This window comes from Oryctolagus cuniculus, chromosome 5, assembly GCF_964237555.1.
Source record: "Oryctolagus cuniculus chromosome 5, mOryCun1.1, whole genome shotgun sequence".
Classification (NCBI taxonomy): domain Eukaryota; kingdom Metazoa; phylum Chordata; class Mammalia; order Lagomorpha; family Leporidae; genus Oryctolagus; species Oryctolagus cuniculus.
This window is the reverse complement of record NC_091436.1, coordinates 136,037,399-136,093,606: the sequence shown is the minus strand read 5'-3', so window position 1 is coordinate 136,093,606 and position 56,208 is coordinate 136,037,399. Positions and strand designations below refer to the sequence as shown.

Below are 56,208 nucleotides of genomic sequence, written 5' to 3'. Positions count from 1 at the left end.
AAAATATTTGTTCGTTCAATCATTCATTTATTTATTTGAACAACAGAGTTAGAGAGAAGGAGAGTTAGAAAGAGAGCAACAGACATATTCCATCCAATGGTTCAGTCCCCAAATTGCTGCAATGGCTGAGGCTGGAGGAGGCAGAAGCCAGGAGCCAAAGAACTCCATCTGGTCTCCCACATGGGTGGCAGGAGCCGTATCACCTGGGCCATCTTCCGCTGCTTTTTCAGGTGCAGTAGCAGGGAGCTGGGTTGAAAGTGGAGCAGCCAGGACTTGAACTGGTGTCCATACATGATGCCAGTGCTGTAGGTGGCTGCTTAACCAACTCAGCCACAATGGCAGCCCCTGATTTTTTTTTAATTTTCCAAAAACACTTTAACCATAGAAATAACAAATACTATAGATGGAACAAGCAACAGATATATGTTCTTGAAGAATAATTTAGTGAGGTGACAGATGAGAAGTGTTCCCGAAAGAGAGCAGGAAATAATAAAGATAAGAAAAATATAACAGAAAGCTCAGGAAAATGTAGATTAGAAATAAAAGTGTTAGCATCTAGACAATAAAAAGACTCACAATAAGAGAAAATAGAGAATATTTGAGTAGGCAATAAGTAATGAATTTGCCAAAATTTTTAAAATGATGGGGAGAGTGTTTGGTGCAGTAGTTAGGATGCTGCTTATCCCATATCCCATATCAAAGTGCCTGGTTCAAGTCCTGGATGAGCCTTCAGTTCTAGCTTCCTGCTAATGCACACCCTGGGGGCTGGCAAGTGAGTCCCTACCACTGATCTGGGAGATCTGGGTGGAGTTCCTCACTCCTGGCTCCAACCTGACCCGGCTCCAACCATTGTGGGTATTTGGAGAGTGAGCCAGTGGATAGAAGATCTCAATCTCTTTCTCTCTCTCTTTTTCTCTCTCTCTCTCTTTTTCTCTCTCTCTCTCTTAAATAAATGAAAATGAATAAATAAATAAAAATATAGATTTTTTAAATGATGAAATACCTTGCTCAGAATTAATGGCACAGAAAGTATCAAATAACAGCAACTATAACACACATACACACACACACTTAAGCTCATTATGAGATAATTATACAAAAAACTTACAGAGAGAAATAACACATAATCAATTAAAGAATAAGAATCAAATTAATGTCAGACTTTAAGCGGCATCAATGAATGCAAAAAGAAAATGTTTTTATAGTAGTGGGGGAAGGTAAGCTGGACCCACAAGTTTAACATACATCCACATTCCTGTTCAAAGATGATGCAGGACGAACGTAGCCTTATGCATACAAAGTCTTAGAGCCCAAAACTCAAAGACATTCTTGGGGGCTGGGTGTTTGGTGCAACAGGTAAATAATGGTTTGGGATGCCCTCAATCCCATATCAGAGTGGCTAGCTTGAGTCCTGGCTCCACTTCCAATCCAGCTTCCTGCTAATGCACACCTTAGGAGGCAGCATATAATGCCCAAGTACCTGGGTCCCTGTCACCCATGTGGGAGACTCAGATGGAGTTCCTGGCCTCTGGTTTGGGTCTGCCCAGCCCTGGCTGTTGGGGCAATTTGAAGAATGATTCCCCTCTTTCTCTCTCTCTCTCTCTCTCTCTCTCTCTCTCTCTGACATCCTGCCTTTCAAATAAAGAAATAAATCTTTTTAAAAGAGAAAAAACAATCAAGGATATCAAGAATATTTACAAGTGAATACAAATTAAAACACAACCCTATAGAAGGGTATCAAAAGCAAAACACAGAGGGGAAATTTTTACCTTTAAATACACTTATCAGGAAACAACAACAACAAAAAAAAGCTAAAGTTGAATGAACTAAGGATTTAGCTCAGAAGTTTGATAAAGGGGAACAGAGAAACTAAAAAGAAGGAAGGAAACAATAAAGATAAGAATAGCGATCAACAAAATAGAGAACCAAGTAATGAAAGAGATTGGCGAAAATAAAAGCTGGCCTTTGAGAAAAATATTTGGATGTTTTTCCAGAAAATAGAGTGAAGAACAAAATCTGCCCAGTTCATTATACAGAGGAATTTTCATTATGAAAGCAAACAAGAAAATACAATAAAAACAAGCTTTATGCCCATGCTTTATAAAAGTAAATACAATACCCTAAGTAAAATATTAAATAACAACAGTAAATATGTAACTGTAAGATAAACAATTTTATTTCAGAAATTCAAATATGTTTCACATCAAAAAGTTCTCAGGAAATACTATATTAGTAGATGAAGAAGGAAAGTACATAAAGTTAAATAAATCAGTGTTGGAAAACCATTTTTTTTATTTCAACAACTATTTACACATATTTAAAGTGTTGGTGTTAGTATTTGGCCTAGAGGCTTGGGTGTTTGTTGGGATGCCCACATTCCATGTCAAAGAACTAGGTTCAAGTCTCAGCTCAGACCCTGGACTTGAACCCTGGATTTGAGTCTCCAGCTTCCTGCTAAGGAGACCCTGAGAAGTAGCACGTGATACCCCAAGTAGTTGGGTTCCTACCATCCCTGTGGGAGACCTGGCTCCTGGAAATAAGCCACTGTGGGCATTTGGGAAGTGGACCAGGGGATGAGAGATATCTCGCTGTGTCTCTCTAACTCCATTTCTACCTTTCTCTCTCTATTATAAGAAATAAAAATAAAAGCTCTAAAATAACACATACCAAAATACAGTTACCCCAGAATACAAGATTAAGTTCCGGTGTTCTATAACACAGTATGGTGACTATAGTTCACAACAACTTACTATATATTTTAAAAAGAACTAGAAGAAGCCGGCGCCGTGGCTCAATAGGCTAATCCTCCACCTTGCGGCGCCGGCACACCGGGTTCTAGTCCCGGTTGGGGCGCCGGATTCTGTCCCGGTTGCCCCTCTTCCAGGCCAGCTCTCTGCTATGGCCAGGGAGTGCAGTGGAGGATGGCCCAGGTGCTTGGGCCCTGCACCCCATGGGAGACCAGGAAAAGCACCTGGCTCCTGGCTCCTGCCAGGATCAGCGCGGTGCGCCGGCTGCAGCGGCGGCCATTGGAGGGTGAACCAGCGGCAAAGGAAGACCTTTCCCTCTCTGTCTCTCTCTCACTGTCCACTCTGCCTGTCAAAAAAAAAAAAAAAAAAAAAAAAAAAAAAAAAAAAAAGAACTAGAAGAGAGGATTTTGGAATTCCCCATCATAGAGAAATGATAAATGTTGGGGCCAGTGTTGTGGCATAGTGGGTAAAGCCACTGCCTGAGACACCAGCACCCCATATGGGCACCTGTTCAAATCCCGGCTGCTCCACTTCCCAACCAGCTCCCTGCTAATGTGCCTTTGAAAGCAGCGGATGGCCCAAATATTTGGGCCTCCGAACCCACATGGAAGGCCCTAATGGGGCTCCTTGCTTCGGCCTGGTTCATCCTTGGTTGTTACAGCTATTTGGGGAGTGAACCAGCAGATGGAAGATCTCTCCCTCTCTGCCTCTCTCTCTGTCTCTCCCTCCCTCTCTCTATGTAACTCTGCCTCTCAAATAAATAAATAAGTCTTAAAAAAAAAAACAGAAACAGAAATGATATTTAAGTAGATGGAAGTGCTAATTACCTTGATTTTCTCATTACACGTTGTAAACATGTATCAAATTATCACACTGTACCCAATAAATACGTTCACTTATTATATGCCAATTTTTTAAATCTTTTTTTAAGATTTATTTATTTATTTGAAAGTCAAAGTTACACAGAAAGATGGAGAGGCAGAGAGAGAAAGAGAGAGAGGTCTTCCATCCGCTGGTTCACTCCCTAACTGGCCACAACAGCCAGAGCTGTGCTGATCCAAAGCCAGGAGCCAGGAGCTTCTTCCCGGTCTGCCATTTGGGTGCAGGGGCCCAAGGACCTGGGCCATCTTCTACTGCTATCCCAGGCCATAGCAGATAGCTGGATGGGAAGTGGAGCAGCCGGGACTTGAGCCATCACCCATAAGGGATGCTGGCACTGCAGGAGGCGGCTTTACCCACTACGCCACAGCATTGGCTCCAATATGTGAATTTTTAAAAAAATTATTTATTTATTTATTTAAGGGCAGAGTTATAGACAGAGAGAGGGAGAGACAGAGAGAGGTCCTCTATCCACTGCTTCACTTCCAGACAAACACCATGGAAATCACTGGGACCCCACTCCTACTAGCACCAGATAGAGCACACGGGGATCCCAGACTCCAGCCCCTCCAGGCTATAAGACGCCCCTACAGTGGCCCCGAGATGACCAAGGAGTCCATCTCTGCAGACCAGCGATGAGGCCCCTGCACAGGACATCATGGAGAAGGGGGGTCGGAGGGAGAACGCCTGCCCAGCAGTGATGGAGATGCCTAACAGAAGTGCTCTAAACAGAACAGAGATGGTGAAATGGTGATGCTGCGACGAGAAAGAACAATGTGAGTAAACACAACAGATTTTTCTTCTTCTGAGTTTTCTGAATTATGATAGCTCATTGAAGCAAAAAGAATGACACTGTCTAATGTAGTTCTTTCCTTTTCTTTTAAAGGATTTGTTTTATTTATTTGAAAGGGTTAGAGGAAGGGAGAGAAAAAGAGAGAGAGAGAGAGCGCTTTCATCCCCTGGTTCACTCCCCAAATGGCCAAAATGACCTGGGTTGTATTGGGCTAAGCCAGGAGCCAGGAGCTTCCAGGTCTCCCACATGTGTGCAAGGGCCCAAGTATTTGGGTCATCTTCCACTGCTTTCCCAGGCATATTAGCATCTAAGGTAGTTCTAAATGCACATAGAGGAATTTACGAGATAATTACATTTTAAGTGAGACTAGAGAGATGGGACATAGAGCGAGGCAAGGTTTCTATAATGCTGACACCAGTGGACTATAACTTATGTGTACCTGTAATACCTAAAGCAGTCACTCAAAAGTTATACAAAGAGAGAAACTCCCAAACACTACAGAAAAATACATTGGGATCACAAAAAAATATTCAGGTAAGCCACCGAAAGGCAGAACAAAGTGAACAAGAAAATTTAAAATGGAGATGAAAAAGATGATAACAATAAAGTGACATAATTAAACCCAAGTACATTGCTACAGAAAGTGTCATTTCCCACAGATTCCTGTGTTGAAGGCCTTACTCCCAATGGCACTATCTTTAGAGACAGGGCCCTTTCAGAAGTAATTCAGGTTGGGGCCAATGCTGTGGTGTAGTGGGTAAGCCTCTGCCTGCAGTGCCAGCATCTCATATGGGTGCCGATTTGAGTCCTGGCTGCTCCACTTCTGATCTAGCTCTCTGCTAAGCCTGGGAGAATAGTAGAAGATGGTCCAAGTCCTTGGGTCCCTGCACCAGCATGGGAGACCCAGAAGAAGCTCCTGGATCCTGGCTTCGGATTGGTGCAACTCTGGCCGTTGCAGCCAATTAGGGAGTAAGCCAGCAGATGGAAGACCTCTCTCTCTCTCTCTCTCTCTCTCTCTCTCTCTCTCTCTCTCTGCCTCTCCTTCTCTCTGTGTGTAACTCTGACTTTCAAATAAATAAATAAATCTCCAGCCGGCGCCACAGCTCAACAGGCTAATCCTCCGCCTTGCGGCGCCGGCACTCCGTGTTCTAGTCCCAGTCGGGGTGCCGGATTCTGTCCTGGTTGCCCCTCTTCCAGGCCAGCTCTCTGCTATGGCCTGGGAATGCAGTGGAGGATGGCCCAAGTGCTTGGGCCCTGCACCCCATGGGAGACCAGGAGAAGCACCTGGCTCCTGCCATCGGATCAGCGTGATGCGCCGGCCGCAGCACGCCAGCCGTGGCGGCCATTGGAGGGTGAACCAATGGCAAAAGGAAAACCTTTCTCTCTGTCTCTCTCTCTCACTGTCCACTCTGGCTGTCAAAAAAAATAAATAAATAAATAAATAAAATAAACAAATAAATAAGTAAATCTTTTTTTTTTTAAAGAAGTAATTCAGGTTAAATGAGGTTGTAAGGGTAGGGCTCTAATCTGATAGGATTAGTGTCCTTTTAGGCATAGGAAGAGAGACAAAATGATGTGCTTTATGCTCTCTCCCTCTCCCCCTCCTTCCCTCCCTTCTTCCTTCCTCCCCACCTGACCAGTGAAAAGGTGGCAACTCACTGCAAGCCAGGAAGAGCCCTAACCAGAAGCCACACTGGCACCCAGATTCCAGACTTCCAGCCTCCCGAGTGTGACTTAAACATCAAGTCACTGATCTATGCTGTTCTGTTATGGCAGCCCAGGAAGATCAATACACACATCAATAATTACATTAAATACAAATGGTCTAAATGCATCACCTAGAAGACAGAGTTTAGCCATGGGTTTTTAAAAAGTGAACCAGATACACTACCTACAAGAAACCCAGTTCAAATATAACAATAGAGGCAAGTTAAAATTAAAAGGACAGAAAAAGAATTATTGTGCAATCATTCATCAAAAGAAAACAGGAGTGAATGTACTATTAACAGACAAAGAAGCAAACATCAGGGGCCAGCGCTGTGGCACAATGGATTAAAGCTCTGGCCTACAGCACCAGCATCCCATAATGACTGCTCCACTTCTGATCCAGCTCTCTCCTAATGCTCCTGGGAGCACAGCAGAGGATGGCTCAAGTTCTTGGGCCCCTGTACCTATGTGGAAGACCTGGAAGAATCTTCTGGCTCCTGGCTTCAGATCGACTCAGCTCAAGCCATTGCAACCATTTAGGGAGTGAACCAGTGGATGGAAGACCTCTTTCTCTCTGTCTATATCTCTCTGTAACTCTGTCTTTCAAATAAATAAAATAAATCTTAAAAAAAAAAAAAAAAAAAGGCCGGCACCGCGGCTCACGAGGCTAATCCTCCGCCTGCGGCGCTGGCACTCCAGGTTCTATTCCCAGTTGGGGTGCCAGATTCTGTCCCGGTTGCTCCTCTTCCAGTCCAGCTTTCTGCTGTGGCCCAGGAGTGCAGTGGAGGATGACCCAAGTGCTTGGGCCCTGCACCAGCATGGGAGACCAGGAGGAAGCACCTGGCTCCTGGCTTCAGATCAGCACAAGCGCACTGGCCGTAGCAGCCATTTAGGGGGTGAACCAATGGAAAAGGAAGACCTTTCTCCTGTCTCTCTCTCTCTCTCACTAAATCTGCGTGTCCAAAAGAAGAAGAAGAAGAAGAAGGAGGAGGAGGAGGAGGAGGAGGAGGAGGAGGAGGAGGAGGAGGAGGAAACATCAGAACAAAGATAATTACCAGGAGGAAATATGGACTTTTTTAAGAACAAGAGTCCATCTACCAACAAGATATAACAATCGTAAATGTTTATGCACAAAACAAGAGTGGCAAGTGAGGGTAAAGAGGGGGATGTTTGGTGCAGAGCCACTAAGATTTTCCTTAGGATGCCGGTTACCCATATCAGAGTGACTGGGTGTGAGTTCCAGCTACATATCCGACTCCAGCTTCCTACTAAAGAATATCTATCCCAGGAGGCAGCAGGTGATGTCTCAAGTACACGGGTCCCTGTCACCCTTGTGGGAGACCTGGACTGGCTGCTAGCTGGCCCTGCCTTAGCTGTCACGGGCATTTGTGGAGTGAATCAGCAGATAGGAGCTCTCTACACTATCTTTATCTCTGCCTTTCAAATAGAATGAAAATAAATAAAGAAAAATTAAAAGAACAATGGAACTATAGACTTAACTGTAAAGTGATAAACCATTTTGAAAAAAATAGGAGAAAATCTTCAGGATTTAGAGCCAGGCAACAAATTCTTGGACTTGACACCAAAAGCATGACACATAAGAGGAAAAATGGATCAGCTGGATCTCATTGAAATTAAAACCTATAAGAAAGTGAAAGACCTATAAGAGAGTGAAAAGGCAAGGTACAGAATACAAGGAAGTGTTTTTGAGTCATATATGCAATGAAGGACTCATATCTAGAACATATAAAAATTCAACAACAGAGAAGCTGGCGTTGTAGCGTGGTGTGCTGGCATCCCATATCAGAATGCCAAATCAGGAGCCAGCGCTACGGCGCAGCAGGTAAACACCCTGGCCTGAGGCGCCAGCATCCCATATGGGTGCCAGTTCAAGACCCCACGGCTCCACTTCCGATCCAGCTCTCTGCTGTGGCCTGGGAAAGCAGTAGAAGATGGCCCAAGTCCTTGGGCCCCTGCACCCATGTGGAAGACCCAGAAGAGGCTCCTGGCTCCTGGCTTTGGATCAGCTCAGCTCTGGCTGTTGCAGTCATTTGGGGAGTGAACCAGTGTGTGGAAGACCTCTGTCTCTCTCTCTCTCTCTCTGCCTCTCCTCTCTCTGTGTGACTCTGACTTGCAAATAAATAAATAAATCTTTATTAAAAAAAAAAAGAATGTCAAATCAAGTCCCAAATGCTCTACTTCTGATCTAGCCTTCTGGTAATGCACCTGGGAAGGCAGCAGCAGATGGGCCAAGTACCTGTGTCCCTGCCACCCATGTGGGAGACCAGGATAGAGTTTCTTGGAGACTATTGTGGGAGTGAACCAGCAGACAGAGGATATCTCTCTCTCTCTCCCTTTCTCTCTCTCTCACAGTCTTCCAAATTAATAATTTTTAAATGAAAGTAATAAAATTCAATTAGAAAATGAGAAAAAGGCATAAAGAGATATTTCACTGAAGAGGAAATACAGATGCCAAAAAAGCACATGAAAAGATGTTCAACATCATTCAGATATTAAGAAAATGCAAATTAAAACCACAATGGGATTTCACCACACACCTATCAAGATGGCTAAGCTAAAAAATAATGACAATACCAATCCCAAGGGGGATGCAGAAAAAGTGAATCACTCACACACTGCTGGTGCAGCCACTCTGGGAAACAATTTGGAAGTGCTTCTTTAAAAACCAAAGTGCAACCACCATATAATTCAGCAATTATACTCCTGGGCATTTGTCCCAGAGAAACGAAAACTTCGTCCACATGAAACCCTGCACATTAATGCTTATAGCAGCTGTATTCACATTAGCACATGTAGATATTTGCATCATTCACAATGACAAAGAAGTGGAAATAACACTGATCCCCATCAACAGGTGAATGAGTAAAAAAATGTGGTACACACCTACACACCAGAATATCCTTCAGCCTTGAAAACAGAGCGCTGCTGCATGGTACAACATGGGATGGGGAAACGTTTTTCAAAAGATTTTTTTATTTATTTGAAAGAGTTACAGAGAGGGGTAGAGACAGAGAGAGAGAAGTCTTCCATTCCACTGGTTCACTCCCCAAATGACTGCAGTGGTCAGAGCTGAGCTGATCTGAAGCCAGGAGCCAGGAGCTTCTTCTGGGTCTTCCATGTGGGTGCAGGGGCCCAAGGACTTGGGTCATCTTCCACTGATTTCCAGACCATAGCAGAGAGCTGGATGGGAAGTGGAGCAGCTGGGACTTGAACCAGCGCCCATATGGGATGATAGCACTGTAGGCAGAAGTTTTACCCACTACATCACAGCGCCGGCCCCAACATGGGGAAACTTTAAAGATATTATGCTAAATGGAATAGCTAAGTGAAAAACTGAGTATACTTATATGAGGTAATAGAAACAAAGTAGAATGGGGGTTACAGTGGATGGAGAGAGAAGAAATGGTTGCTATGTAATGGATACAAAGCTCTGGTTTTACTAGATGAAAAAAATTTTGGAGATTGGTTGCAGAACAGTGTGAAGATATTTAACACTACTCAACTATACATTTAAAATGGGTAAGATGGCAAGTTTTATGTTACACATTTTTAACCACAATTTTCTAAAAAATTGTTTACATTTCTCTATGCCAGAAAAATTGACATGAAAATAAAATCACAATGAGATACCAATCACAACAGCAGCAAAAGCTTCAAAATTTCTGAGTTAACTGGACACACAAAAGACCACTATGAAAAAGTGAATTTCAAAAACCATAAAAAGAGTGAATAGGACAATTTGAATAAATGGGAAAATTCCCTCTACTTTTACATAGGATTAATAAATATTAAAAAGAAGTCAAGGGGCCAATGCTGTGGTGTAGTGGGTAAAGCCACCACCTGCAGTGCCGGCATCTCATTTAGGCACTGGTTTGAGTCCCGGCTGCTCCACTTCTGATCCAGCACTCTGCTATGGCCTGGGACAGCAGTAGAAGATGGTCCAAGACCTTGGGCCCCTGCACCCCTGTGGGAAACCCAGAGGAGGCTTCTGGCTCCTGGCTTTGGATCAACGCAAATCTGGCCATTGCAGCCATCTGGGGAGTGAGCCAGCAGATGGAAGACCTCTCTCTCTCTCTCTCTATCCCACTCTCTCTCTGCCTCTGCCTCTCTGTAACTCTGGCTTTCAAATACATAAATGAATCTTTTTTAAAAAATTGTTCTATAAATTCAACATAACCTGAAACAAAATTCAAGTTCATCTTGGAGGGACTCAATAAACTTACTGTAAAAGATGAATGAAAAAAAATAGAGATCTACAAAGAGTTACCCAACTGTTGGAGGTGGAGCAGGAAGAACCAGAAAGGAGTGTTCTCCTGGGTCCTCCAGCAAGAAACTACAAACTTAATCTTCTCTTGCTTCTAAGTCTTGGCTGCCATCCAAACCAAGCAAGCCCAAGTTTTGTAGCTCTCTTCCCACCGCCAGCATTGCCTTCTTTCCTTTGTGCTGTGATGAACCAACTGTCCTCCATCTGTCCTTCCAGACCCAGCCTCCACACTTCCTGCTGGCTGCCCAGGGCGCTGACCTACAGGACATAGACAGGCTCCACCTTCTGAAGTCTCAGTTTGAGAACAGAGGAGAGTGAGGTCAGAGTGTCCATTCTCTAGGCTGTCTCCTCGCCGAGTCACCTTGAGCTAGCTGTGTCCCTGGGCTGAAGGGCATTGCTCCTGGCAGGGTGGTGACTCCCCAGGACTCGCTCTGCTGAATTCCAGTAACCCTTCCTGTCCCTGGCCTCTGCATAGTAAGAGTTCAGCTGCTGCTGACTCCAGCTTGCTGTGCTATTCTCCACCTACTTCTTTGCAGTCAAATCCTTGAACTCCCCTATTTTAAGTTTGCCACCTGCTTTCTGTTGAGACCCTGATTCAATGAAAGTCATTTCTTCTTTCCCTGCTCCAGACCAGCCTGGCCAGGTGCTCATGGAAACCTCACTTGCAATGGAAGAGGAAGGGTATTCAGAGCCAGTAAGCTCCCCTTCTGGAAGGAAAATGTACGAACTCAGGTCCTCTCCTCTTCCTGCAGCTCTTGGGGACAGCTCTGGTCAAGGAGTTGCAGGAAGTAGCAAGAACAAAACCCTCATGCCTTGCTTCAAGGCAGCTTGAGGGCTCTTGGGAATGGAATGCTTTCCAACCAAAAGCAGAGTGGAAAGGGGGTTGAACTCTACCCTCAACTGTCATTGATTTGACCAATTTTACTTTGGAAACAGAATTGCTTGGGAAAACAGCATAAAAGGAATTTTTACAAGAAGTCATTGAGATTAAATGTCAATTTTTTTCTGCTCCTTTCACATAAATGTGAGCATGGGTAGAGTCGAAGAGAACTTGGAGCTAGGGGTGTTCTCTACTTCAGAAAAGAATACCAGGGGCCGGTGCTGTGGCACAGTGTATTAAAGCCTTGGCCTGAAGCACCGGCATCCCATATGGGCACCGGTTCTAGTCCCAGCTGCTCCTCTTCCAATCCAGCTCTCTGCTGTGGCCTGGGAAAGCAGTGGAAGATGGCCCAAGTCCTTGGGCCCCTGCACCCACATGGAAGACCCGGAAGAAGCTCCTGGCTCCTGGCTTCGAATCAGTGCAGCTCCAGCCATTGCGGTCATCTGGGGAGTGAACCAGCAGATTGAAGACCTCTCTCTCAGCCTCTACTTCTCTCTGTAACTCTGTCTTTCAAAATAAATAAAATAAATCTTAAAAAAAAAAAAAAAAAACAGGCCGGCGCCGCGGCTCACTAGGCTAATCCTCCGCCTAGTGGTGCTGGCACACCAGGTTCTAGTCCCGGTCCGGGCGCCGGATTCTGTCCCAGCTGCCCCTCTTCCAGGCCAGCTCTCTGCTGTGGCCAGGGAGTGCAGTGGAGGATGGCCAAGTACTTGGGCCTTGCACCCCATGGGAGACCAGGATAAGTACCTGGCTCCTGCCATCGGATCAGCACGGTGCGCCAGCCGCGGCGTGCCGGCCGCGGCAACCATTGGAAGGTGAACCAACAGCAAAGGAAGACCTTTCTCTCTGTCTCTCTCTCTCTCTCACTGTCCACTCTGCCTGTCAAAAAATAAAAATAAAAGAACACCAAAGCTTCACTCTCCCATTGTGTATTTGGGTTTTATTCCCATAGCCTTTAATGTTCCAAAGGAAAACCTCAAACCTGAGGTCAACACATTGCTCTAAAATATTCAGAGCTGTCCTAAAGATTGGAGGGAGTCCCGCAATGTGCTTGCCTCATGGACACAGACTCAGTTCTTTTATCGGACAGAGTTGGACTTGATCTTGAAAGTCAATTCCAGCTCAAGTTCAGCTCTTAAAACAAACAAGATATTGAAGGAGAGAACAACTCATTGTGCTGCTTGTATTAGGGGTGTGTGTGTGTGTGTGTATGTGTCTGTGTCTCAGCCCCATGTTCACCCTCCCTCCGCTCTCCTTCCCTTCCTCCTACCTTTCTGGCTCTCCAACCTGCTTCTCAGTCCCCTCTCCTGGAGGCCATCCCCCATGACCGCTTTCATATCTTTCTTCCAGGCACCCTGGTGCTTTGTGTAATGACAAATGTGCTCTCTTTTCTATCCATACTAATCTGGCTCCCAGGATTCTGGGACACCCTATAGCACTTTTTCCTGTTCCTTGCCTGGAAGGGGACAGCTTTCCCTATAAAACAAAAGAATCTACAAAGTTAGAGCAGAGAAAAGCCAACACGGGCAATCTCCAGAGTGAGAACTGGAAACGGCTCCGTCACCTGACTCTCTCCTTCTTCCCCTGGGTTCCTGTCCCCTTGATCCCCACTGCTATGATGAGATCCAGCCCTTCAGATGTGAGGATTCCCCTTCAAAACTGCCCAGGTGTAGACCAGAAGCCCCATGCTCAGACCTGACTGGACTTTCAAAAGAAATGTGCATTGTCAAACATGCAAATCCAAACACAAGCACAGGGAATGAAAATGAAATATAAAACTGGTAAAAAAATGTAGCCATTAATTTCTGATCCTACATTTATCAACTAGTTTCCCTAACACACAGTATGCTTCTTCCTGTCATCTATGGGCTTGCCCAGAGAACAGCCATTTGAATTCATGAACAATGTCTCTGGGATTGCTCCTGTAAATTCTTCCCAGAAGGGATTCCCTAATCACAGGGATCCTTCCAGAAAAGCCATGGATATGGTGGAGACCAACTCATTGGTTGGACAAACAATGAGCACTTACTTTAGGCATCAAGTTTACATGAACAAGGTTACCCCTGCCTTCTCCAGACCCCTACCCACACAGCAACAGTCTAGGGACAGGGGATTCTAGCACTGATGACCACCCCTCCTTCCCACCCACAGCTACCTTGGATGGGAGCCCACACAAAGATCAACACACAATCTGTCTTCTGACCCCTGCCCCCAGCTCAACAGAAGCTGACCCTGACCTTCCGTGTTCCCACACAGACTCACACCCAAAGCCTTTGTTCTCTCTCCACAGTCCTGTTCAGTTAGGCTCCTGCAGCACTTGTCTTCATTTATTTTCTGTCTTTGCCTGCAGTTAAGTACCCAACTCTAATTCCACGATTTCACAACCTAACTTTCTGTGTCCAGCAGGTGTCTCCCCTCTCTGGAAAACAAGCAGGGTCAGATGGTGTCCTCTCTCTACAGTGTGAAATCTACTCCCCAGCAGTGGGTGCCTCTTGGGATTTGCATGCCAGAGAATCAGGGAGTGGCCCTCTAAGGAGGGTGATCACCAGCATGAGGGTCTTCAGAACAAAGGAATCTACTTATTTCCAACCCAGGTAGTCAAACACCCTACTGAGAATTTGTTCTTGGACCTTGGATCTTGCTTCCTTCATCTGTGACACGCAGGGAACAGTCAGTTCCTTACAGAAAAGAAGAGGATGCAAACATAAAGTATTTGGCCTAGTGCTGAGTAAAGGATAAGCACTCAAAATATGTCCCTAGGGTTTGGAAGATACAGCTTTCTAGAACACAAATCTGGAGGCAAACTCTGAATCCTGACTACCTCAGAGTCTGGTTCAAAGTTGTGAAGAGGATCAAATAAAATAATAAAGTAAGGCATCTGGCCCCAACGTCCGGCTCAGAACGCTGAATAACTGATCCTAGCTAGTGTCACTACTGCAGGCTTGCTGTTATGTGTCTTCCCCATTGACAAGTGGAACTCACTGAACACTCATAAGACTTCCTAAAGGTGAAGTAACTATTGATTTCCTTCGTCTTTCTCACTCCATGACTCCATCTAATCATAGTTTAATTTCTGCTTATAAATGACAAATCCAAAAAAGGTCCCCAGTTTTGCTATGTCCAGATGGGAAAATGAGAGGAGGCACTGACTCCTCTACTCAAGTGAGAAAGAATCAACCTCAGCCCTGGCTCTGTAGGATTCCTCCCCCAGGACTCCTGGAAAAAGATACAAAGCATAAAATATGCACCAGAGTTTATTCCCCAGAGACAATCACCAGTGTGACTCATCACTCTCTGTGGCACAAGGGGAACCCAGGAGGGCCTTAAACTTCCCTCTCCAGATTACATTTACCAAAGAAATACAATTTTGGATGATAAGTTGGTTACAGAACATTCCCAGGAATTAGTTTCCTCAAGCTGCAAGGTTTACATTGGAGGTGGGGCTGGTACACTCAAAAAACTTGGGGGGCAGGAATCCAAGAAAACTTGGAGGTGTGACGATTTTGGGGGTGGACACAGTGTCATCATCAGGAGTTTGCATGTACAGAAGTCTGCCTCTAGGTAATGTGTCGTCCTGTAAAAGAAATACAAAGGAGTCAATAAGGCTTCAGATCAGCTGCCCCCCAACCTTCTCCGCGTATTGAGAATTTTAGGTCACCAGCTGAGACAAAGAAACCTCCTTCAGTCCCTGTCCATAGACACCCAGTTGAGTAGAAGAGGAAGATGTCGCCTAATCCCAAAAACAGCAGTTTAAAGCATGCCCTTGGCCACATCTTCATGCAAGCTCACTCCTATTAAGCACCATTGACCAAACCCAACATGGACTCCCCACCCTGTTACTTCCACCCCCTCAAAAGGACCCACAGGCAAAGAGACCAAACGAGATGTTACCTTACGGATAATTGGACCCAGGGAGGGGAGTGTAGCCTAGGAGAGAAACACACTTGATTAAACCAGTCTTTGTGGATCAAAGTGTCTAGCATTATTCAGAGCAATCAGAGGAGGAAGGAGACAGTCAGCCACCAACAGAAGGTGAGCAGAGACTGGGAGCAGGAGTGGGGCCAGGAGTTCAAGCAGGCACTCACTAGAGAAGCCGTACTTCCGCCAGCAGATCAAACCAAGGGAGAAGATAATGGAGCCCACACCCAGAGTCACTACCGACACAGAAACCTTCACCGTCAACGTGGGGGACAGCCCAGGTGCTGCAAAAAATAGAAAATTACTAGGACCAATCTCTGTGGCTCACTCTCAGAGAAACTTAATTTGCTGCAATCCCACACAGAAGATTCAAAGCTCCTTTACCCCAGCTCAAAGGGTCTAGTTCACACCAACCCACTCCAAGAAAATGACCTTTCTTCAAACTCCTACCCTGTGGACCTCCACACCAAGAACAACTGTGAGAAGCAGCACCCCAACTTCCAGTGCCTCTCTATTAAAGTGAGGCATCTCAAGACATCTTTCTTGGGGCCAGTGTTGTGGCGTAGCAGGTAAAAGCTGCTGCCTGCAACACCGGCATCCCATACAGGCACTGGTTCGTGTCCTGGCTGCTCCACTTCCAATCCAGCTGCCTGCAGCAGAGGATGCTTGAACCCCTGCCATCCATGTCGGAGACCTGGATGAAGCTCCTGGCTTCAACCTGGCTCAGCTCTGGCTGTTGCTGCCCGCTGGGGAGTGAACCAGCAGATGGAAAACTTCTCTCTTCCTCTCACTCTTTCAAATAAATAATAAATCTCTGGTTTTTTTTCAATTCTCTGGTTTTTAAAAGACATCTTTTCCCAGGGGCATCCACACTGGGATAAGGGGTTCCTCACTCGCCTCTCCATTGCCACTGGTTTTGTTTGTCCCCTTACTCGCTCCAGTTGAGCAGTTTCCTATACAGTGTTTTTCCATGTTTCCCGATCTCCATCGGTTCCATTTCATGATTTATCCTAGTTATTGTGTGTCCTCTATATCAACATTTCCCATTTATCTTCAGGACTCATCTCTAGCCAACCACCCTCCCAAACTTCCTAGAGCTGGTCCTAATCTGAATCATGCCCCACTCCAACACCAAGGGAGACTCCTGGTGTACCCTTATTGGAGCCTTTCCCCCCAGGAGAGCTCAAGTGAACATAAGAGTTTCAATCTCTTCTCTGTTCCCTGTTCTCTGGCCAGCTGCCCAGGAAGCTGTGACTCCCGAGTCTGGGACACTGTGCCCTAGTCCTTTGTGGACAAAACCCTTCCTCTTCCTCATTTCTTCCTCTTTCACTGGGAGAATTCTCTCCCAAGAATCCTCACATCCATATATAACTTCTCCCATAATCTTTAATCCTGGGGTTCAGTGATAATTAGTTCCTTACCTATTATCTCCCAAGCACACACAGCCACGTATCTACTATCCAGTATTATTACCCCAATGTGCTTGAAAGAGCAACCCAAATTCAGGACTGCCCCATGCCAGGATAAAGTCTCCCTTCTTCTTCAACCTTCATGATTTCTTCATCTCTCATTCTTGCCCTGACCATAGAAAAGTGGAAATCTGAGGAGCCTGGATAGCAGATTACAACTCTGAGTTCTGAAAATGAGCTTACCAAATCTACATCCTCTTTGTGGGGCAATCATGTTCCTCTCCCACCCTCAAACACAGACATAGCAACAGCAGCCACAACACAAAAACAGTAACTTCTCACGGCTTCATCTCACTGCCCCTTCTCTGCTCAAAAATCACTCCCCTCTCCCAACTCCTCCAGACTCACTTTGCATGGTCAGCATCTCCCTCTCTATCAGGAAGTTATCCATATCTCATTCCCTCTGCCAAAATATTGATGCACAGGGATGTTTCATCCGCCAGCTTCCAGTATCTACCGGCTTTAACTCTACTTCCTCCCACACACTTACTCCAGTTCTGTAGGATGGGCTCAGGTGCCCCAATGTGCTCCACCACACAGGTGTATGTATCCCCGTAAGAGGGAGTGAGGGCTAAATGAGAGAGGGTCTGGTATGTCCAGTCTCCATTGGGCTGCGCAGTCTTCTCCATACTGCTATGAGGGATGACAAGTTGCCCGTTCTTCATCCATGTGATGGTCACATCTGCTGGGTAGAAGCCCCACACATAGCAAGCCAGCATCACGGGCTCCCTTGTGTTAAAAGGAGTGGTTTGGGCTACTTGTACAGTTGGTGGTCCTACACAGGAGGAAAAAAAAAAAAGACATGATCAGGAAGGAAGCTGGCCTTTTGGCCTTTTCTCCAACCTGACTTCTCTTCTATTGCAACTGTTCACTGATTCTGCCAACCTACTTCCCGGCATGCACATGACTGTCATTACTTGAAAGTGAGAACTTGGAATTTATTCCTGTTTCAACGCTTTCTCTTTTGCATTCCTTCACTGTCCTTTTATTTCTCTTCTCCTTCAAAATCATGTTTGATCACAATTCATAAAAGCCATATATAAACTTCAAGTTGTTTCAGAAGTCATTGTATTTATTTCTGGGGTGAGCACTTGGCATCATGCTTGGGATGCACACATCCCATATGAGAGTACTTGAGTTGGAGTCCTGGTTCTGCTCCTGATTCCAGCTTCCTGCTAATGCAGACCCTGGGAGGCAGCAGGTGATGGCTCAAGTAGCTGGTCCTCACCACCTATGTCGGGGATCCAGATTGAGTTTCCAGCTGCCGGCTTTGGCCAGGACCCACCCTGGCTGGTATTCCTGGCTGCTGCAGGTATTGGGGGAGTGAACCAGCAAATGAGAATCTATGTCTTTCCTGCCTTCTCTCTCTCTCTCTCTCCCTCTCATCTATCTACCTTTCAAATAAATAAATAAAGTTTCAAAGAAAAAAAGTTATTGTATTTATGTCAAATACTTAAGCTTGAAAATGTATAAGCTAGGGGCCAGCACTGTGGCATAACAGGTAAGGCCACCGCTTGCAGTGCCAGCATCCCATATGGATGCCTATGCTAATAGTTACAAATTGGGATTTGTAAAGGTAGGGAAAAATTTTCCCAGCTCTTGTTTAACAAATTAATTTGCTAAATAAAGCCTTTTCTCCTTGGATAGTTTAAGGAAACAAACCTAACTCAGAACCATTAAACTGGTGATTAGAATCATCCAAATCAATGAGATTGCTAATTTATTCTCCTAGATGACCATCCTTCTAATTAATACCTTAGTATACTTCAAACAAAATCTCAAATAAAGATTCCAGGAAATTATGTGGAAATGCAGGTTTTCCAGCCTGTATCCCCCGATGTTTTCACTGAATGGCTCTGGAGTGGTGCCCAGGGGCTTACATTTTTAACAGGCCCCTCCCCGTTCAGAAATCATGACTGAAGTCTCACTGCTCTCCCCACGGAGAGCTTCCAGTTTGCTTTCACAAACCTCAAGCCATTCTCAGTGCAAAGGATTCAGAATCAAAGAGAAGGTATGTCAAGCATTCCCATGCTTGGATCCACCCAGATCCAGAACACCAGCAACTGGGATAAAGAGTCACAGACACTGGGAAAAGCCACTTGGCTCCTCTGACACGAGCTCAGTGAACCTGGATCTGCATCCTGGGCTGCTCTGGCCTCTGCCTACTCTTTCCCCAGAAGCTTCTCACAGGTGCACACATCACCTCCTCTTTACTCCTGGTCTGTCTCCCTCCACCACCTGGGTGCCCTTGAGCTTCAACCCTTCCTCTTTCAACATTCCAGTTTCCCACATTTTCTTGCCTGCCCAAACCTCAACCCTGCTCCTGCTGAGGACTCTTCCCCTGCCCCCCTCTCCTAAATGTGCTCCCCAACCTCCCCTCTGCGTCCCTCCCTCCTCACGTGTTCTGTGGGTCAGTGATGTCCAGAAAGGCTGAGTGTGTGTGCCACAGTTCTTGAGTCCATTGTGCAGGCGCTGCAGCAGGGTATCACTGTGGTTAAGGTACTCTGAGATGCTTATGGCCAAGGGATTCAGTACCCCAAATTCAACAGGGGTTAGTTGGCCCTCCTGTGGATCCCAGCAGGTTAGCAGATCCTTGTTGAAGGAGATACAATATGTGAAATCCCTTGGAGTCCCATCATCATCCAACAAACAAGTACTTTCCACATGAGCCACAAAGCCACCTGGAGGTGTGAGAAAAGGGAGGGCAGGTCAGCGACATAATAAAAAATACCAGTTTGGGGACAGGGGTTCGACACAGTATTTAAGTTACTGCTTGGGATGCCTACATCCATATCAGAAACCCTGGGTTAGAATCCTGGCTCTGCTCTCAACTCCAGCTTCCTATTTATGCACACCAAGGGACCAGCAGATGATAACCAAAGTATTGGGTATATGTCACCCAGTCCTGGTTGGAGACCTGGATTGAGTTCCTGACTGAAGCATGCATTTGGGGGAGTGAACCAGCAGGGATGGAATTCTCTCTCTCTCTCTTTCTCTCTTTCTCTTTCTCTCTCTCAGATAAATAAATACAAAGTTAACATACATTTAGTCTCCGCACAGAGCTCCTAGACCCTACTAATTTCCTGAGTGATAGGGTGCTAAGCACATCTTTTTTCTAGTCTTCTGTTTTTGTTTTCACCTGGGTTTCAGACACAGAACTCCCAGCCCCTTGGAATTCCCTGGTGACAGGCGCCTCTTCCATCCTAATGAGGTGACTCCTGGTAAGCTCCTGGATGGGAGCTAGTCACCAGGAAAATCAACTCCATGATTCTCTGTTCTCCGGGAAGGGGAGAGGGCTGGACATTGAGGGAATATCAGTCGTGTTTCTGAAATGAAGCCTCCACTAACACCCCTGAACTACTGAGTTTGGAGACCCCAGCCCACGAGCACGTGCTGGGAGCGTGGTGCACCCCGACTCCGTGGGGACAGAATCTTGCACCTGTGACCCCTCCAGACCTTGCCTATGCACCACTTCCTCTGACTCTTCATCTGTGTCCTTTAAAAATAGCCTTTGCAATAAATCAGCAATAGTAAGTAAACTATGTGGGGAGGAGGGTTCTATGAATGTCTCTAGCAAATTATCAAACCCCAGGAGGGGGTCATGGGGACAGACCCCAAGACCACCTTGGGAACAAGTTGTACAAAAGTGGGCTGCTTCTGCTTGTGACTGGCGTCTGAAGTGAGAACAGCCTCCTGGGATTCAGCCCTTCACCTGTGGGGCCTGTGTTAACTCCAGTTCTTGTCATCATTGGATTGAACTGTCAGGTACCCAGCTACAGAGGAGAATCAGGCAGCAGGGGAAAAAAGCTTCCACATCTGGTGGCAGAAGTGTTGAGCAAGAACATACAAAAGAGAAAAGCATTGGTTTTTCCTGTATGCAGCTGGCGACCCAGGCCTCAGCTATACCTGGTGAATCTGGCACAGATTTCCCGCCCCAAGCAGGTTTACTGATGCGGCTCACAAGCCACAGTCTCTGAGACCCTCGGCTAAGGAAACAGGTGGCAGTGGCAGAGAAATTGTTAGAACTGGTTTCCTTCTGAAGAGAGAGAGACTCAGTGTGGTAGAGAAATTGTCCGGGATTATTTGCATGTTTAAACAGGACAATTAACCCAGAACCCAGACCTTTATCAAGCCAAGTTGCTGAGAAGGGGAAAGGGCTCCAACAGGCAGTGCCAGCCTTGCTCAGTGCTGGAAATCGCATGAAATAGTTCACCCCGCACGCATTTACAAAGTGCCAGCGCTGTGCCGGGAGCTAGGGACCAAGCAGTGAACAAGACGAGCACCGTCCTGGCTACGTGCCAAGGCGGGGAGCTCCATCAGTCAAATCATTACACTGCTGAAGTTCTACTAACATTGCACCAAAAAAGGTTGCAAAGTGCTGTGAGAATATACAACAGGGAGACAAACTAGTCTCGGGTGTTCAAGTCCAGTAACAAAACGGAACGCCCTCCGCGCCGAAGCAGACGCCGGGGAAGAGAGGGGCCGGGAGGAAATAGTGCTTACCTGCTCCCGTGCAGCCCAGGCTGAAGCCCAGCAGCAGCGGCAGAAGGGCGCTCATGCTCTGTGAAGACGTGGGGAGCCCAGTCTCCCGGACCAGCTCTTCCAGGGGCCAGGGGTCCTCTCCTGCCCCGAAAGCCCCAGCCTGGGTGACGATGACCAGACACACAGCAGAATACGGCACTCCCCAGGTCCCTTGGTCTCCGTCAGATGAATGAGTCGGCCCTACCCAGCTCCTGTTCCCACGGGCTCAGGGGTCCGCTGTCCCAAACCGAGTTGCCAGATCGGCTAGGTAGGCGGGGAAAGACGCAAGGACAAATCATTGAATGCCTTAGTGCAGCATCATCGGTTACTAGGTAAACCTCATCCTGCCTCAGCCTTAGACCTCAGGACGCCTGATCCCTTTCTTCGCTCCTTGTGAAGCAACCGTTCTGTAGGTGGATTTCTCTAGGTCGGCAGAGAGAATCAACTGAATATTCTCAAGTGCACGCAGCCGGCTCTGCTTTGGTTTACCCTTGCACTCCCACATGGCTGGGGCCACACAGCCTCCCTTGTTCCTTAAAGGGAGGATTCCTAGGACATTCCGCGAGTCCTGGCTCTGTCCTGTCACTCGGAGGTGGGAGGACACCAGGCAGGTCAAAGAGGCTGCTGGGAAGGAAGGAGTGATCTGGCCTCAGAGCGAGACTAAAGGAAGCCGTTCTACCTCGGCGACCAGGGCCACGGGCCTGGAAAATCCCTCCAGGCCTCCATCGCTGCTTCTGTTCTGAGCAGTCAAGCTTCATTCCCTCTCAGTGATCATAGTTGCTCTCTGGAGCCGGGAAACCGTGTCCTTCCACGCTGAGTGGCCTTGGCGGGAGGCCAGGGGTAACTCCACTGAAATCCTTTGACAAACAGCTTGTGATGGGCCAGTGCCCCAAAGCTCACCTTCTCCCCCACACAAAACTCCCTGTGTGCTTCCCCCGTGGTCTCCTCTGTCCAGGGCCCATCCACTAGAAGAATGAAATGAAGTTTCCCTCCCATTGCTCCCCTGGAGAGACCGACTTTTAAGTGGCAACTCTTCTGTGCTATCATGGACTACCCAACGGACGGACGTCATTAACTTAAACTGGTTTTCTTAAATTGGCTTTCTCAGGCTGGCATTGTGGTGCAGCGGGCTAAGCTGCCACCTGTGATGTCCACATCCCAGGGCTGGTTCAAGCTCCAGTTGCTCTGCTTCTGGTCCCGCTCCCTGCTAACTTGCCTGGGAAGAAGACATAGCCTGAGTACTTGAGACCACATGGGAGACCTGCCTGAATTCCTGGCTCCTGTCTTCAGCCTGCCCCAGCCCTGGCTGTTGAGCCATTCAGGAAATGAACCAGCAGATGGAAAAGCTCTGTCTCCCTCTCTCTCTCTGTCTCTACCCCTCTCTCTGTTGTTCTCCCTTTAAAGTCAATTTTTAAAAACTGGATTCCTTCTGCTCTCCAATAGGCTTCGGGTTGCCTTTTGTCACCTTAGTTTCTGCAAGCTCTTGGATTTGACTCAATAGTGAGTTGGGCAAAACAGGGTTGAGGGGAGAAGCCCACATTTGCTTGTCTTCCCCCAAAGTTTAACCTCAAGAGAAGTTGATATTTATGAAGAAAAGAGGAGGGAGAACACATGTGCCAAAAGCTAACACAAAAATCAGTATCAGAACCAGAAGACTTGCGTGGTATGACTCACTGATGTGGACTGACTCTCCGCTCCTATTCCTCAGCCTCCTTCCCCCTCCCCCTCATCTTGGTTATACGAGCAAACTTCAAAAAGTTCCTGGAAAATGGAATTAAAATATAAGTTTATTTTGGTGCAAAATAAAATAGAAATCTGTGCACACTAGGAGTCTTCACAAAACTCATGGTAAATGCATATTGTGAAAAAACTATGTATAGGGGCTGGTGCTGTGGCGTAGCCAGTTAATGCCCTGGCCTGAAGCACCAGTATCTCATATGGACACCAGTTTGAGACCTGGCTGCTCCACTTCCGATCCAGCTCCCTGCTATGGCCTGGGAAAGCCATAGAGGATGGCCCAAGTCCTTGGGCCCCTGCCCATGTGGGAGTCACCAAGGAGGCTCCTGGCTCCTGGCTTCCGATCGGCGCAGCTCCGGCTGTTGCGGCCAATTGGGGAATGAGCCAGCGGATGGAAGACCTCTGTGTGTGTGTGTGTGTGTGTGTGTGTCTCCTCTCTGTGTAATTCTGACTTGCAAATAAATAAATAAATCTTTTTTTTTAAAAGAAAAAACTATGCATGAATTTCAAAAATTCTATACCAAAATAAGTCCATCTTTTAATTCCATTTACCATGAACTTTTGAAGTGCCCTTATATACTTTGTCTCTTCTAATGAACCATCAAGGGTGCTGGAGTAGGCAGAACATGGTGTACACTACAAAATTTGCTCAATTTCAATTTTGTAACAGACATTAAGTAGATCCTTTATAGGCCATCTCATGTCATCTTTTTTTTTAGTAGATTTTTTTTATTTTTTTATTTATTTTTTATTTTTTTGACAGGCAGAATGGACAGTGAGAGAGAGAGAGACAGAGAGAAAGGTCTTCCCTTGCCATTGGTTCACCCTCCAATGGCCGCCGCGGCCGGCGCGCTGCGGCCGGCGCACCACGCTGATCCGATGGCAGGAGCCAGGTACCTATCCTGGTCTCCCATGGGGTGCAGGGCCCAAGCACTTGGGCCATCCTCCACTGCACTCCCGGGCCATAGCAGAGAGCTGGCCTGGAAGAGGGGCAACCAGGACAGAATTCAGCGCCCCAACTGGGACTAGAACCCGGTGTGCCGGCGCCGCAAGGCGGAGGATTAGCCTAGTGAGCCGCGGCGCCAGCCATTCTCATGTCATCTTAAGACACAAGTTAATTGTTCTCATTTTACAGATTTGAAAACAGGTCCAGGGGCCAGTGTTGTGGCACAGCAGGTTAAGCCGCCAGCTGAGATGCCAGAGTCCTGTATGCATGCTAGATCAAGACCCAGCTGCTCTACTTCCAATCCAGCTCGCTGCTAATGCAACCTTGGAAAGCAGCAGAAAATGGCCCAAGTGCTTGGGCCTCTACACCCATGTGGGATACTGGATGGAGTTCCATGTTCTTGGCTTCATTGCTTCCATCTGTGGAGTGAACCAGTGGATGGAAGAGCTCTCTCTTTTAAGAAAGAAAGATTGATTGATTTATTGATTGATTTGAAAGGCACAGTTAACAGAGAGAGAGAAAGAGAGAGAGAGAGAGATCCTCCATCTGCTGGTTTACTCCCCAGATGTCTGCAGTGGCCAGAGTCAAGTGGGTCTGAAGCCAGGAGCCAGGAGGTCTATCCAGGTCTCCCACGTGGGTATCAGGGGCCCAAGGACTTAGGTCATTTTCTACTGACTTCCCAGGCACGTTAGCAGGGATCTGGATCAGAGGTGAAGCAGCTGGGACTCAAACCAGCACCCATGTGGTACACTGGTGTCATAATTGGTGGCTTCACCTGCTACGCCACAGCACCGGCCCAAATCAATCAACCTTAAAAAGAAAAGAGGTCGAAAGATTCACACGCAAGGTCCAGAGGCCTTAACCCTTTTTCTTATACAACTACACACACACACACACACACACACACCACATGCTACAGTGTGCCCCCATACACACATGCTACAGTGCACACACACACACACACACATACACATGCTACAGCGTACACACACACACTACATTCTACATCTTGAGACTGAGAGAACCCAGTTAGTGAGGTTTCTATTAAAAAGAAGAGAAACAGAAAGGCCACAATCTACCACCCAATCCATCCTAGATTCATCTTTGCTGTTCTGAAAGTTCCTTCCTCTCTTAGACTCTGTCTCTTCCACTTTCTGTTTGGACAGCTTCTAAACCTGTGACTTCTCGGTTCCCCAGAACCACAGCAGCACGCACACACACACACACACACACTTCCCCTCACATTCCTCCCCTCCTGCCTGGGCATGCAGCGATCCTAAGCTGCTGGAGCCAGGCCTTGGGGCCCTTTCTCAATGCCGGCACAGCCTGGGCCTGGCAGGGGGCTGCTGCGGTCCTGTGCCAGCACCGGCGGTTAGGGTTCCCTCTTGCATCTTTCTGCCCTGGCAGTCAAAAGAGAAGTGAAACCTCTTATAAGGCGGCAACAGGAAGCGGTGGGAGAAGATTCACTTCTCTATTATTGTGAAGCCTGCGGGAGATTTTAGAATAGAGCCGAAAACCCAGACCTGTGCTCAGCGAAGCAGGGTCTTCCTTCCTCTCCTCCTGCCAACCACTCTGCTTTCACAGATCTCTGTCTTCCCACCTCTGCCCAGTTGAAAAGAATGAGTCAACTGCTCTGTCCGTGGTTGCTTACCTGATAATTCTGTATGCGGCACCAAGGCTGAGGAAGTTATGGACCCCAGCCAGCCAGGTTCCCTCTGCCACTGCCACTGCACAAAGACCCCAAAGAGCGAGTCCTCTCCCGTCCCACAGCCTCTTCCCCAGCTGGCTGCCACACACCTGCACAGAGCTAAGCCCTGTGCAATCCCATAACCTCCACTCAGAGACACAGCCTCTGCCCCCACGCCACTTCGCTTGAAGGTCAGTTGGGGAGAACAAAGCCCTGTAACGAGAAGAGCGCGTGTTAAAGCAAGAGAGCAGCGAGACTCAGGGCAGAGCAATAGGAGCCGGCGCGGTGCATGGAGCTGAGCAGCGGATCCTGGCCGGAAGCACGTTGGAGCAGAGGGAGGCAGGGAGCCTCACAGAGCCAGCGCGTGGCTCCCCAAGCCTGGTAACTCTGTGAGGCGTTAGCCAAGGGGTGTGCGGAGCCCAGGTCAGCTAAAACAAAAACGAGATGTGACAGCATCGCTGCAACCGCACATTACAGGAAGTCACACACGTGATCTCATGCTTGCCCCGAGAGAACAGCTATGGCAATACATCACTCCTAGGCACTTCCCTAAGCCGCTCTGTGCAAGCTCTCAGGTTCTCTCTGGCCGGAGGCTTTTAACTTAAGCCTTCATTTTCTAAATACAAAAATTGCTCAGGCAGTCAATCATTTGGAATCTAAAACCAGTAGCATGCAACCACACTTATGACTTCCTTCAGTGTCTTTTTAAAACTGCATGTACCGACCGGCGCCGTGGCTCTCTTGGCTAATCCGCCTGCGGCGCCAGCACCCCGGGGTTCTAGTCCGGGTTAGGGCGCTGGATTCTGTCCCGGTTGCTCCTCTTCCAATCCAGCTCTCTGCTGTGGCCCGGGAAGGCAGTGCACCCTCATGGGAGACTAGGAGGAAGCGCCTGACACCTGGCTTTGGATCGACGCAGCAGCGCGCCGGCCATAACAGCCATTTGGGGGGTGAACCAATGGAAGGAAGACCTTTCTCTCTCTCTCTCTCACACTGTCTAACTCTGCCTGTCTAAATAAATAAATAAATAAAAACTACACGTACCTATAGCCTGCCGTGGTTCCATCACTTGCTGAGTCTGCTCAGTACACACACACACACACACACACACACACTCAGCCCCCACCTCACCTATTTCCATACACACCCCTTCCCCATGAGGATTCTTGCTGTGTCTGGTTCACCACCCTTCTATCCTTCAGCCAAATTATGGAACTGCTAGGAAACATTCCACCTAATTTGCTGTCACAGCTCACAAAGAATGTTATCCCTGTCTTACCCAGGAGGAAACAGAGGCAGACAGAGGTTAAGGGATTGCACAGTTTCACACAGACACTAAGTAATAGAGCCATGATTTGAAGTCAGGATTTATTATTCTTTTTTAAAAAAGATTTATTTTATTTATTTGAAAGATAGAGTTACAGAGAGGTAGAAACAGAGAGAGAGGTCTTCCATCCACTGGTTCACTCCCCAAATGGCCACAGTGGCCGGAGCCATGCCAATCCAAAGCCAGGAGCCAGGAGCTTCCCCTGAGTCTCTCACGTGGGTGCAGGGGCCCAAGAACCTGGGCCATCCTCCACTGCTATCCCAGGCCACAGCAGAGAGCCGGATTAGAAGAGCAGCAGCCGGGACCAGAACCGGCGCCCATATGGGATGCCAGCGTTTCAGGCCAGGGTGTCAACCCGCTGCGCCACAGCGCCAGCCCCTACGATTTATGATTCTAAATCTTGTACTCCTATTAAGCAATTAGAAAATAACTTGCCATTTATAATAGCAATAAAAACCATAGCATATTTAGGAATTAACATGTGAAAGTATAAGAACTTTATTAAAAAAAAAAGAGAGAGAGAAAGCCTTACTAAAGTATATAAATGAAGATCTGAGGAGTGGAAAGATACCTCAGGTTCATGGATGGGGAATCCTAACATATTGAGAAACACAATAATACAATAGCCTCTCACACCTGTAACATAAATCATAGCAGGATTTGGGGAGAATTTAACACATTGATTCTAAAATGCACAAGAAAATGAAGTCTATGAGTGTCTGACAATTTTGATTTGAAAAAAAAGCAATATGGGTTTTTTAGAAGGTTGGGTGGTAAAGGAATGGAGACTAGCTCTACCAAATTCTAACACATAAGAAAGAGCCATAACAATTAAAATGCTGGCCGGCGCTGCGGCTCAATAGGCCAATCCTCCGCCTAGCGGCGCCGGCACACTGGGTTCTAGTCCCGGTTGGGGCGTCAGATTCTGTCCCGGTTGCCCCTCTTCCAGGCCAGCTCTCTGCTGTGGCCAGGGAGTGCAGTGGAGGATGGCCCAGGTGCTTGGGCCCTGCACCCCATGGGAGACCAGGAGAAGCACCTGGCTCCTGCCATCGGATCAGCGCGGTGCGCCGGCCGCGGCGGCCATTGGAGGGTGAACCAACGGCAAAGGAAGACCTTTCTCTCTGTCTCTCTCTCTCACTGTCCACTCTGCCTGTCAAAAAAAAAATTAAAATGCTATGACACTGACATAGAAACTGGCAAAGCATCAGAACTGAATAATCCAAAGGCAAATACATGCATCAAGGGGAGCTCAGGCTAGAACTCTTGAGAATAAATATAATATTTGATGAGTGGCATTATGAAGATCATTTTTTTTATTTTGGGTAAAGGAAATGTGTATCCCTTCTCCCTTCATATTTAAAAAATTAAAAGTCATAACTTCCTGTTAATGTGCCTGGGACGGCAGCAGAGGATGACCTAAGTACTTGGGTCCCTGCCACCTGTGTGGGAGACTCAGATGGAGTTCCTAGATCCTGGCTTCAGCCTGGTTCAGACCTAGATATGTGGCTACTTTGGGACTTTGTGAGTGAGCCAGCAGATGGAAGATTCTCTCTCTCTCTTTCTCTCTCTCTCTCTCTCTCTCTCTCCTTTTCTCCTTCTCCTCCTGCTCCTCACCTTCATCCTTCTCCTCTTCCTTCTTATTCTTCCTCTTCCTTGTCTTTAAAATAAATAAATTTTTTAAGAATTACAAATCAATAAAGATCTAAATGTGAAAGAAAAACAATACTAATAGAAGAAACCATTGTAGAATATTATAAATAGGCAGATAAATGTAAAGCAAGGCTTTTTTTATTTAATAAATGTGAATTTATAAAGTGCAACTTTTGTATTGTTGTGGCTCCCCCCCCAACCTCCCTCCCTCCCTCGGCCCTCCCCTCTCCCACTCCCTCTCCCTTCATCGAGTTTCATTTTCAATTACCTTCATATACAGAAGATCAACTTAGTATACACTAAACAAGGATTTCAACAGGCTGCACTCACAGAACCACACAAGGTATAGGGCATTGTTCGACTAGTAGTGTTGTTTTTAAGTTTCATAGTAAAACACATTAAGGACAGAGATCCTATGTGGGGAGCCTGTACCCAGTGACTCCCGTTGTTGATTTAACAATTGGCACTCTTATTTATGACATCAGCAATCACCCGAGACTCTAAAGCAAGGCTTTTTACCTAAAATTATTCATTGGGAAAGAGGGAATTACCTTAAGTATAAGTCCTTTTTTTTCCAAATTATGGGCCCTCTCTCAAAGTTATTTGGGGAAGATGCATTATCCAAAAATGATCTCAGTGATTAAATATGTGAAAAGAATTAGAATAAAATGAGTTTATGATATGCGGAGGTAGAAATGGAAATATGTGCTCACAAACTTTTTATGTTATACTGGTAAAATGTGATTTTAAATTTTTGAGCTACTGACTAAATAAAGGTAGTTAGCAGACAATTTTCTTGTCACTTCTATACTCCTAGAACTTTACATTTGAAGCTGACCAAAATCTTTTAAGATGTTCTCATTGAGAAAGTAGAGAATTACTCTATCCCATTTTATATTCCACCAAAAACAATTTAAAAATAACTCGACTGTTTTGGGGATATAATTTCCTAAGTTCATAAAAACACAATCCATAGGGGTTTTGACTATAAAACTAAGTAATTCTACTCAGGGAAGGAATTTATATAAATTTTAACTGTCGAGCAGCAAACTAGAAGAAGGCATTTGCAAAATCCACCTTACACAAGACTTCTATATAGAATTCTCAAGAAAATGACAGAAATTGTACTGTCACACTAGGCAAGAGAAGGGCAGGTGTTTGGCACAATGGTTAAGACACTTGCGTTTCATATCAGAGTGTCTGGGTTCAAATCCCACCTCCACTCCTAATTCCATCTTCCTGCTAATATGCATCATGGAGGCAGCAGTGAGGGCCCAAGTACCTGGGCCCCTGCCAGCTGTGTGGGAGGCTTGGATTGAGTTCCTGGCTCCTGGTTTCCGCAGGGCCCAGCTGTGCCTGTTGCAGGCATTTGGTGAGTGAGCCAAATACCTCTGTGTTTGTGTGTGTGTGTGTCTGTCTGTCTCTCTTTCTCTCTCTCTCTCTCTGCCCTTCAAATAAACAAGAATAAATAAAAATTTAAAAATAAACTAGACAAAATACATCAATCAGCAATCCACAGAGCAAGAAACTTAAGAAAAGATGCCTAGGAGAGGCAGGCACACTAAAACAGTGAGATGCCACTCTGCATCAGCATTCTGCAACATTTGAAAGTTGAAAGGAAAAGACAGCTCCTGCTCTCTCGGTGGGAGTGTAAGCTGCTTCTGAGTCCTGAATGACAGCAATTATAAGCTGGCTGGTGCAAAAAAATTAGCGTGGGAAAGAAGCGTATCCTTGAGGGCGAAGCCTGGTCAGTTAGAGCCCGGGGACTAGGGACAGGTCCATGGAGGAGGCTGAATGTGAGCTGGATCCAAAGAGCTGGGGAAGAGGGGAAGGAGAGGGAGGAGCCCGAGCTGGCGCCCTGAGGCAAAGGCAGACAGGCTACCATGCAGGAAGAGTGGGACCCCTCGGCTCAGCCAAGAATGGGTCTCCTGGGAGCAGGGAGTAACAGCCTCAACTAGAAGAGAGCCCCAGTCGTGAGGGTCTCCATGTTTCTGGAGTGCTCAAGTGACAGCACCACAGACCAGAGGGCAGCTAGTCCAAGCCCTGTATTTCACAGGTGGGGACATGCGGGGCGGGGGGTGGGGGGTGCTTTTTCCAAGGTGTCACATCCTAATAAAACAGTTGTCAATCACAGCTGGCAGGAAATTTCTGGATAAATTGGAAAATAGGGATTAAAAAAAGTTAGGAATAGAGAGAAAGAAAGGTTAGGTTTAGAACGGCAAAGTGAGCGTAAAGCCAAAAACACCTCAAAGGAAGAACATACACTACCCAAGGTCAACTCAAAGCATGTTTCAGAAAAGAAAGAAGTCGGCTGGGCGCCTGGGCCGGTGGTTACGAGCCTGCATCTCACATCAGAGTGCCTGGGCTGGGTCCCTGCCTCCGCTCCCACCTCCAGCTTCCTGTCGGTGCAGACCCTGGAAGGCCGCAGGGGTGGCTCCAATGATAGGGCTCCTGCCCTCCACATGGGAGACTCAGATTGAATTCCTGGCTCCTGGCTTCCGCCCTGGCTGTCGTGGGCACTTGGAGAGTGAGCCAGAGAATAGGAGCAACCTCTCTCCTGTCTTAAATAAATGAATGAATAATGTAAAGATAGAGAGAGAGAGAGAGAGAGAGAGAGAAATGTTTGCTAGAGAAAGAAGTCCACAGTGCTACAAAATTATGTGAGCGCCAATGCTAAGCCATTGAGCACTTTTCTATGTGCCAAATATTGTTCTAGCACACTAGAGATGCTAAGTGCTAAGGTCCACAAAAGCCCTATAGGTGGACATCACCGTTATCATCACTCTTTTACAGACGGCGATCCCGAGCCACAGAGAAGCTAAGTAACTTGGCCAAGGGCACACAGCCAAAAGCTGCCGATTGTGGTTGGATTCCCAGCAGTCCAGCTCTAGAGCTCCTACTCCACCAGGAGTTCTCCACCAGCCCATGTGGTTCAGAAGAGGCACCAACTGCTGGGAGAACCACCTGTCCTCCCCCAGGTGAGAGCCTCCCACGCTGCGAACAACAGGGGCTCTCTCACCAACACCAAAGTAACTTCCCTCTTAACTTTAATGCACTCTCATTCATCAAAGCCCCCGGACCCTATGGAGAGTAAGAAGTAAAGCACACGCTAAGGAATTCAGCACCAGACGCCCTGAGCCCCCGCTCCCACTATTCACCAGGACAGCACCGTCCCAGTCTTCCCTGCCCAGTTCACTCAGCCAAAGGGCAGGTCGTTGGGAGGAACGCGTAGCCCTTCCAGGCTGCTCCCACTCGCTTCTGGCATTTGACGACTCTGTTGGCATAGAACTGACGTGGCTGAGCTGGAATAGCGCCTGGGGGCTCCCTCTTCCCATGGCTGAGCTCCAACTTCCCAGTTACGGTGTGGGTCATACATTCCTCCAGGCGGCCTCTTCTAAACATAAACACAGTCACAAACACTAAATAAAGTGCAACAGACACACACATGCACACACACACATACACACCTATGCACATGCACACACACACATGAACACATACACACACGTATGCAACATGTATACATACACACATATGCACAGACATACACACACACATACACACAACCTCCTCAACCACTTTGCAAGCACACTATCAGAAAACAGGTCTGCCTTCAAGTCTCACCTATTCTGCACAAATGGTTAGGAGGAAAGTCATCTCTTGTGCTGAGCCCAGGTCCTGGAGTGAGGGGTTTCCCCACGCTCTCCCTAAAGAGGGCCAGCTGTGCTCAGGTGACGGCTGAATGGGAGAGAGCAGCCATCCAAGCTGAGATATCCAGAAACGAGTATCACGAGTCAAGAAAGGAGCCAAGCCACAGTGACACTGAGAAATGACATTTATTGCCTTGAAGTTGGGAGGGATATGACCACCCTGGGCTGCTCCAGACACAAGGCCAGGGACAGCAGAGCCCCTACACACACACACACACACACACACATACACACACACACACACTCGGTGGGGGACATCCTGGGCGGGCTGTGAGAGCCCTGAGCACCCCCTGCTCGGACTTTGGAAGCTGCTGGCATCTGGCTCTGGTCGGGGGAATCAGTCTGAGGAGAGAGCGGGGTGGGGGAAGGCCGTCACTGGACCCCCACCTGCAGCATTGCCCTGCAGAGGTGTGCTCCTCGTCCCCAAGCACCCCCAAGCAGCTCTTCGACAGCTCCCACACAGAGTCACTCCGGTGAGCCATGATCATGTGCGTATCCCCGGCACCCCAACCAGGAGCACACAGACCCCACACCCAGGGGTCTGAGGGTCACCCTCTGTCCCCCACGCCAGAGGGACACCCTGGCAGCCCACACAGGCACCCCCGTCTTCGGCTCCCTGCACATGACGTACCCCTTAGCAAGGCCTGCGGAAGGAGATGATGAGGGCAGTGCCCACAATGATGCCCAGCACACCCAGGCCAAAGGCCAGGCCACACAGCACATTCTCCAGGAGAGCCGAGGGCAGTGCGTTCTGCGGCACTAGAGAGAGGCGGAAAGGCGGAGGCGGGCCAAGGTGAAAACGGATGACACACACAAGGCCCCGTCCCTGGGTCTGCCCCATCCTTGTGCACCCCAGAGAGGGACAGACTGCCAGGGAGAAGGGCCTCACCCCAGTAGGCAACTGCTGTGTAGCGGTCGATCTCGTGAGTCACGATGCAGGAGTAAAGGTCAGAGGGCTGTGGGGTGAAGTTTAAGTACGAGAAGGCCTGGAAGCTGAGTCCATCGACAGCCGAGACGAAGGTGGGCCCAGCTCCCTGCACCGGCTCCAAGTGGTGCTGCCAACTCACGCTCAGCATGGGCGGGAAGAGGTTGCTGATGAAACACACCAGCGTGTTGGGCTTGCCAAACTCCAGGGGCCTCAGCGGGAACACCTCCGCGATGGGGAAGCCTGGGGGGAGGGGGAGAGTGAAGACAAGGACGGGCTCATGTGGACGGTCGTTCGGTGTGGAGAGTGGGTGGCACGGGCGGACGGGCAGAGTAGGGGTCCGCGTGCCATGCTTGGGTGCAGGAGATGAGCAGAGAGCTGTAGCCCCGAGCGAGGTCTTCCTCCAGGCAAGAGGCACAGCAAGAGCCGGAGGGCGGGCCAGATGCAGGCCACTGGACCCCACCCCGACCCCCGCCTCTGGTGGCGTTTCCTGTCTAGATCTCCCACAGGCATCTGATCATAGACTGACTTCTCATCCAAACACAAGCATATCACTGGCTACTGCCACCGTCCCCTTCCATCTGGCTGAGCACGGTTTCACGAGCCCTAGTATTCAGCGGGCGTCAGTTAGCCCCTGTCGGACTCATCAGTGCAATAAATAGATTGGGACACCTACTGCGTGCACAGCACTCTCTTCTGCCCACAACAAAATACGGGGTGCAGACCGAGGCCCCAGGGGGAAATGAAGACCCTTAGGGAGAACCAGAGGCGGGGAACCGGTGCAAAGAGGAAGCACTCTGGGCATAGACAAGGAAGAGCTCGGGGTATAGACGAGCCAGGGTGAGACCTAGGCCCTGGGCTCCACCCCTGCAAACCCCTGACCTCGGGACACCGGGATCTTCCCGTCAAGATGTGGGCCCACATTCTGGACCAACTGCTGGCAGAACCATCTGTCAAACAAAATGTCAGAGATGTCGCTCTGGTCCTGGGCCCAGTCAGCAAATTCGGGCAGGCGAGGCACACGGGTTCTCTGGGAAAAGTCGAAGGAGAAGAGCAGGTCCGAGTCATAGGCTTCGAAGAGCCCCTCAGAGGGATTCCCCATCTGGCAGAAGACCGTGTGCAGGAACGTGTGGTTTTGCAGCTCATCCCGCCAGGCCGGAGCAGCCACTGCAAAGGAAACAGGGTGGGATGCAGGAAGTGGGTACCTCCAGCTCCTCTGTAACTCAGAAGGCAGCAAGGCCTGTCTGCAGGAGCAGCGGAAGAGGTGGCCACGACCCCGCTTGTGTCGGTCACTTAGCAGTCAGAGGGCATTCTGAACTTGCCCTGCCAAGCCAACCATGTGAACTTATGAAAGGCAAGAAAGGTCTACCATGTGCACATGTTCTGACTCACTCAGTCTGCAATGCAGCCTGCGCTCTGCTCAGCACGCCCCGCGCCCTGGCACCGAGCTACCTCCTCTCAAAGGGGATGCCTCTGTGTCATTCACACAAGACAAGCACAAGGCCAGGGCTGGGTTCCCCAGTCTTAGAAGGGAAGCAGAAGGAATGGTCACGGCCTCCCTAAGCCACAGACGATACTGCCATCCCCCACCCCCACCCCACCCCAAGACACATGTGGTGAACACAAGGACCAAGTCTCCAGACTTCACCCATCGGCTCCAGGCCTCTCCGAACACCTCTCCGCCTACCCTAACTCCCCAAATGACAGGTGTGGGGGACGTGAGCCATTGCTGCAGGAAATAACCCCTCTTCTCTGAAATGCCTATCCCTCCGACAACAGAAATCCCTCTACCCAGTTCCCAACACAGAACGACAGACATTTAGAGTAAGAAAGAACTTCAGGGCCGGCGCCGCGGCTCAATAGGCTAATCCTCCACCTTGTGGCATCAGCACACCGGGTTCTAGTCCCAGTCGGGGCGCCGGATTCTGTCCCAGTTGCCCCTCTTCCAGGCCAGCTCTCTGCTGTGGTCAGGGAATGCAGTGGAGGATGGCCCACGTGCTTGGGCCCTGCACCCCATGGGAGACCAGGAGAAGCACCTGGCTCCTGGCTTCGGATCAGCGTGGTGCACTGGCCGCGGCAGCCATTGGAGGGTGAACCAACGGCAAAGGAAGACCTTTCTCTCTGTCTCTCTTTCTCACTGTCCACTCTGCCTGTCAAAAAGAAAGAAAGGAAGGAAGGAAGGAAGGAAGGAAGGAAGGAAGGAAGAACTTCAGGGCCGGTGCCATGGTACAGCAGGTGTCAGAGCCCCGGCTGGAGTCTGGCTGCTCCAGTTCTGCTCCAGCTCCCTGCTAATGCACCTGGGAAAGCAGCCAAAGATGTTCCAAGTGCTTGAGCCCCTGCACCCACTGGGAGACAGGACGGATGGAGAATGAAACAGCAGATGGAAGATCTCCCTTTCTGCCTCTCCCTCTCTCTGTCACTCTGCCTTTCAAACAAAGAGTCTTTAAAAAGGGGGGGGGGGGGCAGCGCTGTGTCGCATTGGTTAAAGCCCTGGTCTGAAGCAACAGCATCTCATAGGGGCCAGTTCGAGTCCCAGCTGCTCCATTTCCGATCCAGCTCTCTGCTGTGGCCTGGGAAAGCAGTAGAAGATGGCCCAAGTCCTTGGGCCCCCACACCCCCATGGGAGACCTGGAAGAAGCTCCTGGCTTCGGATCAGCACAGCTCCGGCCGTTGAGGCCATCTGGGGAGTGAACCAGTGGATGAAAGACCTCTCCCTCTGTCTCTATCTCTCTCTGTAACTCTTTCAAATAAATGAAATAAATCTTTAAAAAAAAAAAAAAAACTTCCGGGTTGGTTTTCCATTCTGCCCCATCCTTCACAGAGAGGGAAACCAAGAATCGTGAGATGAGCTGACAGAGTGCAGGGCAGAAACCTGCCCCCCAGGAATGGAGATAATTTGCTTTGTTCAAATCCCAGCGCTACTGCTTTCCGGCTGTGTGACCTTGCACAGGCTACTTAAACTCTGAGTCCCATTTTGTTCCTCTGCGAAATGGGCAGAACACTCTGCTTCCAGAGACGGCTCTAAAGGGAACGTGCCAGGCACCTCCACTCGCTTCCGTAGACAGGAGCTCTCTGCCAACTCCACTCCCTCCCACTTGCTTCGCACCACCCTCAAAGCCTTGAGTTCTGCGGGCAGTGCTCAGGGCGTGCTCCCCGGGCTCCAAGGCGGCAGGATGCAAGGAAAGGCGAGGCGCCTTCTTACCTGCAGAGCCGGCCCAGGAGCGGGGCAGCAGCCACAGAAGCTGCAGCAGTTGCAGCCGTGCAGCCCCCTGGCTCTGCCCACGATCCATATCCTCGCTCTGCACCGCAGGTAGCAGCTGCCAACCCAGGTCCCCCAGCTCCGAGAGACTCAGCTCGCGTTGCGCCAGCACCTTACCAGGGATCGCCCTTGTCGTGTTGGTTCAGCCAATCACAGAAAAGCACTGTTCAACATCATCCGTCACCGAGAAGAGACCCGGGGCCAGCAACCTCCTGGAGCTTGGGCGCGCAGAAGTAACGGGACCGGCAAGGCGGGCGCAGGAAGGCGCGCTCCGGTGGGGCGCCCCCTGCCGTCGCGGGCGGGTGGTGAGGGCAGCGCCGCCTGGCGGCAGGAAGCCAGCTCGTCCGCCTCCGCGACCGCCGGGCTCTGCAGACCCCGCCTCCTCCCGCCCCGGGGCCCCTCCGTTTTCTCCCCCAGGCATCAGCTAGGATTCGTTCTGCAGACATGTGCTGAAATTTTAGTAAGTGCTGGGCATTGGGCCCCGTGCTGGAAATGCAGAGAGGGGTACAGACGCCGCCCCTTATCCGAGCTTTCACTATCAACACTTTCGCTTTCAGTGATCTGGGATCACTTGCGGTCAGAAAATACTGAACAGAAAATTCCAGGAGTGAACGGCGAGACTTACACTGGGCTCCGTTCCGAGTGGCGCGATGAGTTCTCCCAACATTGCGCTGCACTCTGCCCTGGACGTGAGTCCCCCCCACCTTGCTCCAGCGCACCTGCACCGGCTGCACTGCGCGACTGTCAGTCATTTAGTCGGGAAGTTGCCAGGGCGAGGGTTGTGGCATGGCAACGTCTTATTTTATTTTATTCTATTTTTAATTATGTACTTATTTATTAGAAAGGCAGAGGGAAAGGAAGAGACACAGAGATTTTCCATTCGCTGGTTCAGTCACCAAATGGCCCCAATTTTTGGAAGCCAGGAGCCCAGAACTCCGTCTGGGTCTCCCACGCAAGTGCAGCAGCCCAGGCACTCGCGTCAACTTCTGCCGCCTTCCCAGGAGCTGGGCAGGAAGCCGCATCCCAAGCAGAGCAGCGGGCAGCCCCAAAGCACGGGCGTAGTAAAGTTGTCATTCAGACATAACAAAGAGTAGTCATAAAGTGCTTCCTTTACGTGAAAAGGTGAAAGTTCTCAACCTAAAAAATGCGGAGGGGGAAAATCGTGGGCGATTGCTGAGCGACAAGACTTTGAGAGAAAGAGACAGGGAGCAGGAGGGAAGGGGAGGAGGAGAGAGTGAGAGGGGAGAGGAAAGGAGGAGAGCGAGAAAGAGGGAGGGTCAGTGCAGGGAGGGGAGGGAGGGAGGGAGGAGTGGAGGGAGGTGGGGCAGAGAAGGTGGGGAGGGAAAGGGAGCAGTGATGGAGCGGTGGAGGATGGAGACAGACCGAAGGGAGGGATGGGAAGAGAAGGAGGTGGAGGAAGTGAGAGGAGAGGGAGGGAATGGGGAGGGGCGATCACAGTCACATAACTGTCATTACAGTATGATGAGGTTATTCTATGCTATTATTAGTGTTGTCACTGTTTTACTCAGCCTGATTTATAATTAAACTGTATCATAGCTGTATATGTGTAGAAAAAACATGATCATGGTTTATATAGGATTTGGTACTATCTGCTGTTTCAAGCATCGCTGGGGGTGTAACTCCCAAGGATAGGAGGCTGAAGATGCATTCCAAGGCATGCTCCAGGCTTCAGGGCTTAAAGGAGCGGTGGGCAGTGTTGGTGAATAAGTACTTACACAACAATGTGACGTATTCAAATTGCTAAGTGCTTTGGAAGCAATAAAAATGTTATAAGGATGGGGAAACAGGTGGGACATAATCAGGCAGGCTCCTAAGAGTCTTGGCCAGCAGAATATGAGGGCAAAGAACAACCTTTCCAGGTAAAGGGTGGACACATGTGTTGCGATCACAGGCATCCACGGTTCTGGGCTAGAAATTCTGGCCAGAGTCAGATCACATCGGCCCTGGTACCCCTTGAAGAGGGCCTGGCTTTCACCTACCAGATGACAAATGTTAACTTGGGGAATGGGGGCCAGCATGATGGCGCACCTGTTCAAGTCCTGGCTGCTCCTCTTTGGATCCAGCTCCCTGATAATGTTCCGAGGAGGACAGCAAAAGATGGCTCAAGTACTTGGGTCCTTGCTAACCATGTGGGAGACCTGATGGAGTTCCTGGCTTCAGCCTGGTCCAGAACTGGCTGTTGTGGCCATTTTGGGAAGTGAACCAGTAGATGGAAGACAATTGTCTCTCTCTTTCCCTTTTCTGTGTTTCAAATAAACAAATCCTTTGTTAAAAAAAAAAAATACTAGGGAATGACACAATCATTTTAGCATTTTAGAAAAATTTTTCTGATAGTTAAAACAATGGACTTGGAAATAATTGAGGCAAATCTGCTGGTTAAAGTCTGTAGCATATTATGTCAAGATTGAAAAGTTGCACATGCACACACCACCCTCTTGCAGCAACACAGCAATGATTTAAGGGAGAGATGACAGGTGCCTGAATTAAATCACAGTCACAGAGATGGGAAAGCTAAGTTGCTGAGATAATTAGGAAGTAGAATCTAAAGGATCTGGCTACTTCTTACGTATAGGAAGGTGAGAAGATGGATAATACCCAGGTTTTGTGAGAAATACCCTCATCTGTCCACTCAAGAGATGGACTCGGACTCAGGAATTACAGTGAAAGCAAGTTTACTATTGGTTTTGAAAGATCAGGTGTCTGATGAGCAGGCACACCCTGAGCAGTTACAGCAATTTATATCCTAGCATGCAGGTCCCTCCCCCAGTTCCTCATTGGCTGAGTACTAGGCTGTGTACAACCTTCCCTAATGTTGCCTCTGTTACAAAGCTACCTTCCTCCTGCCTTCTCTGGATTTATTTTCTTCTTGTGAGTTGGCTACTCCATACATCCTCTTTGCCTAGTGAGTTTTGTGCATCTGCAGCTCAGCTAACAGTAATTTTCCATTCTGTGTTGAAAATGGACCACTCGACATTTTCCTAGAGGTTTCCAGCAGGGGTGACTGGGTGGGTGGTCAGTGACAGACTGGATTGGAGCAAAATGGAGGGCTTTATAAAGGAGGAGGTTTAAACAGGAAGAGAGTGAGCTTGATCCTGTACCTGTTGAATTAGAGATGCCAATGGAACAGCCAGCCCAAGCCACACCGGAAGCTGTGAGGTGTAGGAATACAGACCCCAGGTGCAGGCTGAAGAACTTGTCCTTGGGAGTCAACGGCACAAATGCTGAAGCAGAGGCCATGGATAAAATCACTCGATAGACCACGCAAAAAGAGCATGAAGTGGAGACAAGGACCTAGATCTGCAGGGTTCAGACCTCAAGTCTCACACCAGTTATCAACCGGGATCCAGTCAGGAACACATCACCACTCAGGTACTTAAGATGGGAGAAGTTAATAGAATTAGATACAAAGGTGTTATAAGGGCAAGAAGCACAAAAGGGAGAAGGGGACTTGGCTGGAAGAGCCAATGGAAAGGTGGAGCCGAGATCTGAAATCAGATGCTCCTATGGCCCCTTGCTAGAATCCCTGGGTCTACACCTGCTGCTGCCCTGCGGGAGACACCACCTGAGCAGCTCTGATCTACTGAAAAGGTGCCACTGAGGTTGGAATCATTGCAAAGATCTGGCTGGAGTCCAGAATCACCCCTTCTTCCAGGTGCTACAACTGCCAGCAACTGCCAGCGGCTGTCCCCGGGTTAGAGGCTGAAGCAGGAGGCCCCCAGGTTTCTCCTGCCTGCTGATCTACCAGTGCCTCCTGTGGGCAGACTCCAACAGGAAGTCAGCAGGCCAGGAAGTCTGGGAGGCCGTACCTGGCTGACTGGTCTTAGGCAGGGCAGTAAAGAACAGGGTACAAAAGGGTGGGTGTGGCACTGAGAGACAATAGACAATACCCAGTACAATGGAATATGCTAATTTGTAACAGTCTAGTGGCACCAGGAGAAGACAGAGCGCCAGCTCAGAGAACAAGGAGATCCGAGAAATCAAGAGGGCGATACGCGTTACTGAATGCTGCTCACAAGTCCAGGAAGGACTGGAGAATGTCCCTGGGCTTAGAGATTATGCGACGACGGCTGACAAATTTACTGAGAACAGTTTCAGTGTTGTGGTGGGAGTCGACTCCAGATTGTGGTGGGCTGAGAAGTAAGTGGGAGGTGAGGAAGAAACTGTGGTGGATTTGCTCCAAGTTTGATGGGGAGGAGAAGACAGAAGGGTGGGGGAAGAGGCAGTGAGAAAGATCTAATGTGGCAATTAAGTAACCTAAGAAATTAATCTATGCACATGTGTTCCTCAGTTTTCCTGAGACTTTCAGAAACTATACCCCTTTAGTAAACAAGTGACAGCAGCAATAACAGCCAAAACAAGAAGCAAAAACAACCCCGTGCTCTTCTGCATACTCTGTAACGGCAATGTGTATTTATGTGTGTGTGCAGCTGGGTGGTGGGGACAGGCGTCAGGGGAGGGGGAGGGCTTAGAAATCGTTTCAACATTCCAGAAAACCAAAGAACATCTTCCCTGTGGACTAACCCATCAGTAGTTCAACGGGGAGACTCCGGCCCTTTGGATATTGGACAGGAAGCCTAGGGCAGCCCCAGGGCAGTAGGGGAGACTGGGGCACACAGCCACCCCTGGTTCTGTAACAGGGGTCCGCCAGCTCGTTCTGTAAAGAGCCTCGAAGACTTGCAGGCTTTGTATGTTAGCCAGTCTCTGTCCTGAGTATTCACTGTGGCCAGAGAACAGCCATGGGCAACGTGGAAGTCGAACAGTGGCCTGTTCCTAGCTCCCTCCAAGCTTTCTCTCCCTCTTTGTGGGCAGCTCCTTATGTCTCTCTTCTCTCCGCTGTTTTGTTTTTTTTTTTTGTTTTTTTTTTTTTTTTTTAGATTTACTTATTTATCTAAAAGGCAGAGTGACAGAGACAGAGAGAGAGGCATGATATCTTTCATCTGCAGGTTCACTTCTCAAATGTCTGCCACAGCCACAGCCTCAGTCCAGGGTCCTGGACCTCCATCCGGATCTCCCATAAGGTGGCAGGGGTCCAAGAACTTGGGCCATGTTCCTCTGCTTTCCCAAGCGCATTAGCAGGGAACTGGATGGGAAAAGGAGTAGCCAGGACTTGAACCGACGCCCCATATGGGCTGCCAGCATTGTAGGCAGAGGTTTAACCTGCTGTGCAACAACACCAGCCTCTCTGCTCCTCTTTAAATATCGGTGTTCCTTGGACTTTTGTCTCTAACACACTTTTATCTGTGGACGTTCCATTTTAAATTTCATATAATCTCCACGTGTTATAAAATATTCTTTTTTCAACCATTTAAAAAACACGAAAACCATTCTTAGCTCTTAGGCTATGTAAAACAGGCAGTGGGCTGGATTTTGCCATAGCTTGCTGAGTGCTGTCTATGTGTGGTCAGAATTGGGATGGAAACCTAAAATAAACCCACCCTTCAAAGAGGAGCCCCGGGACCGTCAACTGGGTAATGAACACTTGGTGCCCAGAGAATGTGGGTGGGGTGGAAGGCCTTAGGAACAGGTGGAGCAGCAGACACTGTGATAGCTCGGGTCGGGGGAATGAGACAGAGGGCTGAGTTCTCCCGAGAGCAGAGTGTGAGGTGTGGTCAGCTCCCTTGTCTCCCTTCTATTGTCCCAGCTCAAGCATTTGTAAGTAGTTTTCTTTTTTTTTTTCTTTTTTTTAAGATTTATTTGGAAGACAGAGTTACAGAGAGAGGCAGAGATAGAGAGAGAGAGAGAGGTCTTCTATCTGCTGGTTCATTCCCCAGATGGCTGCAACAGCCAGAGCTGCACCGATTGAAAGCCAGGAGCCAAGAGCTTCTTCCAAGTCTCCCACGTGGGTGCAGGGGCCCAAGGACTTAGCAGAGAACTGGATCAGAAGAGGAGCAGCCGGGACTAGAACTGGTGCCCATATGGGATGCCGGCGCTTCAGGCCAGGGTTTTAACCCGCTGCGCCACAGCTCCAGCCCCAGTAAGTAGTTTTCTGTCCGTGCGCCTCTTCCTCCAGCAGGACCTCCCAGCAACCTCCAGCCTAGATCTCTCAGAGAGGGGCTCTCATCAGCCTGGGGAAGTGATCATCGTGGGCAAGAGCGGAGCAAGACAGCCAGTTCTGCATCTCGGAATTCGCTGCTTTTGCATTAGAAATGTGACTGCCCCTGCAATCCAGGAGGCTGTGACTGTCAATGCTCAGCTCTCCTGCCCTGTTCTGGCACTGCCCCATTTTTTTCCCAGCAGAGCCAAATTTCTTGAAAAGGTCATGGGCAGCCATGACCCTCGTTTCATACTTGCCAGTTAATCCTCAACCCTCACAATGAAAACTGCCACGGATATTTTGTGTGGCTGAAGCAAACGGACTCTTGACAGCCTCTGCAATATGGCCACGGCTGGCCATGCCCTCTCTCCTAAAAAGGCCTGTTTGCTGGCCCGCGGACGGCACTCTCTCCCACTTCTTGAGCGTCCCCTTGTCAGGCTCCTCTCAGGAAGCTTTTCTTTCCCTGGGGTCTTGTCCTCAGCCTCTGCCCTCCTTGCACTGCACACTTCCCTGCTCCGTCTCCTTTACTCCCCAAGATGCCACTTCCTGACATCTTCCAAACCCACTCTTCAGCTCAGCCCTGCTCTCCACTCACACCACCCCACGTCCAGTGCGTCCCATCATCTCCGCCTGGACATTGTGCAACAGTGGTTCTCAAACCACATTCTCCACAGGATATAACAGTGTTCCTCAAGCATTAAAAAATATGTAAGTTTGGGGCTGGCCCTGTAGTGCAGCAGGTTAATGCCCTGGTCTGGAGCTCCAGCATCCCATATGGGTGCCGGTTCAAGTTCTGGCTGCTCCACTTCCAATCCAGCTCCCAGCTAATGTGCCTGGAGAAGCAGTAAAGGATGGCCCAAGTCCTTGGGCCCCTGCACCCACATGGGAGACCCGGAGGAAGCTCCTAGCTCCTGGCTTCAGAATGGCATAGCTCCGGCCGTTTCGGAGATGGAAGACTCTTCGTGTGTGTGTGTGTGTGTGTGTGTGTGTATGTCTTTACGTCTCTCTCTAACTCTTTCTTTTTTTTTTTTTTTTAATTTTTTGACAGGCAGAGTGGACAGTGAGAGAGAGAGACAGAGAGAAAGGTCTTCCTTTGTCGTTGGTTCACCCTCCAATGGCCGCCGCGGCTGGCATGCTGTGGCCGGTGCACCACGCTGATCCAAAGGCAGGAGCCAGGTGCTTCTCCTGGTCTCCCATGGGGTGCAGGGCCCAAGCACTTGGGCCATCCTCCACTGCACTCCCAGGCCACAGCAGAGAGCTGGCCTGGAAGAGGGGCAACCAGGACAAGATCCGGAGCCCCGACCGGGACTAGAACCCAGTGTGCCGGCACCGCAAGGCGGAAGATTAGCCTATTGAGCCACGGCGCCGGCCTCTCTCTAACTTTCAAATGAATAAAATAAATCTTAAAAAATGTAAATTTGATGGTAGTAATCTTGCATCTTAAAATCCATTTCAACATAGACAAAACACCAAACATTCACACAATGTTTTTTATTATGAAATAATTTATTACATTCAATATGGCAATTTACATGCAAACAATAGAAACCAATTCTGGCTAACTTAAATTTTTGTTTTGTTTGTTTGTTTGTTTGTTTAACAGACAGAGTGGACAGTGAGAGAAAGAGAGACAGAGAGAAAGGTCTTCCTTTTCCGTTGGTTCACCCCGCAATGGCTGCTGCAGCCTGCGCACCGCGCTGATCCAAAGCCAGGAGCCAGGTGCTTCTTCTGGTTTCCCATGTGGGTGCAGGGCCCAAGCACTTGGGCCATCCTCCACTGCACTCCAGGGCCACAGCAGAGAGCTGGCCTGGAAGAGGGGCAACTGGGACAGAATCCAGCACCCCAACTGGGACTAGAACCTGGTGTGCCGGCGCCGCTAGGCGGAGGATTAGCCTATTGAGCCGCAGCGCCGCCCTAAAATTTTTTTTAAAGATGTAAAGGCTTGGGGCTGGCACTGTGGCACAGCAGGTTAAAGCCCTGGCCTGAAGCATTGGCATCCCATTTGGGTGCCGGTTCTAGTCCTGGCTGCTCCTCTTCCGATCCAGCTCTCTGCTATGCCCTGGGATAGCAATAGAAGATGGCCCAAGTCCTTGGGCCCCTGCACCCACGTGGGAGACCTGGAAGAAGCTCTTGGCTCCTGGCTTTGGATCAGCGCAGCTCCAGCCATTGCACCCATCTGGGGAATGAACCTGCGGATGGAAGACCTCTCTCTCTTTCTCTACCTCTCTTTGTCTTTCAAATAAATAAAATAAATATTTTTTAAAAAAGATGTAAAGGCAGAGTGACAGAGAAAGGGAGAAACAGAAAGAGAGAGAGGGAGGGAGAGAGAGGTCTTCCATCTGCTGATTCATTCCCCAAAAGTCCAACACATTTGGGGCTAGACCAGACTGAAGCCAGGAGCCAGGAACTCCGTCTGCATCTCCCACATAGGTGGCAGGGGCCAAATACTTGGACCATCATCTGCTGCCTTCCCAAGTGCACTAGCAGGAAGCTGGTATGGAAATTTTTCAATGGGGAGTCATTAGAAAGAAACTGAGCTAGCTCCTGGATTCAGAATACCCACAGGGGCCTCAGCAGCTGGAGCTGTGTTGCCAGTGATACATTCCCCTGCAAAGGTTTCCAGCCTTTCTGTCCTTCAAGCTTCCCATTGCTGGGGGATAACTTGACCAGCTCAGCTTGTGCTAGGTGCATTTGGCTGCATCTATTAGCTGTGACCAGGGATGACGTCACCTCAACTTATCAGGGCTATTCCTAGAAAAGGGAGAATCGTTATCAACCAAGCAAGCACTCAGTGCAGCTGTCTTCAACAGACGGCATCCCAGGCTGTATGAGGTCATCTGAGGCACAAACGCGAAGCTGAATCTGTGTGAAGGTGTGGGCGTTTGCTCAGCGGTTAAGACACTGCCTGGGATGCCTACGCTGCCCATACCCCCACCAGAGTACCTGGGCTTTGGTCCTGGCTCCCGTCCTGATTCTGGCCTCCTGCTGACCATTAGCACCCCAGGAGGCAGCAGGTGATGGGCTCAGGTAATTGGGTTCCTGCCACCCTCGTGAGTGACCTGAACTGAGTCGCAGGCTACCAGCTTTAGCCTGGCCCACACGTGGTTGCTGCATTTGAGGAGTGAATCAGCAGATAGAAGATCGCTCTCTGTCTTTCCGCCTTTCCAATAATAAAATAATTATAACTCCGTGTTTCAATGCCCAGATCACATTTCCCCACCAGCTGTTTGACCGACACATGTCATCTACTTGAGGATCATCGCTCTGTCATATCTCTTACCGCATGTTTAAAGTATATGTATTAGATGATTCAATATTAATTTAGTAATAAAATGAATATTTATAATCCACTAATTTGCTTTACATATATCACTAAAAGAAGTACTTTTTGGTTTTTTTTAATCATTTTGCTATGAAAAATTTCAAACATAGACAAAAGAGAAGACCCTCATAAACCCGAATGTATCTATATACATGGGTTTAATTTTTTTTGCATCAAAATAAAGTTATCTTTAAATTTCCACAAACTTTTTAGGTACCTTCATATTTTCACAAATTTCAATAATTGCCAACATTCTAATAATTCTTCCATTTTCACATATTCTTCTGTTCTGCAACTTTCTTTTTTTCTTGGCATATTTTAAACAAATTCTGTCAAGACATTTCAGCAGCAAATACTTCTAAGCGTATCTATAATAAATAATAATGTTTCTTTTAACATAACTATAATACCATCACCCCAACCAACAAAATGAAAAACAATTGCTTAACTTCATTTAACTCAATCTGTGTTCATTTCCCCTAATTATCTCAAAAATGTCAAAGAGAATGAAGTTTTAAGTGAAAAGTAGCATCTTGTGGCTTTCAAACTCTGCCTTTGGTTAACAAACAGATTGATGCCTTTCAGCTGGAACCGCCATCTTCCAGTAACTCACCAAGACGAAAACTCAAAGAGGAGATGCACCCGATGCTGTTCCCCACAGAAAGCGTGGAGCTGTTCCTCTGGCCACACATACACACGCGTCTGCACTGCAGACACCAGGGGAACGGGCACTGCTCAGACAGGACTGCGTATGTTACCAGGGCAACACTGGCGGGGTCTTCCTTGAGACCCAGCATGCTGTTGGCCTTACTGGAAACAAACCAGTGAAGGGCAAGATTCTCACCAAGAGAATTCATGTGTGTGTTGAGCGCATGAAGCACTGTAAGAGCAGAGACGGCTTCATGAAACGTATGAAGGAAAAGGGTCAGAGAAAGAAGGAAGCCAAAGAGAAAGCTACACGGGTTCAAGTGCAGCGTCAGCCTGCTCTACCCAGGGAAGCCCACGCTGTCAGAACCCATGGAAGGAGCCTGAGCTGCTGGAACCCATTCCCTATAAGCCCATGGCATAATAAGTGTAAAGGGGGACCCCGGGGGTGGGGCAGCAGGTTAGGCTGCTGCTTCTGATGCCTGCACCCCAGAGTCTTGGCTGCTCGGCTTCCGATCCAGCTTCCTGCTGTTTCACCTGGGAAGGCAGTGGGAGATGGCCCAAATACTTGGACCCCTTCCACTCATGTGAGAGACCATGATGAAGTTCTAGGCTCCTGGCTTCAGCCTGGCCCAGCCCTGGCTGTTGCTGCCACTTGAATGGAAAATCTATTTCTTTTTTTTTTTTTCTCTCTCTCTCTGCCTCTCTCCACCTTTCAAATAAATAATTTTTTAAAAGATTTTTTTATTATTTATTTGAGAGGTAGAGTTACAGAGAGAGGTAAAGACAGAGAGGTCTCCCATCCACTGGTTCACTCCCCATATAGCTACAACAGTCAGAGCTGGGCCCATCTGAAGCCAGGAGCCAGAAGCTTCTTCCAGGTCTCGCATGTGGGTGCAGGGGCCCAGGCACTTGAGTCATCCTTGGCTGCTTTCCCAGGCACATTAACAGGGAGTTGGATCGGAAGTGAAACAGCCAGGACACAAACCGGTGCCCATATGGGATGCTGGCACTGTAGGTGGCAGCTTTACCTGCTACGCCACAGCACTGGCCCCAGATCTTTATTTTTAAAGTATAAAAACATAATAAAAGACCTCTTGGCTATTAAAGTAAAACCAAATTGGTGAGTTTTCTATTTTACACTATGTCTCATAAATCTTAGTTTGATAATAAATTTTAGTTTTAGAATTCCATAGGCAAGTAAGTTCAGGAATTGCTACCCCAAGTGTATCTCAAACTCAAGATTTGCAAAACTAAACTGATCCCTTTCCTTCCCCACATCTTCCAGCTCCTACTGTTCAGGCCTCTGTAAATAACAACTGTGTAACCAGTCACTGAGCTACAAATGTGGAAGTCATCCTTGATAACTCCACCTTCCTCAGGGTTCCCATCCAAACGGCCACCAAATCTTAACAATTCTGTCTCTTTAAAACCTGTCCTTCCTTCTCTTTCTTTTTCTAAGATGCATTTATTTAATTGAAGGGCAGAGAGTCAGAGAGAGACTTTTCATTTACTGATTCACTTCCCAAATGACCCCCACCAACCTGGCCAGGCTGAGGCCAGCAGCCCAGAATTCCATCTTGGTCTCCCACATGGGTGGCAGGGGTCCAGGTACTGGAACCATCACCTGCTGCCTCCCAGGACACATTAGCAGGAAAACCGTATCAAAAGCAGAGTACCCAGAACTCAAACTGGTACTCTAAACCAATACTAGGGGCACAGCAGCAGCTTAACTAGCTGCCCTGAGACGCTGCTCTCAGCCTTCTTTTTCTTTCCAAACCCATCGGTCCAGGCTCTCATTTGTTTTTTCCTTGGATTCTTGCAACTTTCTTTCATTTGATCTCTCAGCTTCAAGTTGCACTATTTCTCATATGCTGCCAGAGGTAATTTTCTACTATGCGTATTTGGTAGGACTGTACTTTTACATGAACACAGTGATTCCCCACAATCTGCTGTCCTTGGCATGACCCTTAGTGATCTGGACCCTTCTCACCTACTTCCAAATGTCTCACCTCCCCCAGGAAGCCTTCTGAGAACCCAGAGTTCCGATTAGGAGCCTCTGCAGTATGTTTCCATAGTGCTCTGTGCCTGACGCCATCATTCAAAAAAAAAAAAAAAAAAAAGATTAGTATATTATTTCTTTGAAAGGCAGAGCGACAGAGAGAGAGTAAGAAGAGATCTTCCTTGGGCCGGCGCTGTGGCTCACTTGGCTAATCCTCCGCCTGCAGCACTGGCATCCCATATGGGCACCAGGTTCTAGTCCCGGTTGCTCCTCTTCCACTCCAGCTCTCTGCTGTGGCCCTGGAAGGCAGTGGAGGATGGCCCAAGTGCTTGAGCCCCTGCACCCACGTGGGAGACCAGGAAAGAAGTTCCTAGTTCCTGGCTCCTGGCTTTGGATCGGCACAGCGCCGGCCGTGGCGGCCGTTTGGAGAGTGAACCAACAGAAGGAAGACCTTTCTCTCTGTCTCTCTCTCTCACTGTCTAACTCTACCTGTCAAATAAAAAAAAGAAGAAGAGATCTTCCATCTGCTGGTTCACTCCCCAAACGCTGCAACAGCCAGGTCTGGGCCAGGCTGAAGGCAAGAGCCAGGAACCCCATCCAGTCTCCCATGGGGGTGGCAGGGGCCCAAATACCTGGGCCATCATCTGCCTCTTTCCCAGGTGTGTTAGCAAGGAGCTGGATCAGAAGTGGAGCTGAGACTCAAACCGGTGCTCTGATATGGAATGCCAGCATTGCAGGTGGTGGCTTAACCTACTACGCCTCGATGCCTCCCTGACACCATCACTGTTACTACAGCATTCTGTTCTGTGTATCAGTTTGCTTCACAGTCACCTCACCTCCACTGCAAGGTCCTAAAAGAACGGTGTTTGCTTTTTTGTATTCCTAGTAACTACCAAGCAGTGGCCACTTGTTTGGTGAACAAATGGATTGCCAGTCACTGAAGGTTCTGAGGCTGAGACATGGAGAGTGTTAAGTATTAGAGGGTGGTGGACTGTCCCTTCTTCTCCTTTTTTAAAATATTTTATTTATTTGAGAGGTAGAGTTACATATAGTGAGAGGGAGAAACAGAGAGAAAGATCTTCCATCCACTGGTTCACTCCCCAAATGACAGCATAAGCCAGAACTGGGCCAATCTGGAGCCAGGAGCCAGGAGCTTCTTCTGGGTCTCCCATGAGGGTGCAGGGGCCCAAGGACTTGGGGCATCTTCTATTGCTTTCCCAGGTGATAGCAGAGAGCTGGATTGGAAGAGAAGCAACTGGGTCTCAAATTGGTGCCCATATGGGTTGCTGGCACTGCAGGTGGAGGATTAACCTATGAACCACAGCACCAGCCCCCAGACTGTCCCTTCTAACAGATGTTTCAGCAATGAACCTCAGTGGGCACATCTAGTGGCTACCTAAAAAACACCTTGTGGCCCTCACTGCATTCACAATGCACCCCACCACCCTTCCAATTCCATTCTAGCTCCCTCCCAGATTCCCAATCCACTGCTATGCCATCTCCTACTTCAGAGGGCAAACCTAGCCACCCAGCTCCTCATTTCCAGTTCAGTTTCTTGCTCCACATTTGTATTCATCTTTCCTTTTTAGCTGTAGTAATATGAAGTAGCAATCTTCACAACTACTTTATAAGGTAAGAACGTATTATCCTCAAATAAACAAGAAAACTATGGGGCCGGCATTGTGGTGCAGCAGGGTAAGCCACTGCCTAAAATGCCAGCATCCCATAGGTGCACCGGTTCCAGTCCCAGCTGTTCCACTTCTGATCCAGCTCTCTGCTAATGAAGCTGGGAAACAGCAGGAGAGGCTCAAGTGCTTGGCCTCTACCTCCCACGTGGGCAACCCAGATGGAACTTCAGACCCCTGGCTTCAGCCTGGCCCAGCCCTGGCTATTGCAAGCATTTGCAGAGTGAATCAGCTGATGGAAGAGCTCTCTCTCTGTCTCTGTCTCTCTTCTATTACTCTGCCTTTCAAATAAATAAGTAAATAAATATTTTTAGAAATCTGCAGCTAAAGAAGCGTCATTCACTTAGCTACTTAGTAAATACGTATAAGCCATGCTCTATGTGCCTGTCAGTATACTGTGCATCAGACACCTGCTACCGTCAAACTTGCATTCTTAGGGAAACAGAGACATTAAACATGTAAACACACACATCTATAATAGTAAGAGATACTATCAAGGAAAGGAACTGAAATCCTCAGACAGACTAACTAGAGTGGGGAGCCTAGGCGTCTTCAGGTGAGACCCGAAGGGTGAGCAGTGGTTAGCCTGGGGGAAGGTGGGCAGCAGAGTTCCAGCTGAGAGGAGGACACACGTGAGGCCCTGAGGCAGGGAGTGGACCAGCTCCTTTAGGGAAATGAAGGCAGACCAGTGCAGCTGGAAGACAAGTAGTGAGCAGGAGAGGACGGCAGATGAGGCCAGATAGGCAGAAACCAGGCCACGTGAAGCCTTAGGGATCACAGTGGGAAGTCTGGGTTCTCTTCTAAGCACAACTCATTTCAATGCTGTGTCTGTTGCTTCTCATCTCCTGGCTGAGTGCGCGCTAGGTTCCTACCTGACCAACCTGTAATCTCTCCAAAGCCACTCCACAGTTACCAATGAAAGGAAGAAATTCTACAAATAAAGTTTCCTGCTTTCATTTCCCCTCTCAAAAAACATAAATCCCCTTTTGACTATATTCAGCCTGAATGACTTAGCCTGGGTTTTAGGTCCTGTGTGTTTTGTTCTGGATTCTATCCCCACACTATAGAAATTGCTATTCAGGGGCCAGCACTGTGGCACAGAAGGTTAAGCCTCCACCTGCAGTGTCAGCATCCCATTTGGGCATCGGTTCAAGTCCCGGCAGCTCCACTTCGATCCAGCTTCCTGCTAATGCACCTAGGAAAGCCGTGGAGGATTGCCCAAGTCCTTGGGCCCCTGCACCCATGTGGGAGATTGGGAAGAAGCTCCTGGCTCCTGGCTTTAGCCTGGCCCAGCTCCAGCCATTCCAGCCATTTAGGGAGTGAACCAGTGGCTGGAAGATCTGTCTTTCTCTCTTTCCCCTCATCTGCCTTCTCTCTCTGTATCTCTGCCTTTCAAATAAATAAATATATTTTTAAAAAAAGAAATTGCTATTCAGTATCAACAACGCCCCCCATTATGACCTCTCTTAATCTGTTTTTCTGTTGCTATAACCAAATGCCACAGACTGGGTAATTTATACAGAACAGAGCTTTACTAAGCTTATAGATCTGGAGGCTGGGAACTCCAAATGCATGACACCATCCTCTGCTCAGCTCAGCATCTGGTGAGGGCCTTTCACTGGGTCATGGCATGGCGGAAGCATGGCACCACAAGATAAAACAACACAGGCCGGCGGGGGCAGGGGGTTTGTTTTAAAAAAATTATTTATTTATTTGAAAGAGCTACATGGAGAGAGAAGGAGAGGCAGAGAGAAAGAGAGAGAGAGAGAGGTCTTCCATCTGCTGGTTCACTCCCTAATTGGCAACAACGGCCGGAGCTGCATCGATCCAAAGCCAGGAGCCAGGAGCTTCTTCAGGGTCTCCCATGTAGGTGCAGGGGCCCAAGGACTTGGGCCATCTTCTACTGCTTTCCCAGGCCACAGCAGAGAGCTTGATCAGAAGTGGAGCAGCCAGGATTCGAACAGGCGCTCAGAAGTGGAGCAGCCAGGATTCGAACAGGCGCCCATATGGGATGCCAGCACTGCAGGCGACAGCTTTACCCTCTAAGCCACAGCGCCAGACCTGGTTCCACTTCTTAACACCTCACAGTGAGGATTATATTTCCACAGGAATTTTGGTGGGGACACTCAAAGCATGGCACCAACCCAGTGAGTTTTTCCTTTTTCTTTCCTTCACAGCTATCTATAGACTCTCACTTCCTCTTTCAGTCAGAACCGATCTTTTTTTCCCTAAAGATTTATTTGAAAGGCAGAGTGATGGGGGTTGGGGAGGCAGAGAGAGAGAGAGAGATAGCATCCATCTGGGAGCTCACTCCCAAATGGCCCCAACAGCCACCTCTGGCTAGACCCTGAAGCCAGGAGCTAGGAACTCCATCCTGGTCTCCCACATGAATGGCAGGGATCCAAGTACTTGGGCCATCTTCTGTTGCCTTCCCAGGTGCATTAGCAGGAAGCTGGATTGGGAATAGAGTGGTCAGGACTGGAAGCAGCACTGTGATAAGGGATGCTGGAACCCACTGTGCCACAACATTGACCCTAGAACAGGGATTTTTTTAACCTACAGTCCACACACCCTATAAACCAGAAGTCCATGAATTTAGATGGAATAAAAAATAAGTCATCTTTACTTTCAATAAACTGTAACTGAAATTAAATCTTGTGATGTAGAAAATAAACTTCAGGAGTACAGGCAGTACATATGACATTGTCATTGATAGAAATTACCATCAATTAATATTTTCAAATCACATTAAAGTTGTTAAAACATTTCAAAATATCTCTACTTTACAGTGATGGGAGAGTTAAGCCCATGATCATGACTTTAAAGTTTTATTGTTTTATTTATTTAAAAGGCAGAGATCTCCCATTCACTGGTTCACTCCCCAGTGCCTCCAGCAGCTTTGGTTGGGCCTGGCCAAAGCCAAGACTTAGCAACTCGATCTGGGTCTCCCACGTTAAGTGGCAGGGACCCACTCTCTTGTACCATCGGCTTCTGCCTTCCAAGGTTTGCATTAGTGGGAAGCTGGATTTAGGAAGGCTAACTCAATCATGTTATTTAATGTTTTAGTAAAGAAATGGTACAGGTTGGCGCCATGTCTCACTAGGCTAATCCTCCGCCTTGCGGCGCCAGCACACCAGGTTCTAGTCCCAGTCGGGGCGCCGGATTCTGTCCCGGTTGCCCCTCTTCCAGGCCAGCTCTCTGCTGTGGCCCGGGAGTGCAGTGGAAGATGGCCCAAGTGCTTGGGCCCTGCACCCCATGGGAGACCAGGAGAAGCACCTGACTCCTGCCTTCGGAGCAGCGCGGTGCGCCGGCCGCAGCGCGCCAGCCGTGGCGGCCATTGGAGGGTGAACCAACGGCAAAAGGAAGACCTTTCTCTATGTCTCTCTCTCTCACTGTCCACTCTGCCTGTAAAAAAAGAAAGAAAGAAAGAAAGAAAGAAAGAAAGAAAGAAAGAAAGAAAGAAAGAAAGAAAGAAAGAAAGAAAGAAAGAAAGAAAGAAAGAAAGAAAGAAAGAAAGAAAGAAAGAAAGAAAGAAAGAAAGAAAGAAATAGTACAATAGTATAAAAATGCATACTGGTGGATGAATACACATTTCCTTAAATATTGTGATAAATGTATTTTATATTTGATTTTATCCAAAGCTCAATCCCTGACCCTCAGTTAAATTATTGTATACTTCCTTATATCTCATCTACCTTCACTATCTCAAACACTACCTCGAAGATGACTCTCCAATATACCTCTCCTAATTTTTTTTGCTCCAACTTCAGTCCTGGATCTTAACCTCCCTGCTGTGCTAACCAGGATAAGATGCTATGCAAAGGCAGTCTGCCTGGGTTCGAGTCCCAGCTCTGCCACTTACCAGACACATGCCCCTGTGTAAATGATTTAACAGCTCATATTGCAGTCGCTTCATCTCAAAAGGAGTTAACAATAGTATCAACTCATTAGCATTATCAGAATTAAAAGTCAACATGTGCAAAACACTTAAAACAGTGCCTGATACATTTTAAGTACTCAATAAATGGTAGCTATAACAAGGCACATCTTCAACCAACCCGATATATTTTTCGAAGACATCTTTATTTGTGTATTTGAAAGGCAGGGTGACAGAGAGTGGGGAGAGAGTGGTGGGGGTAGGGAAATCTTCCATCTGCTGGTTCACTCCCCAAATGGCTGCAACAGCCAGGGGTGCACAGGCTGAAGCTAGGAGCAAAGAACTCCATCTGGGTCTCCCACATGAGTAGCAAAGATCCAACACTTGACCATGATCTGCTCTCTTCCCAGGACAGTAGCAGGAAGCAGGAGCAGATGGAAGCAGAGCAGCCAGGACTTCAACTGTCTGATATGGGATGCTGATGTCCCAAGTAGCAGCTTAACTCCCTATGCCACAACACCCACCCCAACATTTTAATTTGATGTGTATTAACAGGTACAGTGCTAGCCACTGGAAGACACAGTTCCAATCTAATGACAGAATTCTGATGAAGTTATTGCTTCAAAACTTTCAATGTCTCCCCTACCGGCTCCAAACTTGGTAGCCTTGGAGACCCTCCACAAATAAATCTGCTTTCCCATTTTCTCATCTCCTGCTCTACTTCTTGTAGCTGATGTTCTGGCCAGATTGGACTGCACTGCTTTGAGAATAACCTGTGTTATTCTATTTCTGTATTTCCTCACACATTCCAATGTCTCAAATATGTACCTGAAGGCAAAGATTTCTATGATTATTTCCTTGTGCTATGCACGATGCCGTAATACACATAATTGCAATCTTACCTAAGTCACATACTTGCTTCCTTCAACCTTTACTCAATTTGTGAGCACTTCATATAGGCCAGGCCCTGTGTCAGGTACTTTCAAAACAAAAAAAGAAGAAGAAAATGAGGGTACTTCAAAAAGTTCATGCAAAATGGAATTAAAAGATGTACATTTTAGTGCAAAAATTTTTGAAATCTATGTATATAAGGAGACTTCAAAAAAGTCATGCAGGGGCTGGCGCTGTGGCGCAGCAGTTTAAAGCCCTGGCCTGAAGCGCCGGCATCCCATATGGGTTCCAGTTCAAGACCCGGCTGCTCCATTTCCCATCCAGCTCTCTGCTGTGGCCTGGGAAGGCAGTAGATGATGGCCCAAGTCTTTGGGCCCCTGCACCCACGTGGGAGACCCGGAAGAAGCTCCTGGCTCCTGATCGGCACAGCTCCGGCCATTGTGGCCAATTGGGGAATGAACCATTGGATGGAAGACCTCTCTCTCTCTCTCTCTCTCTGCCTCTCTCTGTGTAACTCTGACTTTCAAATAAATAAATAAATCTTTAAAAAAATTATGCAAAGGGTATACTATGAAAAAACTGTGCATGGATTTCAAGATATTTTGCATCCAAATAAACTTATCTTTTAATTGCATTTTTCCACAAACCTTCTGAAGTACCCTTGTACATAAAACACAGCTGTGCTCTCAAGGTCAAAGTCCAGTTCTGGAGTAAAACATAATCGCATACATGTCCTTCCCTGTGAAAGGTATGATCAGAACAGGAACGGGCATCAAGAAATGAGCACTCAGGAGGCAAAACTAGCATTTCAGAGATGTTGGCGTTTGGGCCTAGATAAAGGAGAATATGTGTAAAAGAGAGGTATGAAACAACGTCTGGGGGCCAGCGCTGTGGCGTAGCGGGTAAAACCGCCGCCTGCAGTGCTGGCATCCCATATGGGCACTGGTTCGAGTCCCAGCTGCTCCACTTCTCATCCAGCTCTCTGCTATGACCTGAGAAAGCAGTAGAAGATGGCCCCTGCACCTGCATGGGAGACCCGGAAGGAGCTCCTGGCTCCTGGTTTCAGATCAGCACAGCTCCAGGCACTGTGGCCAACTGGGGAGTGAACCAGCGGATGGAAGACCTCTCTGTCTCTGCCTCTCCTTCTCCTTCTGTGTGACTCTTTCAAATAAATAAATAAATAAATAAATCTTTTTTTAAATGTCTAAAAAACAGTTCAATACAGCTGGAGTTCAAGGCTATACATGAAGCTGGAGAGGTAGCAGGGCTTTCTGGCAGGCACAGGAATTCGGAC

At 48.2% G+C, this 56,208-nt stretch overlaps 2 protein-coding genes across 4 annotated transcripts; both read right to left on the bottom strand.

Annotated features, from left to right (window-relative positions):
• Positions 1-14,527: 14,527 nt before the first annotated feature.
• Positions 14,528-26,037, bottom strand: RLA-DMB (histocompatibility antigen DM heterodimer light chain-like). Of its 3 annotated transcripts, XM_070073283.1 has the most exons (7): positions 25,534-26,037; positions 21,182-21,463; positions 19,078-19,359; positions 17,169-17,453; positions 15,377-15,493; positions 15,183-15,218; positions 14,528-14,865 (listed from the first exon to the last, which is right to left on the bottom strand). In XM_070073283.1, the coding sequence occupies exons 2-6, from the start codon at positions 21,234-21,236 to the stop codon at positions 15,184-15,186; spliced, it is 774 nt and encodes a 257-aa protein (XP_069929384.1). In that variant the 5' UTR covers positions 21,237-21,463; positions 25,534-26,037; the 3' UTR covers positions 14,528-14,865; position 15,183.
• A 6,336-nt stretch (positions 26,038-32,373) lies between these two features.
• On the bottom strand, positions 32,374-36,511 carry RLA-DMA (histocompatibility antigen DM heterodimer heavy chain-like; the record flags this gene model as incomplete). Its single annotated transcript, NM_001190432.1, is given in 5 exon segments — positions 32,374-32,595; positions 32,885-33,012; positions 33,143-33,421; positions 34,061-34,345; positions 36,381-36,511. Coding segments are annotated over 4 exon segments (777 nt in total). The 3' UTR covers positions 32,374-32,595; positions 32,885-32,887.
• Positions 36,512-56,208: the final 19,697 nt, after the last annotated feature.

What these genes read in the sequence shown, in the direction of transcription:
- RLA-DMB (XM_070073283.1), bottom strand. Translation starts at nt 21,236, where the DNA reads ATGAGCGCCCTTCTGCCGCTGCTGCTGGGCTTCAGCCTGGGCTGCACG. An exon ending in ATCACTGACCCACAGAACAC is followed by an intron (nt 17,454 to 19,077) that starts GTGAGGAGGGAG and finishes CCTCCTGTGTAG; the next exon opens with GACCACCAACTGTACAAGTA. An exon ending in GCGGAAGTACGGCTTCTCTA is followed by an intron (nt 15,219 to 15,376) that starts GTGAGTGCCTGC and finishes TTTCTCTCCTAG; the next exon opens with GCTACACTCCCCTCCCTGGG.